At 39.6% G+C, this 72,089-nt stretch overlaps 1 protein-coding gene across 1 annotated transcript; it reads right to left on the reverse strand.

The window, feature by feature from the left end:
- Positions 1–7,683: 7,683 nt before the first annotated feature.
- Positions 7,684–52,955, reverse strand: LOC101605750 (nuclear RNA export factor 2-like). The gene is made up of 21 exons (XM_045139915.1): positions 52,816–52,955; positions 19,638–19,829; positions 19,292–19,427; positions 18,683–18,766; positions 18,465–18,569; positions 18,266–18,346; positions 18,072–18,141; positions 17,798–17,886; positions 17,574–17,681; positions 17,317–17,426; positions 16,985–17,174; positions 15,897–15,965; positions 15,758–15,813; positions 15,512–15,615; positions 15,348–15,410; positions 15,119–15,234; positions 14,981–15,023; positions 14,349–14,421; positions 13,657–13,839; positions 8,690–8,750; positions 7,684–7,803 (listed from the first exon to the last, which is right to left on the reverse strand). Exons 1-21 carry the CDS (start codon positions 52,953–52,955, stop codon positions 7,684–7,686), a joined length of 2,193 nt encoding a protein of 730 aa, XP_044995850.1.
- Between the last annotated feature and the right edge of the window lie 19,134 nt (positions 52,956–72,089).

Here is a 72,089-nt window from a genome sequence, read left to right on the forward strand (position 1 = left end):
ATGTTTTATAAGTATAATATATAAATTAATATATTATAAATATATATTCATACATTATTACAGACAGAGAGAAAGAGTATGGGTGTGCAAGGGACTCCAAAACAAACTCCAGATGCATGTGCCACTTTGTGCATCTGGCTTTATATAGGTACTTGGGAATCAAGCCTGGGCCTTAATACTTTGAAATCAAGTGCCTTTAACCATTGATCAATATATACAGCCCAGGAAGCATTCTTAATGTTTATAACATTTTCCAGCCCAAGTTTTACTTTTATAGTTAACAATACTTTAAATTCACAGACACCAATGTTAATGAACTCATGGAATATCTTAGGAGAATCCTAGGAAGCTAATAACAGTCAAAACTATAAAACTTTAACATGACTATAGAGGGTCAGAAGGCATGTTATTTTATTGTATCTCATTAATTTTTAAATTCAGCACAATGTTTATTATCCATTATAAAACAAAAAGATTTTAGAAAAAAGTCTACTATGATGGGAAATATAAAGACCATCTATATTTTCCTATATAATCTTCACAAACTTTAATGGACTTGGAAATAGTTAATAGCTGTGAACTATAACACTTTGTATAGCTTCAATCTGCAGCTCTAGTCTCCTCAGGTTGGGTTCTCATCATTTGTGTCCAAAATGTGTATGTGGTATAGAGACACCAAGAGCTGGTGTGCAGTTGCCCCCCTGATGCTATTTGTTATAGACGAGATCAGGCGCATTTATAGTGATATGGCCATAGATGTTGTTTGTTATAGACGCTGCTGCACAACCTGTCCTGTATCCTTGATAAATGTAAGTATCCTTGGTGCTGGGTATGTGTGTGGTGTCTGACAAATTTACACATATGGAATCATGAGCCAACTCGGGTGGTATTCAGTTTGACAATAAACAAAACGGCCAAAAACACTTGGCACTTTCACCATACCGTCTAAATAGCAAAAAAAAAAAAAATAAAATAAAAAAAAAATATATATATATATATATATATATATATACATATATATATATTATCATTAAGAAACATAAGAATGTAACTATGATATTTCATAATCCAGTGATAGAATTTATATTTTTTATGTTCTAGGTCTCCAGAGATAGGGGCCAATGTCTTTAGACACTTGTCAGTAATGGATTGCATTCCATAACTAAGTGGCTGTAAGGAAAGAATGTCTTAAAATATTTATCAAGGACACAGGACAGGAAATATATTGTTTGGGGCAGCCCATGTACTTCATTAGTCCAGCCCACTGTATGTTCAGAGCTAGCTCACTCTTGCTGCTACCCACCATATGATGTGCTAAGATGTTATGCCCAGATTCTGCTCTGCCATGCTTTCTCCACCCATGATGAAACTTCTCCCAGAAACTGTAAGCCTGAAGTAACACTTTCCCTCCTATAAACTATTTCTTGTTGTATGTTTTTTTTCAGCAATGATAAGGTAACTATAGCCCTGCTGCATAGCTTGCCTCCCCCCGCCCCAAGAAAGAGGTAAGTTTGAGATGAATCAAAGATCCTATCTCTCAGAAAGTACATCTGGAAATGCAGCATGAAAGATAAATGGTCAGATATTTGTCTAATGTGTGAGCTTTAGTGTCATTTCTGAGTTGCAGGATGAAATAAGTCAGGACTTCAGAGAAAGAGGAGAAAGTAATCATCTAATTTTATTTTAGCTGATTTTTATGTCCCCTTAGTTTCCTTCTAGTCTGTTACTAGAGAAGTTTCCAGCTTCCTTCTAGTCTGTTACTAGAGAAGTTTCCAGCTAAGCCTTTTAAAAGGTCATAAATGCAAAGAAAATATTTTCCTGAACTGTCTTCAACCCTAACTTGAAGGACATTCAACATAAAATGAGTGGTTAGGGAGCTGGAGTGATGGCTTAGTGGTTAAGGTGCTTGCCCCAGAAGCCTAAGGATCCATGTTCAATCTCTCTCCAGATCATATGCAAACCAGATGCACAAAGATGAAGCAAGCACAAGGTTGCACATGCCCACTAGGTGGCATAAGAATCTGGAGTTCTATTGTAGTGGCTGAGGCCCTGGCATTCCAATTCTCTCTCTAAAATAAAAATAAGGTAAAAAAAAAAAAGAGTGGATAGGGTGCAGGCTTTGAAATGAGATGTATGTAGATTTGATCAACAGAATGACAACCTAGTTGTGGGACTCATGATCTTGAATAATTAGTTAATTTTCTCAGAGATTTATTAAGCTCTCTAAAATGAGTACATTTATAATAAAAATTCCTATTGTATTAAATGGGGAGTGGGATATTGTATGTTCTTTAACATTTTGGTGAAGACTGAAGACACTCAGAGCAATTCCTGGAATCTTCTAGTGAGAAATATACATTTGCATCATTCACTGAGATTGTTGCTACTCCTGAAGGCCATTCAAAAAGGTGAATAATTTGGGTGTGGTTTGAATTGCTAAGCAATGCTATTCTATGATGCTGCAATTTCATCACTGGAACATGGTTGGTATACAGATTAAAGGAAACATGGACAGAGTTGATGAATGGACTCTGATAAATCAAAACATTTAATATGAAATAGGTGTGGCACTTGCCAATCAGTGCTTTCAGATGTTTTGTTCAAGAAAGTTGACAAGCTGGGCATGGTGGTACATGCCTTTAATCCCAGCACTCGGGAGGCAGAGGTAGGAGGATCGCTGTGAGTTCGAGGCCACCCTGAGACTCCATAGTGAATTCCAGGTCAGCCTGGGCTAGAGTTGAGACCTTACCTCGAAAAACAAAAAACAAAAAACAAAAAAAAAAAAAGAAAGGAGACAAATGTACCTGTGAAGGGGTCAATAAAACTAAAATTCAATGCTTTTTCCATGCCAAATGATTTAATATTAATGAAAACATCAGAAGCCAAAATTGCATAAATTTACACACATATTACAGTTTCATAGCAAGTTGATACAATATATTAGCATATATTCTAGCAAGCACAAACCAAGGAAATGAAGCATTAAAATATGAATGTCTCCAGTGATTGTGGGATTGATGGCTACTGATATTTTATCACTGTAACTAATTTAATTTTATTTGATAAGATAGGTATGTTAGATTTATGATAAAAATGTCAGTTGGTAAAAATCCTTGTTAATTATCATGCATACTAAATATACAAATATTATGGAAAGCTAGAAAATGGAGACTTACATATGTGTGCAATACTCAGATAAAGAAATAAATCTGGCAAATTCTTTGATCCTATCCCCTAAGTTGCACATTATCTTTCTGCAGTCAAATGTTCTACCACTGAGCTTAGCTCCTTCTACATTTTCTTTCTTTTACCCTACAGATGTAACTCATAATCTAAATGCTGTGCTTATACACTTGTTTTATATTTGTACTGAGAATAAAAGCATCTTTAAAGTATTGTACGTACATGTCATATATATGTATATACATATATGTATATTTATGGGAGAATATATATATTCTCCCATACAGTAGTTGTTTGACCCTCCATTTAATAATTTAATTAACATTATATTTTCAGATGTCTATATAGACTGATTTTCATAGGCCTAGGGTATTCATTTTCTCTGACATCAATCATTTCATTGTAAGGACTAACCATGGTATACTTTTCACAATTATTGTTAGGCATTATAACTATAGATTTTCTCTCAAGAACAATACTGAAATAAATATTACTAATATGTCTATGTGTCAATATGTTGGTTATTCTCAGGTTTCTTTGTTCGTGTCATCTTTAATTAGCAGTTTCAGCATTACTTGGTGTTGCAGTTATCTTTTCATTGATGGGACATACATCTGACAATAAGCAGCTTATGGGAGGAAAGAGTTTATTTCAGGCTCACAGAATCCAGGGGAAGCACTATCAATGGAGGAGGTAGATGCCCCACTTCAGCATCCACAGAAAAGAGAAAGAACTGCCAGCAGCAGCAACCACAAAACAGCTAGAGCTCAAAATTGCTCTGAATACACCTTGTAGATCAGCCCCTAGTGGAGCTTTGTCTTTTCTTTCCCCATAGAAGTCACATAATTCAGTAAAGCTCACCTAGACTATAGAGAATAATATGTGTAAGGCCTGTTGATTTAAATTCTAATCTCATCTAAAAATACTTTCATAGAAACATTTGCAATGTTTGGCTGTCTGGGTAATGTAGCCTATCCAATTTAACATGTAATATTAACCACCATGCCTGGATCCTGCTACAAAGTCAGATTTTAAGATCCTGCCACAGATAGCTCCCCCAAATCCTAGAAAATATGCATTCTTACTACTATAGCATCACTTGTTCTCTGATTCAAGTGAGGCTGCCAGGAACACCTGGACATTTTCTCTCTCTGATCTTATTTTATCCATTATTTTCAATGCTAGTGTTTGCTTCCATCCCATCTCAGCTGCCCCATGTTTAGTAGTGATGTTATTTCTTAATTTCAAAAGCATCACTGTATTTTAGTGAATACTTAGGGATGTAAAAAATAATGGCATGTGGGCTGGAGGGATGGCTTAGTGGTTAAGGCATTTGCCTGCAAAGCCAAAGGACCTGGGTTCTATTCCCCAGGACCCATGTTAGCCAGATGAACAAGGGGCCACATGCATCTGGAGTTTGTTTGCAGTGGCTGGAGGCCCTGGTGTACCCATTCTCTCTCTCTTTCTTTCTGTCTCTCTAATAAATAAATAAATAAAATATTTTAAAAAAGAATGGCATGCATCCATCCCTATTATATAGGACATCCAGTGCCATATCCATGCATACTGTATAACTAAATTGGGATAATGAGAATTTCCCCCTTTCTGTTGAATAATTGTGTCTTTGCTGTGCTCTGTCATGGCCTTCTGTGTTCACACCATGTTTATAGGACCTGGATTCCTTGGAGCTCCAAAAAGAGATGATCATATGCGTGCAGGGTGAGCCACTGTAGTGAGAGATTGCTTTGCCTGGGACCTAGTGCTGGAGCCACCACAGGGTGAGTCCTTTATCCTGTCCTGACCTGTATCTTTACACAGGTGTTCACTGAGCATATGCTTCTCTTTGCACTGCCAATGGCCCAGGGGTAAAGAATGACACAGTAATCATTGGACTAGTTCCAGGTCCTTTTGAAGGTTATGGTTACTTCTGTACACCCACTTAATTATGGAAAAGGAGGAAAGCCTCACTGGAGTCATCAGTCACCTCAATGTAGAACTGGACCTGATAATAGGCATAGGATTGATGGGTATGGATGGGAGTGCGGGAAGGTGGGAGTCCAGAAGTGTTGGGCCCTTGCAGGGAAACAGGGGGATTTGAGGTAACTGATTGGACATTCCAGGGCCTAAGGCCATCCATATATGATTGTTATAAGATTATTTGCTTTATTTGTGATGATACAAATGGTTCCAGGGAGTTGGTACAAGGTTAAAATCACATGACTTAGGAGACATTTAAAACTGTGTCCTAATCTTACATGATCACCTTTTGTCATGTATATAAAAGGACTGAAAACTGACATATAACTTCTCTCCACCTTTGTTTTTTCTTGGGAGTGGGGGACAGTGTCAAAACTGTAAGGTCTAGGTTTGAAATTTCTGCACTTGGATGTAGTGACAGAGAAGGTATTCATATACAGTCATTGACTTTCTCTGGCACAGGGGTTATAGGATGGTGTTATCACAAGGGGCAGTCAATGGAGGTAAATTTTGTGGTAATTCAAAGAATTATTTACTAAAGGCTTTTATGCAGCACATTTAGATGGAGGGAATACATATTTTTAATAATAAGTAGCAGTTGGGTAGCACTGAAATGAGAATGGCAGAAAGTTTCAGGAATACGGTTATAAGTTCAGAAATAAATTTTGGGAGGAAACATTGGGAGGGGAGATTATCAGTATATAGGAACTGGAAATACACTGAGGAAATATACACAAGTTAGCTGGAGATGAGGGCTAGAAGAGGGCATCATCAAAGCTAGTTTCTTGGAGACCTCACAGCTGCTTCTGGGCTCCTCCACAGACTTCTGGGCTTTGATGGGGCACAGGGAGGAGTCCACCTCCCAACTTCATCTGAAACCCTTGTAAAATGTGCCACTTATTTGAGGTAAGAATTAATTTGATGCCTTTGTTACTGGAAAGGAAGTGACATATGGAGTGTGAGTCTGTTCTTAGAGTTAATCCCATTTGAGTTCCATAGTTCCAGCCTCCTTCCAGGAAGCAGGCCCAGAGAAATGAACAGAACAACTATGGCTGAACCCTCTTCACTATGGCTGTTTTCTGACATGATTGGTTTTCTTACCCTACACTTTACACAATTATCACATAATTAACAATGTCAGAAATAAGAGAAAAATCATGACTGAACATCCTACAAAAATTGCAATGTAAGAAGTGACTCTATACAACTTTAATAACTTGAATAATGAAAATGAAATATGTATGAAGGCATATCAGTATTGCAATTATATTTATATAAAATGTACACACACACATAAATGTGTGTACAAGGATAAAATTGTTTTGTATGTCTGGAAGTGGTGGTGCACACCTTTAATCCCACCACTCAGGAGCCAGAGGTAGGAGGATCGCCATTAATTGGAGGCCGCCCTGACACTACATAGTGAATCCCAGGTCAGCTTGATCTAGAGCAAGTCTCTACCTCGGAAGAAAAAAATCATATGACACAGGAAAGATATGCTGATTTATATGTTCAAGAACAATGTATGGAAATATTTGCTGTCCCTTCTCATGGATCTTCATAAAAATAGTGGAAAGCATGGATGTCCTCTCATTTATATTTCTGAGAACTTGTCCTAAGGGAAATTTTGCAAAGAACTCTGTGTACATGTGCATACACACACACAAAGGGAGGGTCACTTAAGTCAGAATTATCATTTTCTCTAAGGAGCATCGGCCCAAATGGAACTATGGGAATTGATAGAATGAATGATGAAAGGAGTGTGGTGGTATTTGAGAGCTGGTTAGAGAGAGAGGTTAAGCTTGATGTAGAGACATGAACTGGAGAGGTCATACCATAGATTTCATGGTCCCTGTCCACAAGGAATCCCAGTAAGCTCAGAAGGCTTGAGATAAGCCCAATGCTATGATTGCTTAATCCCATATGGGACCATCTCTGTTCCTCACGATGAAGCTAAGAAGTGTGCAGTGATGGCTCTGTTCCCTATACAATACATCTGAGTCTAAGTGGGTGGCCTTTGATCATTGAGTTCTTACATGGAAGAATAAAATTGGATTATTCTTTATGTAATAGGAACTGTCCTCTCAGTACCTCTTTTTTCCCCAGAAATTTATACTCCACCATGACTAATGCACACACATGTAAAAAACTGAAAAGTGTTAAGTGGTAGGAAAATACACCAAATAGAGCAAAGTGCAGGCATAATTTTTCAAATGGTACTGTATCTCTCATCACTTATATTTCAATAACCTGAAAACTGCTATAATAGTAATTTCAAATATTCTGTGTGCTTGTTGTATACATTATATCCATTAGAGAAATAGAAGCCAACTATGTAATGGGGGAAAATTGTGCATTGGTGCTGTTCCCCACTTGCTTGAAATTTGAAACTACTATTTGCCTGTCTATGAAAATATTCCCACAATTAAACAAAAAGTCAAATTCTGTTCTTCTGATGCTACTATCTGGAAGCAAAAACTGGTGGTCGAAGGCCCTCCCTCAAGAACATGGACATAGAGAATCTTATTTCAGCTCTGGGAAGGATGTGCCTTCTGGAAAGGCAGGCTGACTCTCCTGCCCCTTGCAGGTGCTAATTAGTGTGATATTTCTTGCACAGAACCTCAAAGAAGGGTTGAAAGGTTCCTGGGAAGACAGATGAAAGCATAATAGAGCTGGGCAAGGCTCACTCGCTATCCATCTATGTGAAAGTCACAAAACAGATCATGAAGACTATGAAAATGTTGAAATGACTAGGAACAAGAAGTAAAATGTGTGATCCCCTCACTTGCCTTCCTTCTGCTAAGCCCTTCCTAACCAGGAGGCATCTCTTGTGTACCTGGGAGGGGTGAAAGCACAGTTATCTCTAACTGCTAAGTTTTATTTTGAGGTGGCAAGAAAGTTTTGGTGTTAATGTGATGATTGTTTTAGTAGGCCTCCAGGCAGAACATCTGACAGTCTCAAGGTCTCCAAATGCAAGCCACTGGAAGCAGCTTGTGTCCTTTATAATGAATATTCCCAAACTACCCACCAAAGCAAGTCTGGTGGATCTGGTTAAGGACAGCCAGGAATGAATGCAGTGGGAGTAGCGGTGTTCAGGGCCTTTCAGTCCTGGCACCCCTGGTTTGTGCTGTGGCATAAGAAGAGCAATCCAGTACACAATATGCAATGTCACTTTTTATTATGAAAACAAACTGGGAAACTCCAGGGGAAAATACAGGTTGTTATGTTACCTGGCTTACAAGTTAACATAGCCTTCTTGGTCAGCTAGGCATCCAACCATAGTCAAGGGCAAAAATCTTAGAAACTAACAGAGAAACAATGATGTGTGTGAAAGTACAGAACTTCATCCAAGGGCTCCGTTTAGTTCATGCGGAAAAAGTTATCTGGAATTGTGCCTTCAGCCTGGAGGGAAGGAGTTGGGATGAAAGAAGACCAGGTATCCTGAGTTTCATCTCCAGGCCACTCAGCATCTACCATTCCAAAGTTAGAGAAATATTTGTATTTCACCCACTCGATTCCCAGACCTCACCTGGAGCACAGTGAAAACCTCAGCAGCTTTGAAGTAGTTCCAGTTGTTGTCTGCAAGGCACCTGGGTTGGCAGAACAAGCAGTCCCATTACTAACCACAGAACAGAAGCTCCAACCACAAAGTGACATTTTTTAATCTATGGTAATCATTTGCTGGGACATATGTGCCAGACAAGTGCCTTGGGAATGGTGAAGAAAGACCTGGCTGAAACAAGTGTCAGGCAATACCATTCGTGTTCAGTAGAACTCAAAGAAGAAAAACAGATATTTAAAATAATGGAGTTTTATCCATACCCATTTGAAAAATAAGATGGTCAATATAACAACAAATGGAAATTCAAAACTTAAGTTTTATAATAATTTTTGACACTGAGATAGAAGACACATATGTAAACATTAATTATTGGAAGGTGTAGAGTTCATTCATTTTCTAGTGTATTCACAAGATTATGCAGTCATCATACTTAACTCAAACCAATTCGATTCACCTCAAAATAAAACTCCTTAGCAGTTAGCCATCACTCCCTACTCTCTCACAAGATCCTGACTTTGGCAAATCACTCCTGCACTTTCAGTTCCTGGACGTTTTATTTATATAATTTTTCATGGTAGGGTCTCATTCTAGCCCAGGCTGACCTGAAATTCACTATGTAGTTCCAGGCTGGCCTCAAATTCACAGTGATCCTCCTACCTCTGCCTTGCAAGTGCTAGGATTAAAGGTATGAGCCACCACCCTCTGCCTTCCTAGGCATTTTAAATAAGTGAAATAATACAATGCATGCCCTTTGGTGACTGAGTTCTTTTTCCTTAGCACAATGCTTTCAAGGATCATCCATATCATAGCATGTATCAGGTTCATATTCATTTTTTATGACTGAAAAAGTCCCAATGTATTGTGTATTCCAGTCATCAAATAAAAGACATCTGAATAATGTGTACTATTTGTCCATTATGACTAATGCTGCTATGAACATTCAAGTATAAGTTGTTTCATTGCTCATAAGGTTATATAGTAATACCATGTCCAACATTTTGAGGAATTTTGAAAAAAATTATGACCAGTCATTTCAACAATCTTCCTAGTGATACATGAGATTTGCAATTTCACAATATTACTATCTTCCATTACATTGATTCAAGCCATATTTGTGTGAAGTAGTATCTCATAGTTTTCATTTATTTAAGCACTAATGATGCTGACTATATTTTTAAGTGCTTGTTTTCACTTTAAATCTTCTCCTGAAAAATAATTATCCAGATAACTACTCCATTTTCAAACTGGTCTGCTTGTTACCTTATTTTTAAGTGGTGCATTTCTCTATATGGCTTGGATAGTATACAATGTCAGGTAAGCTATTTGCAGTTACTTTCTCCCTTTCTGTAGAGTTTACTTTCTAAATTTTATTATTTTGTGCAAACAAACCTTTAACCTTGATGATTACATTCATATATTTTTAAATTTAACATACAAATTAAAGATATTAAGTTATAGATATTAATGAAGATATCACATTTGATGCATGTACATATTTTGTAATGTTTAGATGGAATTAAACTTTCTATCTCCTGAAAAATTCATCATTTATTTGTGGTGAAAACTTTAAATATCCCTTTTTCCAGCTTTTTGAAATGTATTGTAAATAGCTTATCTACAGTAAGTTAGCATCCTTCCTCATTTTTCCAATCTCTACTACTCATGATTTCTGGTGACCATTATACTGTCAACTTGCTTGTACCTAATTTCTCATAGCATAGTATTTAGTTTTATCTTTGTAGTCTCAAATGACAGGATTTTATTACTTTTACAGCTGAACAGGCTCCACATAAACCATATTTTCGTAATCCATGTACTTAAGTTGCTTCTATTTCTTGCCTATTGTGAATAATATTGCATTGTACACGGAAGAGCAAGTATCACTTTGAAATGCTTATTTAATTCCCTTTAATTATATACCCAATAGTAGAGATGCTGGAAAATTTTTAGCTTTTCCTTACTCAATATAACATTAACTGTTGGTAAAAATAATGTAAATGGCTTATGATATATTAAGGTATATACATTCTGTACCTCAGTTGTTCAGTATTATTTTTTAAATCATGCAGGGATATTGAATTTAATTAAGTGCTTTTTTTCACATTAATTTTAGAATAGCATACAAAATAGTGGCATTTTCAGCACAGTTCTTATTTACTCCACCACCCCCCCGCCCACACACTGATTTCTTGTCTTCCCTTACCCTTTGCTTACTGGTCTCTTACCAAAGACCCTCTTCTGCTTTTATGTCACATGCATTCCATCACCCTATGTTTTTCTTGCTTCCTCCCTTAACACCTCTCCTTTCTTTCTCATGATCCTTTTTCTTGTTTCACGACTTCTATGAGCTTATATGTACAGGCACATACAAATTAAAGGTTCTATCTACACATGAGAGAAAACTGACTCTGAACCTGGCTTATTTTGCTTGACACAATTCAAGTTTCGTGTATTTTCCTACAAATTTCATGATTTCATTTTTATTTATGGCAACATGAAATTCCACTGTGTATTTATACCATAATTTCTTTATCCATTCAATTGCTGATGGCTATCTAGGCTTGTAACTGGCACAAAACAGACATGCACACCAATGGAATATAATAGAGGCAATAGAAGTAAATGCACACAGCTATAGCATATCAATTTTTGGAAAACAATGTACACTTGGGAAAGGATATCCTTTTAAATAAATGTAATCAGAAAAACTGGAAATCCATGTGCCAAAGAAAGAAATCGGATCTCTATCTCTCATTATGCACAGAAATCAATTAAAACTCTTAAGACTTTAATATAAGACTATAGAACTTTGAAATTGCCAGAGGAAAACAATTTAAAACACATAGCAAAACTTCCTGAAAAGGACTCCAATGGCACAGGATATAACTCCAGGAATTGAAAAATGGGATCAAAAGAACAGAACAGCATCTTCACAGTGTTAGTTTGATAAGCATAGTATTAAATTCTAGGGATGGGCTGGAGAGATTGCTTAGCGGTTAAGCGCTTGCCTGTGAAGCCTAAGGATCCCGGTTCGAGGCTCGGTTCCCCAGGTCCCACGTTAGCCAGATGCACAAGGGGGCGCACGCGTCTGGAGTTCGTTTGCAGAGGCTGGAAGCCCTGGCGCGCCCATTCTCTCTCTCTCCCTCTATCTGTCTTTCTCTCTGTGTCTGTCGTTCTCAAATAAATAAATAAATAAAAATTTTAAAAAAATATTTAAATTCTAGGGTAAAGTACTGTGCTTACCACTCTGACCTGCCTACAGTGAATGGAGTCTAACAATTGACACTGTCATTTGAGGTTGGGATAGTGTTGGCGAAGTAAGTACATGGGTCAACAGAGCTGACACTGAGCTGTGTCATAACCTACTCTCACAGCCTGAAGTCTTAAAGACACACTGAAGCCCATTCTAGTTTGTACGAATTGAGGCTACAACATGATTTTGTTTTACTGGGGTATAGGTCTCTGACTGGGTCCTGGGCTACTCTGGGGCCCTGTCTATAAGCACTGGGCCTGGCAGTAACTGTGTTACCTCATGTTAGATGATGCATGTTAGAGACAGTCTCTTGTTCACTAAGGCTAGTGTTAAGCTGGGTCACACCTGAGATTTACAGCCTCCGGTGCTTGTCAAGTCTCATTACATGCCAGTTCTACTCTATGAATGAAACTAATGTAGTCAAAACTTGAGTTTGTCCACAGGTACACAGGTGTCTACCTGATACCAGTGCCAATTTAAAAGTTCTCTCTGAGAACTCTGGCCTAGTTACAGGTCTTTCAGTTTTTATGGTGAGCTTGGTGTCGGGCCTGTTGCTAGACTTGCACAAAGCTCTTAGGACATTTTTGTGCCTTCCTTTCCAACAAGCATATTCTTGCTCTTCACTTTGACACTTCAAACTGGAGAAGGGGTGGTGGAGATAGCCTTTTGACCTTCTAGACTAATGCAGTTCTCATATCACAGTCTAGAGATATGTACCTGGTATTACCAGGTATGGAGTTCTGCCAAATACTTTTATTGCAGCAGAAATGGTACTAGTTTTCTAGTATCAGGACTCTTATTGAACTGATTCTCTCTCACTCTCCCAAGTAGTAGGTGGTTCCATGCTACTATGTACCTGGGGTTGCAGGAAGCATGTGTGACATGGACAAGCCTCTTTCCTGTCTTCTTCAACACATCTTTTTGTTATTTTAACAACTGGCACAATGCTGTGTCACCTGATTTCCTTAGCTGTGTACTGTTCATGTGATGCAAGAGTATTGTTCAACTTGTGTATTTGGGGAGATACTGCTAGAAGATTTTATTCAGCTGCCATATTTATCTACTCCCTCCTCTACTGCTTTTCAGTATTTATTCTTTTTGTGATGTTATAAATGGAACTTTTTTTAAATCTATTTTTGTGTTGAATACAGAAATACTAATAATTATTATACATTGGTCTTATATCTTGAAAGCATGTTGAATTTGCTTTTCACTTCTAATACTTTCTTTTTTATTAAATTTTTTTGATTTATTTATTTGAGAGCGACAGACAGAGAAAGAGGCAGAGAGAGAGAGAGAGAAAATGGGCACACCAGGGCTTCCAGCCACTGCAGACAAATTCCAGATGCATGTGCCCCCTTGTGCTTCTGGCTAATGTGGGTCCTGGGGAATTGAGCCTCGAACCGGGGTTCTTAGGCTTCACAGGCAAACTCTTAACTGCTAAGCCATCTCTCCAGCCCCTCTAATACTTTCTTAATGGATTCCTTATTAGTTTCTTAGTCAATTCCTTAGAATGTTTCACATATAGATATGCCACCTGTATATTATAAGATTTAAAAATACTTGTATGAATATGGATTCACTTCCATGAGCCCATTTTTTTTCAAGTTGTCTGAAAGTTACCATTGTTCATTCATTAACTCTCCCAGCTCACCCTATTCCTCTGCACACCAGTACTCACTTCTGAGAATTAACAGGTTCCAACCCAGTCTGTATAGAGAAAATATCGACCATTTTCTGCTGCTCTTCAGACAGAGTAGGCACGGAAGGAATGATGACTATAGGTAATGGAGTGGGGAAAGCACTCTGGATCTCTTTAAGGTTGGCATTCCTCACAATCAGCTCGTCATTCATGATGCATACACTGGAAAAAATAAAGGCCCTCAGACAACTGAATAACAGACAACCCTGTGTTCCCAATTCCCAATCCTACACCAATTTCCAATCATTAACCAGATTGATTTCACTTTCCAACTATACTTGACTCCTATTTTCCTTGTCTGATACTCTTTATCTTCCTGACAAAGTCTGCCTTTGGAAAAACTATGTACCAGTTTGACTAGATTTGTAAATTTTACTTAATGTATTCACTCTGTGTAACAGTCATATCCTCATTTTCAGAGCAAGACACTAAGTCACAGACCATTCATATTTCTTGACTGAGGTCACAGAACATGCAAGTATTACATTAAGAAAAACCCTGGCATTCTGACCTGAAAATGCACATTGTTAATCACTATACTAGATGGTTCCTTGGGTCCACCTGTTGGCCTTCCACAATTATTGAGACTACTCCAAGTACTATACCATCATGTTGTTGCACTGCTGGCCCCAGACTGGGATAAGAGTTCCCACCCACAACACAACACTGACCTTGAATTCTTGCTATGGGTAGTGATGAAGGTCCTGGTAAAGGCACGAACACATCCTGGAAACTTTCCTTCCACTTCAAGGACAACAAACAATAACAGTCCCTTATGCACAAGCTTTACACAGTCACACAATGTTCCCTAGTCAGGATGATATGGTGACAAGATGCAAACCTAGATAACTGTTTCCCTAGAGTCAGGAAGGTGTGCTAAGATTGGGGAGGGCAACAATAGAAATAATCCACTCCAAGCATTAGGTCCCATATCACATGTTGGACCTTGTGAAAATCATTTCCAAGGTTCACTTGATCTATGTGTTACATCTGCTGCACAGATGGGTTTAATTATTCCCATTTTGCAAGTGGGGAAGTGGAAATGTTAAGTAACTGGTCCAAAGACAGAGTAAGCAACTGGAATGAGAGCCACCAAACTCGGTGGCCTGTGTTCCTAATCTGTAAACTGTGGGACAGATCTTAGACCAAGGCCAGACCAGGATGATTTATGAGAAGGGAAACATAGAGGGGTGAACAGGAAAGAAAAGCACAGAATCAGAAAGGCTGAGAAGAGTTCTTGGAGATTTCTCATACAGAAAAAGTTGGAGTAGGGATCTAGAGAGAAGATTCTATAGAAACTCACCTTCCATGAACATTCCATTGACAGTAAAGCACAACATGGTTTCCTGAAAAGGAAAAAAGCAAGTGCTCAGGACCCTGTTTAACCTACTACTCATCTCCAATTTCCTGGGCATGTCCCACAGAGGAAACAAATGCTCACTGTCTGCAAACGTATGTCCACCCAGAGGCTGTTGTAAGCATGTTGAGTTTTGGGCAACATACGAAGGCATTCCACAATGTCATGTTTCCTGTGCTTCACCAGCTGTCTTTGCATATCTATAGAGGAGCAGAGAAACAAAGATTAAGGGGCTGCCACACCCTGTCCCATGGCCTCTACAACTGTCCTCTTTATCTTCTTACCAGCCCAGTGTTTCCCATTACACACTTACGGGGGTGCATGAGCTTCTTCATATCCCTGCTAAACTTGAAGTATTCGTCCAAGTTTCTAGGAGAAAATGAGCAAGAAATGGTTATCTAGCCAGTATGAGTGTTTCCAGGAGCTTGCCTGAGTCTGCTGGCAAAACCAATGTTTGAGCTGTTGATACTCACATGCCTGGTTCGCTGGCATTGATGGGAATGACCAGAGAGAAGCAGGCTTCATCATGGTAAACACCGAGGAGACCATGTCGATCTCTACTGTCATAGATCATGTAATATCTGTGGCAGGAGTGATAAAGGTAACAGACTCTCTCTGTGGTCTGGGCCCCAAGTAAGACTTGAAAACTCCTGAGCATACTAATTTTAAGATGGTCCAGCTAGGCCCAACCCTCCCCTTCTTCATGGCACCAGGGGCACTTACTCCTGTAGGAATTGCAGGACTAGATTCCTTATGGAATTAAAGACTGCATACTTTTCCTAGAATGCAAAAAGTCATTTTGGACTGTTTCATAGAGCAACCTCTACAACATCACAATTCACTCTTGACTGTTCTTCCTCACCATGATGGGTTGCACTGGTTGGGGAGCTTCAGTGTGCATCGCAACTGGTGCTAACAATTCCTTGCCATCCTGAAGAAAGGAAGAAGAGCTTGTCAACACAGACTAGGGAGATACCACTGGAAGCCCAAGGAGATGAAAAACTCCAAGTGAGAACATGGGTCACAGGTGAGATGTTAAATGGTCCTAGAAAATCCACAGATGATGTAATGATCATTTGCATGATGGAGCCCTGGAAATCTCTACTATTATATGCTAACTTTCTCTCTCTCTCTCTCTCTCTCTCTCTCTCTCTCTCTCTCTCTCTCTCTGTATGTTGGCATGCATGTGTGCTATGTATGTGCTGATGGGCATTTTGCCTAGGAGAATATTCATGCTTCTTTTTGTAGGAATTTGTGTCACCTAAATGAATGATGACTTGGTACTGTATATGAAACCCAAAGGGCTTGGGGCATGTGTGGAAGTGATAAACCCAAGGAAGAGAATAAAATGATAAAGGTAGGCACTCACCAGACATAACAATGTGGGGAAATACTCCCGAACAGCTCTGTCCAAAAGTCAAAATTCAAAACAAGTGATTGAAATATGTTTGGACAACCTTTCTCCCCGTTTCTCCTTCTTGTTTTCCTCCAACTAAAACCCACTGGGTAGTTTCTACCCGCATTGTCCTGTCCCCCCTCTATAGGGCCATAAGAAATCACTCTTGAGAGCCCAAACTTCAGAGCTTCCTTACTGAGTCAATGTCTCCCTTCCCTTCCTTGGAAATCCCAAGAAAAGCCCTGGAGGGAGCAGGGAATGGTGAAGGAGCCCAGGGCTTCTCTATGTTGTGGGGGCAAAGAGGTGAGAAAGGTTGGGCTGGAGAGGTGGAGAGTGTAAGGCTTATGGGAAGGATATGAAAGTAAGAAAGGGAGAGATTAGGGGGAAGAGAAGAGGCAAAGAGAAAGAAATAAAGGAAATCAGAAAATGGTATAGCCACCGTGGTGCTGGAACTCAGCAGGAAGAATAGAATTCACCTTTTACAGTGCTTTCCTTCACCTGGCCCTTACACCCTAGGGCCTGCCGCAGGAATGAAAACATGTACCTGCTGATACCTGGACGTGGGCTGAACAAATGTCTTCAGAATGATCCCAGTCTGAGCTGTACATGGAAAATGGAACCTCCCTAGGTTTCACATATGGAAGAACATGATGGAAGAGGCTGAATATACAGTCGTGGGAAATACTCAAGGCAAGATAATAAACGAGGGTGCAGATCTGAAGAAAAGGAGTCTTATGAGCACAGCTGAGGACAAAAAAAGAGAGTGCAGGTCCTATGGTCCTCTTTCAAAGACTAAGTCTGCCTCCAGCTACAGATGACCATGTAAGATATCTCAGGCTCCCAGGAGGCAAAGAAAGGGAGACAGGTATTAGCAGGCATTAGTTACCTTACATAGTCAGATTCATCTGAGAAGATGCTGCACAAGGGGTTTCCTTCTAGCCACAGATCTTCCAGCTTCATCCCTTTTACCTTCTCCAACTCTGATAACGACATCAGCTGAGAGAGGGAGAGGAGGTAACTGGTATATGTATCCGAGAAAGAGAAAAATCTGGGGCTCAGGGACCGAACCTTCCATGTTAACTCACAAGTGGTGTGCACTACTAACCACCCTCAATCAAAAGCTCATCTGACCACTATTCTCACTTTATTTTTGGAGAGGTTTAGTTTCTTGAGCTGAGGGACCTTCTCTATCATGTCACACAGGCCATCCAGGTGGTACAGCTTGTTGTTGCCCAAGTTCAAGTACGACAACTATTGGGAGAAAAGACAACCATGCCCATTTTCTAGTGTCTTGTAGAAAAATCTTCCCTGTACCTCATCACTTCCAGAACTCTACCTAAATATCAGCACAAGGTCTATGACCTCACCTCAGAGAAATTCTGTAGGATAGTCTTCACTGTGGCAGCCATACAGCTTCTTCTATTCAGAAACATGTCAATATCATGGAACATTAAGTCTTCAGAAAGAGGAGGGAAATGAATCAGAAGGCTGACATAGGTCAGTTTGGGTATAGATCCCTCCACGGTTGATATACCATTTTCCCATTTCCTTTATTTCTTTCTCTTTGCCTCTCCTCTGTCCCCCTAATTAGAAAGATCCACCTGTATGCTAATGACCTAGAATTATGGTAGTTAGCCATACCTGGGTCAAAGCGGAATTTTTGGAGGTCCAGATATTTCTGGAAGGTACTGTATCGCTTCCCCATCACCACCTGAAGAGACAGAAATGTAGAGAGTGGCTCTGAGACTGAGGATCATAGTAATAGGAACTTCATGGGGTATAGGGAAAAATGGTGGGTCTGGGAAATGGGCACACATGCCTCGAGTCTACACTACCTTTAATGTCTCCATCTGTTCTGGAGTAAAATTATTTTGCACAGAGTAGGGTACAATAGAAGGACTGACAAAGATAGATACCTGTGTGAAGAAGAGGCAGAGTAAGTACCAAGATTTCTAATACCAAAGATGTGACTTATCCTTTCACCTGTTCCCACCCATACCAGGACAAGGTACAAAGAATGTTTCTAGCACACACCCTTTGGCTTTCCTCATCCAAAATCCTCAAGTTGACAGCCTTCAATGCAGAGGCAGTAATAGCATCCTGGACAAAGAACCGGGCCTGATTTTTCTCATAGTGGAACTACAGGCAATAGAAAGCAGAAGCAATGTGTCAGAGGCCAATGGACCCTGATGAGCCTGGCCTCTCCTTTTTGCCCTAGTGCCCACAAAGTTGGTTTCTCCATCTTTTCTTACATCGACTGGGGTGAAGGGCACAGTGCAAAGGCTCTGGATTGATTTTAATAGACATGACTTGTCATATTTTCTCCCACATGGAATCTAAATGTAAAGAAGAATAAATAACAAATAGAGACAACATCAAATTAGGATAGAGTAAAAGACCCAACTAAATGTGTGAACTCTAGGTAGATTTAAGGAACTACTAAAGGGACTGATGGTGGTGTTTATCTTGCAAAATACAGATTTAGTAAACCTACTTTCTCTCCATATAGAAGCTCTTCTTTAGGTAACCAGTCTATGGTGTTCAATGTGATCTTCCTTGTCTTAAGTTTCCAGGATATTCCACCTAATGCACACCATGTCAAGACACTAGCTATATGGGTGGAGCTAGAAAGATGGCTCAGCAGTTAAAGGCACTTGCTTGCAAAGCCTACCAGTCCTGGTTCAATTTCCCAGTACACAGGTAAAGCCATACTCATAAAGGGGCCTATGTGTCTGGCATTTGTTTGCAGAAGCAAGAAACCTTGGCATACCCACACGCATACACACACTCAAACAAATAATATTAAAAAGAATCTCCTTGATGAAGCAGTAAAAATTAAATTAAAAATGAAAGACACTCACTGTGACCTTGAACCAGTTCCCCTTGGCTCCATCATCTACAAATTTCTTTTTTTTCTTTTGACATTTTTTATCTTTACACATAGCAACAGAGACTTTGTCCTTTCCATTCTCATTGGGTGCCATTGCATAAAAGGCGCTAGGGAAGAGAAAAAACGGAGAATGTTCGTAAATGGCAAGAAAAGCATTCTTTGAACCCTTCACCATGGCTACAATTAGGACTGTATAATCAGTATTCGATTTCCTTAATTATTCATTTATGAAATAAGAGAAGATGATGACCACAAAGAGTGAGAGTTACGTAGTTCCAGGGGATGCTGCCAGCAAATTCATCTGTCTTGTCACTTACTTGTTTACTTGTGGATTGCCATGAACCTCTCTCATTGTCATGCTTCCATCACCTACTTGTAATCTCGAAGTAGGAGGCACAGAGCTTGTATACTCAGAATGATGGCTCTGCCTGTCAAATTCACTGGAGGAATTATTCAGGTTTAAGTGGTAGACTGCAAGAAGACAGAAAGAATATCCATCCGATTCCGTTCTACCAAACAATTGAAATAAATGTCAGGTCTTAATACTATATACCATTTTATGATTTCCCAGAAGAAAACAGTAATGAAAAACTTAGTATTTGTGTGTAAGTATAAGCAAGAAGAAATAATGTAACGGAACAAATGAGTGTCAACTTGTGTGACGTCTGAGTGAATATTCCAGATATATTTGTACATTTGTGTTTAGTGTAACATTATTCACCATAGTTATGGAATCACCCTAGGTGTCTGTCAGCAGGTTAATAAAAAAGGAGGTATATGTAAACACTGTTCTCACATATATTTCAGCAACTTCATCCCCAAATAGAGTCATGTGCCTCATGAGACAGACTCCTGTTTTGACCAACATCAACTGCTTGCTGCAACATGGGGCCTGGGGCTCTAAGTAAAAAAAAAAAAAAAAAAAAAAAAATTGACCTGGAATTTAGTGGTAGTTGCAAATACTAGCACTTCCCATTACCAGGCCTATGTGTGGTATGAGTCTCTGGAATACTTCTAGTACTAGAGGAAAACATACAGTCTTAATCATTTGAAGTTTGATTATAGCTAGAATCACTTGGGACTGGCTGCAACACTGAGTTAGGTTGCTTTACAAGCTATGAGTCTCAGCAACAGTCAGTCTCAAGAAGTATGATTCTTGGCCCTAACTGAAGCTTTTGCTGGTCTTGGTGGGCTATAAACTCAAGGTATGTCATGGTTTAGTGGATTTGGTGGCCATGAGTGAGACATAGGGCATGGTTCTTATCCTTTCATAAGGAAATTTACCCAAAGCAATCAATGTAGTCTCTTTTACTTTCTGATTCAGACCATTGAGTATGGATCCATCTTAGGGAGAGGCTTGTGATGACTGATTCCTTTAGGTATTCTATTTGTTGTAAACTGGGGTGAGATTGCCCCCTAGTACTGAAATACTGACAACCCATAAACATCTCTGGGGTACAAAAAGACAGTACTATAAAGATGTTTATAGCAAACAATGCCCATGTAAAAAAGAAAGACCTTATATAAACAAAAAATCACTATATTTCAAGAAATAAAACCACCAAGAGCAAGAAATCCAAGGAAAATTAAGTTCCAAATTAGTACATGGAAAGAAATAATGAACCTCAGAGCAGCATGAAATGAAGACTAATAAATAATACAAAAGGACAATGAAAGAAAGAATTCTTTAAAATTATGAATAAAATATATTAAACATTTAGCTAGACTAAGACAATTACAGTGAACACTAAAATAAAAACCAAAGATGGGCTGAAGAGATGGCTCATTGGTACTTCCTGCATAAGCATGAGGGACTGAAACTGCCCAAGTTCTAATCTCTAGATCCTACATAAAACAGCTTAATGTGGCCATATATACCTATAATCCCAGTCCCACAAAATGGAGCAGAGACCAGGAAACAATCTGGGATTGTGAAAAGCAGAAAGCTATGTTATCAGTAAGAGACTCCAACTTAAAAAAAAAAAAATTAAAATGGGACAAAGAGCAATGGAGACCAGACATTTTTTCCTGCCGCCTTAGACAAGTGGTTCCTACTGAAGAAGAGTACACTAGGTGTTGCAAGGGCACATAAAAATTCATTCACTGCATAAAACACACATACACTTTCTCATTCTCCCTCTCTCTCTGACATTGCAAATACAAACATAAAAAAGCCAAAATGGTAAAGGGGACATTACAAATAACACAAAAATACAACAGATGATTAAAGATTATCATATGCAACAGTATGCCAACAAATTTGATAATCTAAAAGAGGTGGACAAATTCCTAAACATCTAAACCTAACCATGAGTGAATTTAAAAAAGAAAGATAGTCGGGCGTGGTGGCGCACGCCTTTAATTCCAGCACTCAGGAGGCAGAGGTAGGAGGATCGCCATGAGTTCAAGGCCACCCTGAGACTACAGAGTTAATTCCAGGTCAGCCTGGACCAGAGTGAGACCCTACCTCGAAAAACCAAAATAAATAAATAAATAAATAAAAAATAAAAAATAAAAATAAAAAAGAAAGATAGAAAACTTGAACAGACTGATATCAAGTAAAATGACTGAATTGGTAAGAAAAAAAAAAAAAGTCTACCCTGAAAAAAAAAAAAAGACCAGGATCAGGTGGATTCAGCTGTTGGAAGTCTATAAAATATTTAAATAAGAATATAAGAATACCAATTCTGGGCTTGAGAGATTGCCTAGTGTTTAAGACACTTGCCTGAAAATCCAAAAGACATTGGTTTGATTTCCCCAGTACCCACACTAAACCGTATGCACAAGGTGGTACATGTGTCAAAAGTTTGTTTGTATTGTTTGGAGGCCCTGGCATGCCCATTCTCTCTCTTTATCTCTCTGTCTCTCTCTCTCAAATAAATAAATGAATAATATATAAAATATTAAAAAGATACTATGGCAAAGATTTAAAAAAAAGAATACCGATTCTACTTATTCCTCCCAGAAATATAAGAGAACAGACTAATTCCAGCACATTCCATGAGGGCAGCATAGCTGTGATATCCACACCAGATAAAAATAAGCATACACACACACACACACACACACACACACACACACACACACACACACGGACAATTACGGGCCAGTATGTCGATGAACATCAACTCAAAGACCATCAACAATATGCTAGCAAACATAATTCAACAGCAAATTAAATAATATATTTCACCAAAATTGTGTTAGTTTTCTCATTACTGTGACAGAAATCCCCCCCAAAAAAAACTGAGGAAAGGTTTTATTTTAGTTTGAGATTACAGTTCATCATGGCATGGAAGGCATGGTGGCATCAGGAGCATGAAACACTTCATCACATTGTCTCTACTGTAGAGTAGAAGGTCACCTGGTATGGCGGCACACACCTTTAATCCCAGCACTTGGGAGGTAGATATAGGAGGATAGCCATGAGTTCAAGGCCAGCTTCTTCTGCAATGATGATGCTTTGCCTGGATACTGTAAGCTTGAAATAAACCCTTTCCTTACATAAGCTGCTTTGGGTCTGGTGTTTGTTCCAGCAATGAGAAAGTAACAGTGATAGAATTATTCACAAAATTAACACAAACAAGTCTGAAATTTATATGGGACCAAGGAAAACCTTTAATAGCTAAAGCCCTTTTGAGCCAAAGTATGAAGCAAGAAGTGTTAATATTATCTTATTTCAAAAGAGCATGATATTTGCATGAATACAAATATATAAATAAATGGAATAGCAAAAAGTAAAAAGAATGCCACATATCAGGACAAGGGCAATCTTTCAATAAATAGTAGTCTGTAAATTGAATAAATACATGTAGAAAATGAATATAAACCCTTATATCCCCAAATTTACAAAAATCAATTAAAGTAGATTGAAAACTTATAGATAGCAGCCATGAACTATGCTATTAGTACAGGAAAACACAGTGATCATGCTCCAGGACATTGGAAAGGGCAAGCAGTTCTTACAAACAACGAAAAACAAAACCAAAAATAGATAAGATGATTTATATCCAATTAAAACGCTCTCATAACTGAGAAAACATAACAGTGTGTACAAACAACTACAGAATGGGGGAAATTATTACCATGTGACATATATGTATGCATATATGACTGATACCTATAAAATATAAGGAAATTAAAAAACTTAATAGGTGAACCCCAAATAACTCAAGTAAAAATGGATAATAAAACTAGATATATTTTTCAAATGTTTACAATTGCCTAATGGGTACATAAAAATACCAAGTATCAATAATCAACAGAGAAATGTCTATAAAAATACAATGTGATACTACTTCATTTCTCTAAGAATGACTAGGATCATCCAGCCCAGACCAATATAGAGACTGCCAGGTCCTGGAGTAGGCTACCCAAGGTCCGGGTGTGAGTTTCCCTGGTGTCTATTCAGTCACACAGGTAGATATTACAAAGGTAAGTCCATGAGAATTACATCTAATTTTTCAATGGAAACTCTTAAACGCCAGCAAGGCTTAGAATGGAGTATTTCAAATTTTGAAAGACCAAGGCTGGCAACCCAAAGTACCATACCCAGCAAAATTATCCCTAATAATATAAGGTGAAAGCTTGCTTTATGGATATACATGCACATAGCCAATCCTACAGAGAATGCTGGATAGACTACTTTGCTCTGAAGAGAAGACTAAACATACTCAACTGAAGATAGTAATAAACATACTAAAGAGAGCAATGGAGGGAAGAAGATTAACTGAAACTAGAAAAGGTGCTGGAGATGGCTTAAATTAAGGTTAAGGCACTTGCCTGCAAAGCCAAAGAACCCAGGTCCAATATTCCCCAGTACCCACATAAGCCAGATGCACAAGGTGGCACATGTGTTTGGAGTTTCTCTGCAGTGGCTGGAGGCCCTGGCACACCCATTCATTCATTCTCTCTCTCTCTCTCTCTCTCTCCCCCTCCCCCTCCCTCTTTCTCTCTCAAATAAATAAAGCCAGACGCACAAAGGTGAGGTAAGTGCAATGTCACACATGGCCATTAAGTGGCGCAAGCACCTGGAGTTAGATTGTGATAGACTAGGTCCTGGGGTGCCAATTCTCTCACTCTCCCTCTGTCTCTCTTGTTCTCTCTTAATTTCAACCTTAAAAAATATAATATTATTGGAGCCTTTCTGGAGAAGGTGTGTCACTGGTGTCAGGCCTTGAGGTTGACTGGTGTACCCACTGGATGTTCAGACCCCAGCCTCTGTCCTGCCTCTCCTGAGGATGTAAGCATATCCCCTCTCCCAAATGTAAGCCTGAAATAAACCCCTTTTCACTCTAAGCTGATTTTTATGGTTTATTTTGTCCTAACACCATAATGACATGCCTGCTATAGTTACATCTACAGTCTTTAGACCCCTTCTGATCTTAGTTGGAAATGGCTCCCTGATTTTTTTTTTTTTTCTCATAGATTACTTTTTGGAAGATAACACACTTTTTGAGGTTCAGGTTACTCATGGCTATAACAGTGACAGCCATGAGTAAAAGGAACATAGTATATACATATAAGTATATAGAGACTACAGTAAGGCTAGAAAGAGAAAAATGTGAAACACATTTTTAACTAAAAACTATAAAGCAAGTACATGGCCTAGTAGTCTTGTGTTGTCTCTTCATAAATGGCACTATTTTGAGATTGAACACTGCCCATTTTAGGGAGTACAATTAACTAAATTAAGCATGATGACTATTAAGTATGTGCTTTGTACTTATTTTTTCCTAGAAAGTAAATTATTGCCAGGTGTGGTGTGCACACTTTTAATCCTAGCACTTGGGAAGCACAAGCAGGTGAATCATGGCAAGTTCAAGGCCATGTATATATATATATTTAAAACCAAATAAAGTTTTGTATCTTAAAAAATATTAAGTAAAAATGAGGGCTGGAGAGATGGCTTAGCAGTTAAGGTATTTGCCTGTAAAACCAAAGGACCCAGGTTCAATTCTCCAGAACCCATATAAACCAGATACACAAGGTGGCACATGCATCTGGAGTGCATTTATAGTGGCTAAACATCCTGGCATGCTCACTCTGCCTGCCTGCCTCCCTCCCTCCCTCCCTCCCTCCCTCCCTCCCTCCCTCTCTCTCTCTCTCTCTGTCTCTCTCTCTCTCTCTCTCTCTCAAATAAATAAAATTACAAACAAATACTAGAAAAGACGTGAAAGCAAATGAAGACCAAGGAAATACCAAACTCCACAAATTCTTCAACTTGACACGGATTTACTCACCCCTCTCAATTATAACTCTGTGCATCAATAGATTCAACTCTCCAGGCATAAGACAGATAACTGGATCCATCCATTTGCTGTCATCAGAAACTCACATTCCATTTAAACACAGACACAGTTTTAGGGATAAAAGATAAGAAAAAGATATTCCAAGCAAATGGAAATAGGAAGCAAGTAGTTGAGGCTGTGCTATTATCTGATAAAACAGACATTAAACCAAAAGGAATAAAATGAGGTTTAAAAAAGCCACTTCATAATCATCAAGGGAGCAATTAAAAATAGGTAATTACAATATTAAATTATATGCACCAAACACTGGTGCACCAAAGTTTATGAAGCAAAATTCTCCTAGACATTAAATCAGAAATAAATCCCAACAGCCAGGCACGGTGGTGTGTGCCTTTAGCCCCAGCACTTGGGAGGCAGAAGTAGGAGGATTGTTGTGAGTTCAAGGCCTCACTAAGACTACATAGTCAAGTCCAGGTCAGCCTTGGCTAGAGCAAGACCCTACCTACTTCGATAAAAGAAAAAGGACTTACTATATATCAACAAAACATTCCATCCAAACGCTAGACTACAAATTCTTCTCAGCAGTCCATGTAACCTTCTCTAAAATACACATTAAGACACAAAGCAGGTCACTGAAAAACTAGAAAAATTGTCCTAACTTCCTGTATTATGTCCTAACCACAATGCAATAAAGCTAGAAATCAATAAAAATAACATCAGAAAGTATACCAACTCCTGGAGATTAAACAACATACCACTGAACAATGAATGGGCCATTGAAGCAGTGACGAAGGAAACAAACAAGCACAAAAACCAAAATACAACCTAAAACTGAATGACATATAAACACAACACACCAACACTTATAGGGCACAATGAAAATAGTCCTAAGAGGAAAGTTTATAGCTCTAAATGGCTACATGGCCTTTCAAATAAATAATTCATCTGAAAGCATTGGGGAAAAAAAAAAGAATAAGCCAAACCTAAAAGTACCAGGTGGAAAGAAATAATCAAGGTCAGGGCTGAAATCAATACAACAAGAAACAATTTGAAAATTGATGAAAGGAAGAGCTCTTTGAAAAAACAGACAACACTGATAAACCCCTTTGTCCACATTGATCAAAGGAAATAGAGAAGGGCATAGTCAACAAGATTAGAGATAAAAAATGATGTCAGAATAGATACCAATGAAATTGGGAACATCATAAGTACATATTCCAAAAACTTACATTACAAAAAATTACAAAATCTGTATGAAATGGATAAAGTTCTCTTTTCTTTGTTGGGGTTTTTAAGGTAGGGTCTCACTCTAGTACATGCTAACCTAGAATTCACTACATAGTTTCAAACTCAGGGTGATCCTCCTACCTCTGCCTCCAAAATGTTGGGATTAAAGGTGTGCACCACCACTCCTGGCTCAGAAATGGATAAATATCTTGATTCATATGATCTACAGAAGCAAAAATCCAGGAGAGATAAGTGATCTGAATAGAGCTACCAGATCTAGTGAGATTAGAGGAGTAATTAAAAACCTTCCAACCACAAGATGCCCTGAGGCACAGATTAATTCACTACCAAATTTTACCAACCTTTATAGAAGAACTAAAACCATTGTTTCTCACAGATGAAAAGTTCAGCAAGAAAACCAATATTTTGATTAAAACAGACAGAAATATTGGAAATGAAAGAACCCAATAAGTCAAATTAAAACAGCAGAAAGTTTAATCAATAGAACACAACAACCAAAAGAAATATCAGTAATGAAAGGCAAGTTTGAGGGAATTTTATGTGCAGACATCATTAAAGAAAATAATCAACAAAAAATAAGTATTATCACAATTTTTAAGAACACTGGGACATGATCAAGAGTCAAACATTAAGAATCTTTAGGGCAGAAGGAGCTAAAACAAAAACTAAAGAAAAGTCGGGACGTGGTGGTGCATAACTTTAATCCTAGCAGAGGCAGAAGTAGGAGGATCACTGTGAGTTTGAGGCCACCCTGAAACTACACAGTGAATTCCAGGTCAGCCTGGGTTAGAGTGAGACCCTACCTTGGAAACAAACAAAACAAAAATCAAATTAAAAAGTGCAAAAAAGCAAAGAAATACCAATGAAATTATTTCACAACTTTCAAAATCTAGGAAGAGAAATGGATACTCAAGCACAAAAGGCATTTAGAACCCTAAGATATGGCCAGAAAAGAAAAGAGCTTCTCCACAACAAGGTATACTTAAAATGCTAAAATTACAGAGCAAAGAAAACATATTAAAAGCTGTAAGATTAAAACGTACAAGAAAAAACTCATCAGAAAACACCAGACATCTTAGCAGAAATCCCCCAAATCCCCTAAACCATGGTACAATATATTTAGAGCCCTGAAAATAAATAACTGCAAGCCAATATTACTTTATTCAGCAAGTTTATCTTTCAAATTAATGAATAAAAACATTTTAAAGCAAACATAAACTTTAAAAGCATTTCATGATCACCAAGATAGCACAAGCTAATCATGTAGACCAATGGACTAGAATAGAGGACCTGGAGGTAAACCTATGAAGCTATAGTCACATGATTGTCATTAAAGTATAAACATACACACACACACACACACACACACACACACACACACACACACACATACACACACACACACACACACAGGAAGAAATAAAGCCTCTGCAACAAAAGGTGCTGGGATCCTACAGTTATCTTCTCCTTGCTAGGACAAACACCTGACTAGAAGCAACTTACAGGAAGAAATGGTTTATTTCAGGCTTACCGGTTTCAGGGAAAGCTTCATCATGATGACAGAAGCTGGCTCACTTCATCATATATCCACAGCAGAGAAAGAACAACCAGCACCAACAAGGAACAACCTACTCTGAACACACTGAGTAGTGCTGGACTCAAGATCCACCCCGCCCCCAGTGACATACCTCTTCCAGTAGGGCTCAGCCTGCTTGAGACTAAGTTGGAAACTTTGATACCTGAGGCTATTGAGTGAAAATTTACATTCAAATCACCACATAGGATAACCGCATGTAGGAGAACAAAATTAGATTCCAATCTCTCACTGTGGTAGTTTGAATGGTTGTTCCCTAATAGATTTGAGAGTTTTATTCAAGCTTATAACAGTGTTACTGGATTCTAGGGTCCAATCCTAAGGTGTGGTGATGGATCTAGAATTCCTGCCTAAAGCCTGCAAACAGCAGTCTGAGCTCTGCCAGAGTTCCCTGCTGTTGATTTGGTGCTTGCTTTTGGTGGTGGGCTTTCTCTCTTTCACCATTATGGAACGTCCCCTGGATCTATAAGCTTCAATAAATCCTGTTCCTCCCATAAACTATGTCTGGTTTGGAGGTTCGTCACAGCAACGTGACACTGACTACAGCACTCACCATGTACAAAAATCAATTCAAATTAGGTAATGACTGTTGTAGTCAGCTCCACATTGCTGGGAGTAACATCCAATCAGACACAGCTTGTGGGAAGATCCCATAGGCTGCAATCACACGACATTAAAAGATGATACTAGAATTCAGATAGAAGTCAGCTCCCTGCTGGCTAGCCCTCATAATGCTGGAAAGTGGTATGTGAGCTGCCTAGGTAATAATAGTCACCAAGAGGAAGAACAAGCAAGGGATCCTGCAAGCTACAAAATTAAACAGCCAGGAAAGATGTACACACCTATGCAATACTGTCACACAGGTTATGGGGGTAATTAAATGCTCTCTAATTAGATATGAGGCCTGATTAGCAGGAAAACATGCAAACCTGATACTGATAACCAAGTCATAAGCCTATGGTTGGAAAGTCATAGAATCTAGAGGAAAGCTCCCACTATTCTTTGGCTAAAATGAGAGGATATATCCATCAAAAAATCTAAAAGCATATACTAATCCCAGTTGATTCATGCTGCTATCACTCTTGGTCAGAACCTGGTTTTTATAGCATCAAGTACTATGGAGCCCAAAGACCTATCAGTATGACAAGAAAAAAAAACTGACTAGATAGCATGAGACAAGTCATTTCTTTCACATCTGTCAGGCCCAAGGAAACAATGTAGAAAATGTAGTGGATGAAATATGAGTGTTTCCTGCACTGTTAGCCTTAGAACCTCCTCACAGAGATGGTGGTATATGTTGAATAGCAAACAAAGCTCATTAAAGAAAATAATCAGAGGCTATTAAGATGTCAATACTAAAGGAGACTGATAACATGCCCTCCAAATCTCAGGTAAAACATCAGAAGACAGGGTAGAAAGATTGTAAGAGCCACACGGTAGGAAAAAGTAACCTGAGACATTGTTCCCCCCACAAAGTCTGACTGGTTCATTCATGTCACCACAGTGAATACAGATAACCCCACTGAGAAGGGCCATCAGTGGAACAGGGGTAGGGGAGAGACAAGAAGAGTACAACCCAATGGGAATATGACCAACATGCAGTAGGTTCATACAATAAAGTTCTCACTAAAGATAAATTAAATTAAAATAATAAAATAGGGCTAACGGCACAGCAGTCTGAAATAGACAAGACCCCTGTTTCAAGGCTCCTCCCACATCCCTGGTCTGCATTCCCTGTGCCACTCTGTGTGCAGACAGGCATCATGGTCTGGCGTGAGTAGGCCAGACCCCTGGTTCTGGGCTCCTCCCATTTTCCTGGTCTGGGTTCCCTGGGAAAGTCTGTGTGTTTGAGGGCATAGCATGGAGTAAGAAGGACAGATCCCTGTTCCCTTGATCCTCTCAGTAACCTGGTCCTGGTAGGTACCATTGTGCCTTACTTGGAGAGGCCTGGTCACTGTGTGAGCTGTGGAATCAGGCATTTTGCTCTGGTAACCTGACTGCCCACTTGGTACCAACATCCCTGTTCACCTGAGTCAGAGGGTACACAGGCCACAGGACAAAAAATTGCTTCTTCCTCAATAAAATAGTCTTCCTAAAATGGGTTAACAACAAGGCCAAAAAGCTAACAAAAGTCAGAAAACTGAGAGATCTCCACCAAGGATGCCTAGTCCTACAAAAGAAGCCTCCAATGAAATCATAGAAAAATCAACAGAAATTCATTCCCAAAATGAAAACACAACAACCAATGAGACTCTCATAAAAAAATTGCTGACCTGGAAGCAAACTATCAAAGAACAACAATCATATGAATGAAACGGAATAGAATTGTCTCCTAGAGAATTCAGCTTTTGACAGTAGGCTTAACTTGGTTGAAGGCAATGTTAGAACCCTCCAAACTGATATGAATAAATTGAAGGTGAGACAAGAAATGGAAGAACTCAACAACCGGTTTGTTAAACTTAATGAAGACATGATCAAATGCAAGAATGAACTCCAGGAAGCATCAAGAAAATCAGAACTCGAACTGAACTCATACTTCAACAAACAGATGCACACGGTACAGCGTAATACAACAGCAAACAAAAATTAAATAGAAATTATAAAAACCTCTACAGAAACCCTCACCAACAGAGTTATTCTTGTGGAAGAAAGAACTTAGGACCTGGAAGACAAGACAGAAGAAATTGATCAGCAGGCCAAAAACTTTGCTAAGTACAAAAAAAAAAATCAAGTGAACAGAATAAGAGGGAACTGTGGTACACACTAAAATGACCAAACATAAGGATCATGGGAGAGGAAATCCAGGCCAGAGGCATAGAGACCATATTCAACAAAATTATTGAAGAAAATTTTCCAAATCTCTCAAAAGAAAGGTCCATCCAGACACAAGAAGCCCACAGAAAACCAAACAGACAGGACCAAAGAAGAAACTCTCCAAGACACATCATAGTTAAAAGTCTTAACAACATGCATCTGGAGTTAGTTTGCAGTAGCTAGGAGGCCTTGGCATGCCTATTGTCTCTATCTCTCTCTGCTCCTCCCCCCTCAAATAAATCAATAAATAGAACACTTAAAAAATGAAAAAAAAAAGTCTTAACAACAAAAATAAAGGGAGAGTGTTAAAAGCAGCAAGAGAGAAACAATTCACAACATTCTAAGGCATTCCCATCAGAATTCCAACACATTCTCAATGGAAACCCTGAAAGTCAGAAGAGCCTGGAATGGAACACCTCAAAGTCTAAAAAAACTTTGGCTTCCAACCCAAGCTACTCTACCCAGCAAAAGTATTCCTAATAATAGATGATAAAAAGAAAACTTTCCATGACAAAAGTTAACTCTATGATTATATGAGCACAAAGCCAAACCTACAGAGAATACTTGAGAGAATACTACACACGGAACAATCAAAAGAAAAAAACAAAACAATGTGTTGCTTGGACAGATCTTGGTCATTTCCCCCAGTCGCCTATGTAGCGCCTTCTGGCACTAGACACACTGACTGTCTGGGGACTGACTCTCTCCTGGCTTCCAGCCATGTCATTCCATTTTACGCATCAACTGCATATGGAGTCTTCAGCAATAGGGTCTTACCACTGGCCTTTGGTGGGTCATCAAGTACTCTGACAGAAGTCTGTCATTGTTTTGGGAAACCTTGTAGGTTTCTCTGATCAAAAGCTCATTGTGGATGGTAGGCCCAAGCTGGAAGTGGGGGTTACAGGTCAGTGTCCACTAAGAAATTGAGGAAAAAGATAACTAATATACAAGAGTTAGAGAGGAGAGAGATAGAGGGGAGTGGGGGAGAGGGAGGGAGGGAGGGAAGATGTAGGAGATTTAGGTCAGTTTTGATCCTACCCTCTCCAGTGTCTTGTGGTTCAGGTGTTTCCTGTAAGGGTCTAGTGAAGGTTCAGCCATTTGGTCTGTCTTTTAGGAAGTAGAATTTTATGGTACCATTGCCGTTTGGGTCCGGATTACTGTTTTCCACCCTTTGATTCCCTCCCCGCCCTCCCATCCATCTTATTGTCTAGTCCATGAGGTGCTTGCTGGGTATACTGGGGGAAATGACCAAGATCTGTCCAAGCAACACATTGTTTAACCTAATTAGCAACAAATAACCGGATGTGATACCCACACAAGTGCAATAGTGGTACACAGCCATGGTGAGGAATCAATTGCTCTTGATTTGGCTAACTGATCCACTCAGTGGTACTAGACCCATAGCTGGAGCTGGGAAACAAGTCAGAACCATACCCAAACACAAGCCCACTCTACAATATCAAGCTACCATCAATCACGGGGTACAAGAGGGCCTAAACCTACCATACTGTCTATCAAAAAAGTAAGTGTTATCTCAATTTTCCGGGTGCTAACTTACTCTCCGTTGGAGAATCTGCTTCTCTTTTCCAGATAGATGCAGATCCTAAGAAGAGAGCTGCCCCAACATACCTCAAAAGGGGCCCAACTGAAACTAAGGACAACTGGCGAAATAAGCAAGGATGATCTTTTCCTGTGAACCGGATACCAGCACAAAGGGGAAGGAGATCAACGCAGAGAAAAATCAACTCCTACCAAATCAGAGAGCCAGAGCCTCAGAGGCCCCCAACACCTCAGCACTGAAGCAGACCAAAAATGAACCCAACATGGCTCAGGGAAATTTTGTGGAAGAGGGGGCGGAAAGAATGTCAGAGTCACATGTTGGGTCATGATATGCAGAGACATTTATCATACCAATAATTGGGGGCTAACTCCACAATGCGCGACCCATTTTCATTAACAAGGATGGTCTAATGGGAGGGGGTAGATCACAGATGAGCCTAAATAATGGTACCAAACTGCCTGTATTTACTGCAAAGAAAACTAATAAACTAAATTAAAAAAAAAAAACCAAAATAATCTCAAGAGCCAACATGAAGATCACAATAACCAAAATAGACCAGGCTCAAAATAGTACAAAACACAAGAAGCACCAAACCCCATAAAACACCTCATCATGGCAGGGATTAACCCAAATCTCACAGTAATAACCTTAAATATTAATGGTTTTAACTCACCCATCAAAATACACAGGTTATCAGGATGGATCAAAAAACTGCTCCCTTCTATCTGCTGTCTTCAAGAAACCCACCTCACCACTAAAGATAGACATCTCCTCAGGGTGAAATGTTGAAAAATGATATTCCAAGCAAATGGAAATTAAAAAACAAGCAGGTGTTGCTATATCAATATCTGATAAAATAAACTTCAAACCAAAAGAAATCAAAAAGGATGAAAGAGGCCACTTCTTACTCATCAAGGAAATGCTCTAACATGAGCACCTCACAATCATCAATATATGTGCACCAAACACAGATGCACCACAGTTTATAAAACAAAATCTACTCTACAATAAAACAGAAATAAACACCAACACCACCATAGTCGAAGACTTCAAAACTCTACTATCATCAATAGACATATCATCCAAGCAGAAAATCAACAGGGAAATAATAGAGCCCAACAACATCATAGATCAACTAGGTCTAACAGATATCTACAGAACTTTCCACCCCAACTGTACAGAACACATATTCTTCTCAGCAGCCCATGGAACCTTCTCCAAAATTGATCATATATTAGGCCATAAAACATGCCTTCATAAAGTCAGGAAAATTGAAGTAACTTCCTGCATCATGTTAGATCACAATGCTTTAAAGTTAGAAATTAACAGGAGACCTATCAAGAACTCTACCAGCTTCTGGAGACTAAACAGCACACTTTTATACAATGACTAGGTCATGGAAGAAATCAAAAAGGAAATTGTAAAATTTGTAGAATTGAATGATAATGAAAACACAACCTACCAAAACTTGTGGAACACAATGAAGGCAGTCCTAAGGGGAAAATTCATAGCCCTAAATGCCTTCATTACAAAGTCAGATCCCAAATCAATAACCTAACTGTCTACCTAAAGGCACTGGAAAAACAAGAAGAATTCAACTCAAAGAGCTCCAGATAGAAAGAAATAATCAAGATTGGTGCAGAAATTAAGGAATTAGAAACTAAGAAAACAACTTTAAAAATAAATGAAATGAGCTGTTTCTTAAAAAAATAAACAAGGTTGACAAAGCCCTGATCAAATTGATCAAGCCAAAAAAAAGTGAGAGAAGTCTGAAATTCACAAAATCAGAAATGAACAAGAAGACATCATAAAAGACATCAATGATATTGGAAGAATGAATCATCAGGGTATACCTCCAGAACCGCTACTCCACAAAATTAAATAAATCTGCAAGAAATGGATGAATTTCTAGACATATACCAGCTACCAAAACTAAACTCAGAACAGATTAATCTCATAAACAAACCTATCAACATCCATTGATATTGAAATGTTAATCAAAAACCTCCCACAAAACAAAAGTCCAGGACTGGATGGCTTCTCAGGTGACTTGTATGAAACCTTCATTGAAGAACTGAAACCAATTTTTCTCAAACTGTTCCACATATTTGGAGACCAAGGAATCCTCCGCAACTCCTTTAATGAAGCTAGCATCAAACTAATACCCAAACCAGACAGAGATGCAACAAGGAAAGAAAACAATAGGTCTATATCCCTAATGAACTTAGATGCAAAGATCCTGAACAAAATCCCTGCAAACCAAATTCAACAACACATCAAAAGCATTATCCATTGTGATCAAGTAGGCTTCATCCCAGGGATGCAGGGATGGTCTAACATATGGAAATCTATCAATTATAAATAAATAAATAATAAACTGTATCCTGCACTAATGAGAATACAATACCTGTTAGATTGCCAACAACAAAGAGAAAAATAGGAATGTCAAGCAGGTTCATATTTAATGGTTACTACTTACATTATTATACATATTTGTTTAATTTTTAAATTTCTTTTCTTTATATTTATTTAATAGAGTCAGAGAGAGGATGAGAGAGAGCAAGGGTGAAAATGGGCATACCAGGGCTTTCAGCCACTGCAAATGAAGTCCAGACACATGCACCCCCCCATGCATCTGGCTAATGTGGGTTGTGGGAACTTCACTCTGCATTCTTTGGCTTTACAGGCAAGCACCTTAACCACTAAGTGATCCCCCCAGCCCATTTAATTTTTACGTGTATATGTGGTGTACATGTGTATATATGCCTGTGGGCATATGTGTGAGCTCGTGAAGGCCATTGGTTGGTATCAGGTACCTTCCTAGGTTACTACGTTTTTTGGTGGTTTTTTTTGTTTGTTTGTTTTTAATTTTGGTTTTTCGTAGTAGGGTCTCAATCTAGCCAGGCTGATCTGGAATTCATTACATAGTCTCAAGGTGGCCTTGAACTCAAAGCAGCTCTCCGACCTCTTCCTGCTGAGTGCTGGGATTAAAGGCAGCTAATACAAATTGTGATCATCTCAATTGATGCAGAGAAGGTCTTAGGCAAAATACAGCACCACTTCATGATCAAAACGCTGGAAAAAATAGGCATGGAGGGTTTATATCTCAAAATAATAAAGGCTGCATATTAAGTTCCTAAAGCCCAAATAATACTTAATGCGCAAAAATTCAAGGAGTTCCCACTGAGATCAGGAACAAGACAGGGGTTCCCACTCTCACCACTGCTCTTCAACATAGCACTAGAAGTACTAATACAAGCAATAAGACAGGAGAAAGAAATAAAAGGGATTCAGATTGGAAAGGAAGAAGTCAAGTTAGCCCTATTTTCAGATGACATGATTCTATATATAACTGACCCAAAAGTCTCTATCTCAAAACTTCTAAAGCAAACTTCAGCGAAGTGGCAGGATACAGAATCAATGCACAAAAATCATTAGCTTTTCTATGTACAAAGTACAATTATACAAAGAAAGAAATCAGTGAGGCTGTCCCATTTTCGAAAGCAACAAAAATATTAAATTCCTTGGAATAACACTAAGAAAGCATGTGAAAGACCTATAGAATGACAACATAAAAACACTCAAGAAAGAAATAAAGAAGTACTTGAAAGGATGAAAAGACCTCCAATGCTCCTGGCTAGGTAGAATTAATATGGTGAAAATAACAATGCAATTACACAGATTTAACTCAATACCAATAAAATACTAGCATCATTCTTTTTTTAAATTTTTGTTTATATTAATTTATTTATTTGAGAGCTACAGACAGAGAAAGAAAGAGGCAGATAGAGAGAGAGAGAATGGTCATGCCAGGGCCTCCAGCCACTGCAAACGAACTCTAGATGCATGCGCCCACTTGTGCATCTGGCTAACGTAGGTCCTGGGGAATCGAGCCTCAAACCGGGGTCCTCAGGATTCATAGGCAAGCACATAACCACTAAGCCATCTCTCCAGCCCCTAGCATCATTCTTCACAGAGATTGAAAGAATGATCTCAAAATTCATGTGGAATGGCAGAAAGCCTCATGTCCTCAACAATAAAAAAAGTCTCTGGTGGTATCACCATACCCAATCTAAAGCTATATTAAAAAGCCATAATGACAAAAACAGCATGATACTAGAATAAAAACAGAAACACAGAACAATGGAACAAAACTGAAGACCCAGACCTTAAGTCAAGTAACTGAAGCTGCTTGATCCTTGACAAAGGTGCCAATAATGTAGACTGGAGAAAAGACAGCACCTTCAACAAATGGTGTTGGACAAATTGGATGATCATATGTAGAAAAATGAAATTAGACACACTCATTTTACCATAAGCAAAAATCAAGTCCAAATGGATTAAAAACCTCAATATAAGTCCTGAAACTCTTCAACTACTGGAAAAAAAAATAGGAGGCACTCTCCACAATGTAGGACTGGGAAAAGACTTCCTGAACAAAACCCCAGTAGCCCAGGAAATTAAACAACCACTCAACCAATGGCATATCATGAAGCTATAAAGCATTTTCACAGAAAAAAAAAAACATAACATAAGTGGAGCCAATAGATTACCCATTGAATGGTAGAAAATCTTTGCCAGCTGTACCACTGTCAGAAGCCTAATATATAGAATCTACAAAGAACTCAAAAAACTAAATTATAAAAATAAATCAAACAACCCATTCCAAACATGGGGAGAGAACTAAATGGAGAGTTTTCAGAGGAACAATTACAAATGGCTAACACACATTTAAGAAAATGCTCAACATCCCTAACCACTAGGGAAATGCAAATCAATACAACTATAAGATTCCAACTTACCCCAGCAAGGATATCAGACATTAAAAAACAAAAAATTAAATGAAAGCAAATGCTGGTGAGGATGTGAAGAAATAGGAACACTCATTCACTCTTGATAGGAATGTAAGATGGTACAACCACTATAGAAATCAACATGGAGACTCCTAAAAAGACCCTGTTATTCTCTTACCAGGCTTTAAGCTTAAAAGCTCCACATCTCAGTTCAGAGATATTTGATCACCCATGTTTATAGCTGCTCAATTTAAAATAGCTAAAAACTGGAATCAACCCAGGTGCCCATCACTGGATGAATGGATTACCAAGATGTGGTATCTCCATCTACATGATGGAATTCTACTCAGCAGTAAGAAAAAATGAAAACATTGAAATTTGTAGAAAAATGGTTGGAATTGGAACAGGTCATTCTAAGTGAACTCAAACAATCACAGAAAGACAACTGTCACATGGTCTCACTAATTTGTAGTTCCTAACCTGGATCAACCCTAGCTGCTGACATGCCTGAATGGGATTTTGAGGCTTGGACAATAGGGATGGCAAGCCTTGGGGGAAGGAGAAGGTGGGGTGACACAAAACTGAAGCCAAATTGAACTGATACCATAAAATCCTATATCCTGGAAGTTAAACTAAAAGGTGGCACCCTCAAGAGGACTTTAGGGGGAGCACCTGAATTGAAGGGCCCTGGAGAGGGTGAAGCAAAACCTAACCACACATTTCTTTTTTTCTTTTTTCTTTTCTCTTGGCTCTGGGCTGTAATTCCCTGTACCAGGATGTGCTCTACATCTACAATGAGCTGTTGATCAAAAAGGCCTACTAGATCTCCCAAAACAAACAAGACAGGCTTCTGTCAGAGCACTTGATTACTCAACAGAGATTAATGGTTAAGACTCTACTGCTGAAGACACCATACACTGTCAACACAGACCATGGAGAGACCTGGTTGGAATTTGGAGGAGAGCCAGTTCCCAGAAAATTAGCCCAGCTAGTGCTGGAAGGTGCTACATGAGCTACCAGGGGAAAGTGACCAACATCTGTCCAAGCAACTCAAAGTCTAAATGACTCAGAAGCAAACAACCTGATGTGATGCTCACACAAGTGCAGTAGTGGCACAAAGCCAAGGTGGGTTAACCAGATGCTCTTGAATTGGCTAACACATATGCTCAGTAGAAAGGAAACTGCATTTGTAACTGGAAACCAAGTCAGAATCAAAGTCAGATAATGATTCTGCTTTCCACTGTCAAGCTCCCACCAACCTTAGACTGTAAAAGAGTCTATACCCTTTTAATTCTCTCTAAACTAATAATGTTTATCCCATTTAACCATTGCTGACATCATTCTCTGTTAGAGAATCTGCTTCTCTTTTTCAGACAGGAGCTGGACCTGAGGAAATAAATGACCTAGTACACTCCACCACCGGCCCAAACTGAAACTACAGAGGAAATGGAGAAATGAGCAAGAGTGCTGCTTTCTTAGCAAATCTGGTATCAGCACAAGGGTGATGGAGGTAGACACTGAGCACAGTTGACACCTACCAAACCAGAGATCCAGAGGCTTCTAAGTCCCCATCACTGATATAGACTTAAAATGCTCCCAGCATAGCTCAGGGAATTTTGCAGAAAAGGGGGTGGAAAGATTGTTAGAGCCATATGTTGGGACACTTTTCACAGAGATATTGCCTCTCCCCTACCCCTAATGCATGACCCACAATTCCCATGGGGTTGACTTATATTCACAATGAGGAAGTCCTCTTCAGAAAAGGGAGGATAGAAAGCATGGTACCAATATGCACTGTTTACATACTAAATATGTCCATATTGAATAAAAATAAATAAAATAAAGTAGGGATAAAGAGATGGGTCAGTGGTAAAGGCACTTGCTTGCACACCTGATGGCCCTGGTTCAACTCCTTTGTGCCCACGTAAAACCAGATACACAAGTTGGTGCACGCATCTGGAAATTGTTTGCCATGGCAGGAGGCCCTGATGTGCCCATATTAATCTCGCCCTTTTTCTGTCTGTCTCTCTCTATATTAAATGAATAAATAAATTAATTAAAAAATAAAAAAAGAAGAAAAGTTTTGTTTGGGCTCTTTAAAAAGGAAATATATGGGCTGGAAGGATGGCTTAGCAGTTAAAGTACATGACTGCAAAGCCTAAGTACCCAGGTTCGATTCTCCAGGTGACATGTAAGCAAGATGCTCATGGTGACACAAGCATCTGGAGTTCATTTGCAGTGCTTAGAGGCCCTGTCATACCTATTCTCTCTCTCTCTCTCTCTCTCTGTATCCCTCTCTCTGTGTCAAATAAATAAAAATAAATTTATTTAAAAAGGAAATATAATTTATATATGCACCAGAGTACTACTCAATCATAAAGAACAACAAAATTATGCTATTTGTAGGGAAATTGATATGCTCGGAGGATACCATCTTAAGTTATATAAGGCAGACTCAGAAAAGACAAATATTGCATGTCTTCTCTCATATGCAGATTCTGATGACATAAATATAGGTGAAGGACTATTTGGGGAGAAGAAGGGCATAGGCTGGAGATGGGAAAGGGTACATTAGATCATAACTGAAGATGCCTATGAGCAAGGTACAACGATATTACATTCATAAAAATGTCAAAATGGGCCTGAGAGACTTCCGGTTAAGATGGCGGCGTAGGTACCACGCCAAAACAGCCTGGGGGGGGAAAGACCAAAATAAACTCAGCAAAATACACACTTTTACTAAAAAGTGAGGTGTATAGGAAGTTGAGGCGGCAGCGGAGAAGTGGAAGAGTTATAGAGCATCCAGAGCCTGCACAGCCGGGAACAGCGGCTCCGGGGCGGCTCAGCTACCCGCCGCAACCGCGGAGCGGCAGAAAACCGCCGGTCTCTCGACTCGAGCCGCAGGACAAGCCAGGTGCGGGATTTTCCCCTCACACCGCGCTCTCCGCAACTCGGGAAACGTGAGGGGAGAGCGGCAGCGAGCAACGGAGGGAGGAGCAGACCGCGAGGTAAAAGCACACGATACAACCAGAACAGCCGCGGCTCCCTCCCCTCCCCTGCCGCCTGAACCCAGCTCCAGCGAACACAGCAGCGGCCCGGGACCCGGCCACGCCAACTTGGGCTGACGGCGGGACCCAAGCAGGAGCAGAATTTGGCAGCAACTTCAGCGGCTCCAGCACCGGTACCAGTGGCCCCAGCAGCAACGGACCCAGGACAGCAGCGGCTTCGGGGTGAGCAGCAGCGGTGGACACGACAATGGCAGCTTCAGCAGTGGTGGGGGCTCCGGCGGAGGCACCTACAACAGCTGCAGAGGCGGCAGGGGCTCAGTTTGCCCCGTAGGAAAAGCAAGTGCCCAGCTCCAGAAATCAGAACAGCAGCCCGACGACCCAGGCAGCAACTTGACTGAGACCACAATCACCCAAGGTAACTGGGATTGCACCAGGGAAGGGTCTCACCTGGTCACAAGCTGACTTGGATACCTCAACAGACCAGAAATCTAAACCTCTTTGTTGATAGAGGATCTGGTCATTATAATAACTACTCTTGCATACATACTCGGGGCTGTTGTTGATGGAATGGGTACAGTGTTTAGCTAAATTTTAGAATCTACCAGTATATTATTCCACTCAGCCTGCTTGAATACTCCTATAGCAGGGAAACTCAACCCCTAAGAACATCTTTGTAGATACTCTGAGAGTCTTAAGAGCCACACCTAATACCTTAAGGTCCTACCCTGAAAATATTTTACACCAAATCAATTGATACAGCTAAGAATACACAGCTAGCTAGAAAATCCAAGCATTAACTTAATCCAAGATGCAAAAATATATACATTATAACACAAGAAACACTAAAAAGCAAGACGATATAAATCCACCTAAAAGTATTAATGCATCAGAAATGTCCTCCAGTGAGAAAGAGTTAGAGGAAATGCCTGAGAAAGAGTTCAAAAGAATAATTATAAATATGTTCAAAGAGGTCAAAGAACACATGAATACAACCAAAGAAGAAATCAAAGAGGAAATCAAAGAGGAAATCAAAGGAATCAAAGAAGAGGCAGGACACCAATTTAATGAAATAAAGAAGGCAATACAAGACATAAATAGAGAAATAGAAATAATAAAGAAAAACCAGTCAGAATTATTAGCAATGAAGAACACAGTTAATGAAATAAAAAACTCTGTAGAAAATCTCACCAGTAGGATGGATGAGGGAGAGGACAGAATATCTAAGCTAGAAGATCAGGTGGCAGACCTAATGCAGTCCAACAAAGAGAAAGACAAACTTATAGAAAAGTACGAGTGGGAATTTCAAGATATTCGGGACACTATGAAAAGATCCAATATAAGAATTCAGGGCATAGTAGAAGGAGAAGAATTCCACTCCAGAGGCATAGTAGGCATCTTCAACAAAATCATAGAGGAAAATTTTCCCCAAATTGGGAAAGAGGTGCCAATACAGATACAGGAAGCCTTTAGAACCCCAGCCAGACAAAACCCAGAAAGAAACTCTCCTCGCCACATTATACTCAAACTTCCAAACACACAAACCAAAGAAAAAATATTGAAAGCAGTTAGAGAGAAAAATCAAGTTACCTACAAAAGCAAGCCCATCAGGATTACAGCAGATTATTCAACACAAACTTTTAAAGCCAGAAGGGCCTGGAGTGATATATTCCAAGTTCTGAAAGATAACAACTGTCAACCAAGGTTACTTTATCCTGCAAAGTTATCCATCCAAATAGATGGAGAAATAAAGACATTCCATGACAAAAGCAGGTTAAAGGAATATCTGAAGACAAAACCAGCTCTACAGAAAATACTTGATAGAATCCTCCATGCTGAACAAAAGGAAAAGCACACATATAAGGAACCTAGAAAAAACCAGCCATACTCAAATACCAGTTAACAGAAGAGAGCACAGGTAGAACAAGTAACACACACACACACACACAAATGGCAAACATAAATACACACCTTTCAATAATATCTCTTAATATCAACGGTCTCAATGCCCCAACGAAAAGACATAGATTTGCAGACTGGGTTAAAAAGCAGAATCCTACAATTTGTTGTCTTCAAGAAACTCACCTTTCTACAAAGGATAGACATTATCTTAGGGTGAAAGGTTGGAAGACGGTGTTTCAAGCAAATGGGCCTAGAAAACAAGCAGGGGTTGCTATCCTAATATCAGACAGGGTGGACTTTAGTCCGAAGTTAGTCAAAAAAGATAAGGAAGGTCACTTTATATTGATTAAGGGCACACTCCAACAGGAGGACATTACAATCCTAAACATATATGCACCTAACATGGGGGCTCCCAAATTCGTCAAACAAACACTATTAGAACTAAGGTCACAGATAACACCAAACACGGTGGTGGTGGGTGACTTTAACACCCCACTCTCATCAATTGACAGGTCATCCAGGGAAAGAATAAACAGAGAGGCATCTGGACTAAATGAGGTCATAGAAGATATGGACCTAACAGATATATACAGGACATTTCATCCAAAGGCTGCAGAATATACATTCTTTTCAGCAGCACATGGAACATTCTCTAAAATAGACCATATATTAGGACACAAAGCAAATCTTAACAAATTCAGGAAAATTGAAATAATTCCTTGCATTCTATCTGACCACAATGGAATTAAACTACAAATCAGTAGCAAGAAAGGCTATAGAGCATACACAAAATCATGGAAGCTAAACAATACACTACTAAATGATGAGTGGGTCAATGAAGAAATCAAAAAGGAAATCAAAAAATTTATAGAGTCAAATGATAATGAGAACACAACATACCAAAATCTCTGGGACACAATGAAGGCAGTTCTAAGAGGTAAATTTATAGCCTTAAGTGCCTATATTAAGAAATTAGAAAGGTCGCAAGTAAACGACCTAATGCTTCGCCTTAAAGCCTTGGAAAAAGAAGAACAAGGCAAACCAAAAAGTAGTAGACGGGAAGAAATAATAAAGATTAGGGCAGAAATTAATGAAATAGAAACAAAAAGAACAATCCAAAGAATTAATGAAACAAAGAGTTGGTTCTTTGAAAGGATAAACAAGATTGATAAACCCTTAGCAAATCTGACCAAAAGAAAGAGAGAAGAGACACAAATTAATAAAATCAGGGATGAACAAGGTAACATCACAACAGATTCCAGAGAAATTCAAAAAATTATAGGGACATACTATAAAAGCATATACTCCACAAAGTATGAAAATCTGAAAGAAATGGATGATTTCCTTGATCTATATGACCTACCTAAATTAAATCAAAATGAGATTAATCACTTAAATAGACCTATAACAAACATGGAGATCCGAGCAGTTATCAATAATCTCCCAACTAAAAAAAGCCCAGGCCCGGATGGATTCACTGCTGAATTTTACCAGACTTTTAAGGAAGAGCTAACACCATTGCTTCTTAAGCTTTTCCAGGAAATAGAAAAAGAAGGAATCCTACCAAACTCCTTCTATGAGGCCAGCATCACCCTGATACCAAAACCAGGCAAAGATAGAACAAAAAAAGAAAATTACAGACCAATCTCCCTCATGAACATAGATGCAAAAATTCTCAACAAAATATTGGCAAACAGAATACAAGAGTATATCAAAAAGATCATTCACCCTGACCAAGTAGGCTTTTTCCCAGAGATGCAGGGATGGTTCAACATACGCAAATCTATAAATGTAATACATTACATAAATGGGTTGAAGGACAAAAATCACATGATCATCTCATTAGATGCAGAGAAAGCATTTGACAAAATCCAACATCCCTTCATGATAAAAGTCCTACAGAGACTGGGAATAGAAGGAACATATCTCAATATAATAAAGGCTATTTATGACAAGCCTACAGCCAACATATTACTAAATGGGGAAAAACTGGAAGCTTTTCCACTAAAATCAGGAACAAGACAAGGGTGTCCACTGTCTCCACTTCTATTTAATATAGTTTTGGAAGTCCTAGCCATAGCAATAAGGCAAGAGACACACATAAAAGGGATACAAATTGGAAAGGAAGAAATCAAGTTATCACTATTTGCAGATGACATGATTCTATACATAAAGGACCCTAAAGACTCTACTAGCAAGCTGTTAGAGCTAATCAAAACCTACAGCAATGTAGCAGGATACAAAATAAATACACAGAAATCAGTAGCCTTCATATATGCTAACAACAAACACACAGAGGATGAAATCAGAGAATCACTCCCATTCACAATTGCATCAAAAAAAATAAAATACCTTGGAATAAACCTAACTAAGGAAGTAAAGAATCTATACAATGAGAACTTTAAGACACTCAAGCGAGAAATTGCAGAAGACACTAGAAAGTGGAGAAACATCCCTTGTTCCTGGCTTGGGAGAATCAATATCGTGAAAATGGCAATCTTACCTAAAGCAATCTACACATTTAATGCAATCCCTATCAAAATTCCAAAGGCTTTCTTCATGGAAATAGAAAAAACAATCCAAAAATTCATTTGGAATCATAAAAAACCTCGAATATCTAAAATAATACTGAGCAACAAAAAAGAGGCTGGTGGTATCACCATACCTGATTTTAACCTATACTACAGAGCCATAGTAACAAAAACAGCATGGTACTGGCACAAAAACAGACATGTAGATCAGTGGAACAGAATAGAGGACCCAGATGTAAGCCCAAGTAGCTATAGCCACCTGATATTCGATAAAAATGCCAAAAATACTCATTGGAGAAGAGACAGCCTCTTCAACAAATGGTGTTTTGAAAACTGGATAAATATCTGCAGAAGGATGAAAATAGATTCTTCTCTCTCGCCATGCACAAGAATTAAGTCCAAATGGATTAAAGACCTTAACATCAGACCGGAAACTTTGAAACTGCTAGAGGAAAAAGTAGGGGAAACCCTCCAACATATTGGTCTTGGCAAAGACTTTCTAAATACAACCCCAACTGCTCAGGCAATAAAACCACAGATTAACCACTGGGACCTAATGAAATTACAAAGATTTTGCACCGCAAAGGACACAGTGAAAAAAGCAAAGAGGCAACCTACAGAATGGGAAAAAATCTTCGCCAGCTATATATCTGATAAAGGATTAATATCTAGGATATACAAAGAACTCAAAAAGTTAACTAATAAGGAATCAAACAGGCCAATCAAAAAATGGGCTAAGGAGCTAAATAGAGAGTTCTCAAAGGAAGAAATACGAATGGCATATAAGCACCTAAAAAAATGTTCTACGTCACTAGTCATCAGGGAAATGCAGATTAAAACTACATTGAGATTCCATCTCACTCCTGTCAGATTGGCCACCATCATGAAAACAAATGATCATAAATGTTGGCGGGGATGTGGAAAAAAAGGAACCCTTCTGCACTGCTGGTGGGAATGCAATCTGGTCCAGCCATTGTGGAAAACAGTGTGGAGGTTCCTAAAGCAGCTAGAGATTGATCTACCATATGACCCAGCTATAGCACTCCTAGGCATATATCCAAAGGACTCATCTCATTTCCTTAGAAGTACATGCTCAACCATGTTTATTGCTGCTCAATTTATAATAGCTGGGAAATGGAACCAGCCTAGATGTCCCTCAACAGATGAGTGGATAATGAAGATGTGGTACATTTATACAATGGAGTTCTACTCAGCGGTAAAGAAAAATGAAGTTATGAAATTTGCAGAAAAATGGATGGACCTGGAAAGTATTATACTAAGTCAGGTAACCCAGGCCCAGAAAGCCAAGCGCCACATGTTCTCCCTCATATGGGGATCCTAGCTACAGATGACTGGGCTTCTGTGTGAGAATGAAAATACTTAGTAGCAGAGGCCAGTAAGTTGAAAAGGAGACATAAAGGGTGGAGAAAGGAAGGGAGGAGGATACTTAATAGGTTGATATTGTATATATGTAATTACAATGATTGTAATGGGGAGGTAATATGATTGAGAATGGAATTTCAAACGGGAAAGTGTGGGGGTGGGGAGGGAGGGAATTACCATGGGATATATTTTATAATCATGGAAAATGTTAATAAAAATTAAAAAAAAAAAATGTCAAAATGAAACCCATGACTCTGTATGCTAAAAGAAATAAAATCGTTACCTTAACAAAATTACATAATAGAATTCTTAAATCTAAACAATATTCCTGAATTTTCTTGAACAAACTTGCTATTTTGCTTATTTGTTTTAGCCATTAGTGTATTTAGTAAATTACTGGTTTGAAAAGTTGTTTTTCTTCCTTGGACATATTTATTAAATAAACATTTTGACCTGAAGGACAAAGGAATGAGACATCAAAACAGAGGAAGGACTACTTAGAAAGAGGAAGGTTCTCAGGAGAATAGGGATAATGAAGGGAAGAAAAGAGAGGCTAATGGGATAGGAATGTGATTAAATTACAGAATCTTCATGTATTAAAATTCACAATAAATATGTTTAATAATTATCAGCTCTCTTTTCATAGTTCTCAATCTTTTCAAAGATTTTTCAATCTTTTATGTAACTTTTAAGTATGGCAGCTTCTTCATTTCATAAAGTGATTTCTCTGTAGTTTCTGCCTCCAAATGAGCTGCTAAAAATTTATCATCATTCTGTTTTTCTAAAACAATGACACCTGGTAATATTTATTCAGTACTTCAAAATATCTTATAAGTTTAATGTAATATCTGCTTGTTTTTATTATTTTAAATATACCAGATTATCTCTCCCTCAAATAAAATATTAAGGAACAGCTTTTTCCTCAACCACCAGTTCTTTTTAAATTAAACTCTTATCTTTAAATACAATATATATTCAAATACATAACTCATTTACTTCTTTGGAAAAGCCTGTGACTTATCAAGACTAGTGGTTTTTTAAGAGACAGAGTGAGAAACAGAGAGAAAGAATTGATGTGCCTGGACCTCAGCCTCTGAAATCAAACTCCAGATGCTTGTGCCACCTAGTGGGCATGTGTGACTGTGTGCTTGCCTCACCTTTGTGCATCTGGCTTACACTGGATATGGAAAGTGCACAGGGGTACTTAGGCTTCACATGCAAGTGTCTTAACCACTAAGCCTTCTCTCCAGCCTAAGGTTGGTGTTTTTGATGTATTTTATTATATACATTCAATTGAACTATTAGGATATTAGATAACTATGGATGATAGAAATGATGAATTTGGAAAACCACTTCTCTTTAACCATGTTCCAAATTAGCAAATAATCTACTGAATTTCTACAATACATAGGTCCTTTTACCTTCTTTGTTGTGTGTCCTGTCTTTCTCAAATGGTAGATCACATTTTTGTTGTTCTGTTTTGTAATTAGTACTTTGAGGAACATCATTAGAAGTCCTGAGATAAGGGAAAAATAAAGCTGAATGTCAATAAAACATCACAATTCATATTTTAATCTTTTAATAAAATATATATTTTTTTCATTTTACTTTATCTTTTAAGATCGTGTCTTAGTGGCTATGCGGCTCTGACTGGTTTGGAACTCACTACATAGACCAGACTGGCCTCAAACTTATAGCAATTCTGCTTCTGCCTCCCAAGCACTGGGATAGCATGCATGGGTCTTTAATATCAATATACAACTTTAATACAATAATACAACCATCTTTAATGCAATATTAAAATCTCTCACATTCGCACAAATATAAGGCATCGTCATATCTTTATTTAGTACTACTGTTGCAGTTACTTTTTTGTTACTGGCAGAAAACACCCAACCAAAAACAGGTGATGGGAGAGAATGATTTATTTTGGGTCTAAGCCTCAAGGAAAAGCTCCACATTGGAAGGGAAATGATGGCATGAGCAGAGGATGGACATCACCTCTGCCACAGTCAGTGGAACATGGCATGCCAAGAGTGAGCCAAATACTGGTAAGGGGGACCTGGGTATTAAAACCATAAGCCTGCTACCAACAACAAACCTTCAACAAGGCTCCAATTTCCAAATTGGCACCAGGTGGGGTCCTAGCATTCAGAACACATGAGTTTATGGGGGACACTTAATTCAAACCACCATAATCTGCCTCTGGCCCCTGAAACTGATGACCATTCATGATATAAAATGCAATGCATTCAGTCTAATGTTAAAAGTTATTATAGTTTTATTTCAATTTATTTACCAGAAGAGACATACACACACAAAGAGAAGGAGCATGATGGGGTCTCCTCCTGCTGCAAATGAATTCCGGTTATATGTGCCACTCTGTTAAGCTGGGTTTATATGGGCACTGGGAAATCAAATACAGGGCATTTGAGCTTTACAAGCAAGCACCTCAACTGCTGAGCCATCTCTCCAGCCCAGTACCCATAGTTGTTATCAACCCCAATAGTATTCAAATATCCCCATAGTCCAAGGTCTCTTAACTGTGAGCTGTAAAACCAAAATAACATTATAGTACAATGTAGACAGTCACACTGTAAAAGATGGCATTTAGCATAGCAAGGAAATACTGAACCAATATAAGATCTAAAACAAACAGAGAAAACATCATATCCTATAGCTCCAAGTCTGGCATCTCTACTCAGTGACAAAGTGTCTGGAGCCCAAATTTCATGCCTATAGCTGAACTGCTAATGGCCTGGGCGACACACTATCCTGAGCTCACAGCTCTTTTTGGCTGCAGGAACATAGTCCTATATCTACAAATTATTCCTGGGTCTACAATAAAAACCATTATTCATCCATCTTATGACTCCACAGGACCTCCACATAGGGAATCCTAACAACCCTGCCTCATATTGCCCAAGACCATTTACCAGAAATAAAACTGAATTGCAACTCCAATAAGCCTTTCTCCTACATCTGTTATACTCCCACAGTACCAAGTGGGTTACCAACTGTCCATCCAGGGAAGTATAAAGCCAACTTTGAAGAATAGAACACTCCTTCATCATTTAGGCTCCTTACTTTCAAAACAGTCATTATTCTTTCTGGTATCCCAATGCAGAATACCTGGCCAAATATCAATGATTATAATCTCTCAAACAAATGCACCTAAACATACCAGCAATTTTGGCCCAAAGTTTTCATTTCTTTCTTTGCCATATCCTTCCAGACCATTTCTATGCAATATAACCACACACAAGTTCTCTGTATATGGGAAGAATGCAACAAACTTCTCACCCAGCTGCTTGTAGCCCAGTGTGGACAAAGCTTATTCTTCTCCTTTTAAGCCAAACTTCATAATCCATTGTTCTTAATGGATTTAGGTCTTTCAACTCTAACAAGAATGGTTTTAGAGAATTGCAAGGTATCCCTTAGACCAAGGTTTCAAATCCTCCTACATTCGTCCTACAAATCAGTTTCAAAAAGCTAAAAGCCACATGGTCAGGTTGCTAGCAGTTACAACCCCACTTCTCTGGTACCAATTTTCTGTTGAAGTTACCTTCTCATTCATACATCTTGTAAAATATTTCTCCTACATTCTTTATATGCTTTTAAAATTATATCACTATTTCCACATATATCACTAAAGAGCATTTTTTATGATGGAGTGGAAGAAGTGATGGTTAGAAAATTAGGGGGAGGGAGGCAGAGAAAGTAGTGTTAGGTTGGACTAATTTAGGACTTTTAGATATTCCTAACATAAGATTAGGGCTTCCTACTCCATATGTGCACTTTGAAAAACAATGAGACATCAAATAAATAGAAACAAATTCTGCATGTTTACATGATGGCTACTTTAAGTTTTAATTTTTTTTCAAGGTAGGGTCTTGCTGTAGCCCAAGCAGGCCTGGAATTTACTATGTAATCTAAGGCTGGTCTCAAACTCACAGTGATCCTCCTACCTCTGCACCCCAAATGCTGGGATTAAAGGTGTGCACCACCATGCCTAGCTAATTTATTATTTTTATTTATTTATTTACTTTCAAACAGAAAGAGACAAGAGAGAGTGAGAAAGAAAGAGGAGTGAGAGAAGCCAGGCGTGGTGGCACACACCTTTAATCCCAGCACTCGGGGGCACAGGTAGGAGGACGGCCATGAGTTCGAGGCCACCCTGAGACTACATACTGAATTCCAGGTCAGCATGGGCCAGAGTGAGACCCTATCTCAGAAACCAAAAAAAAAGGGGGGGGGAGAGAGAGAATGAATGGGCAGGCCAGGGTCTTCAGCTACTGCAAACATACTCCAGATGCATATACCACTTTGGTGCATCTAGATTTACGTGTGTAGTGGGTAATTGAACTGGGTTGTTAGGGTTTGCAGGCAAGCACCTTAATCACTGAGCCATCTCTCTAGCCCTACTTTCATGTTTTTTAATGTTTCTTCACTTTTTTATATTTATTTATTTGAAAGCAGAGAAGGAGACAGCGATAATAGGCATGCCAGGACTTCCATCTACTGTAAACAGACTCCAGATACATGCATGCCACTTTGCATTTGGCACCACGTGAATACTGTCAAATTAAAGTCTGGTTGTTAGGCTTTCCAAGCAAGCACCTTAACTGCTAAGCCTTCTCTCCAGCCTCTTCTTCCATATTTTTTGGACTTTTTGTGATTTCTTTTCGATGCTGAGGACCAAACCCAGAGCCTTGCACTTGCTAGGCAAGTGCTCATCCACTGAGCTAAATCCACAACCTCTGAAATTTGATCTTTTTTGTCTTTTTGGTTTTTTGATGTTGGGTCTTACTCTAGCCCAGGATGAACTGGAATTCACTTTGTATTCTCAGGGTGGCCTCGAAATCAGGTGATCCTCCTATCTCTGCCTCCTGGGTGTTGGAATTAAGGGCATGCACCACCACACCTGGCTTGTCTTTCATGTTTTTTTAAAAAATAATTTATTTATTTGGGCTGGAGATAAGGGTTATAATTTAAGGTACTTGACAGCAAAGCCAAAGGACTCAAGTTTGATTCCCCAGTACCCATGTAACACCAAATGTACAAGGAGGTACATGGGTCTGTTCTTCATTTGCAATGGCTAGAGGCTCTACTCTGCCTTATTCTCTCTCAAATAAATAAAATACTTTAAAATATTTCATTTTTTATTTGAGAGTTAGAAAGAAACAAAGAAAGAAAGAAAGAAAATGGCAGATAAAAGAGAATGGGCACTCCTAGGGCCCCAGCCACTGCAAGTGAACTACAGACACACAGCTACTAGGCAATCAAATCGGGGTCCTTAGGCTTTGCAGGCAAGTGCTGCAACCACTGAGTCATCTCTCTAGACCCTCGAGGTAGGGTTTCACTCTAGCCTAGACTAACCTGAAACCCAAGTCTGTAGTAATAGGCTGGCCTCAAATTGATGCTAATTTTCCTACCTCTGCCCCCTGAGTACTGGGAATAAAGGAATGTCACCACCTGGCTAAACCCATTATTTCTTACACTAATTTTAAAAAAATTAAATTAAGTCAGATGATGCATAGGAAGTGAATTATGCAAGGTTTCTGTAAAAGGATTGTGCATGTCCTCATGCAGCTTTCAAAACCAGAGCTCAAGAAACCTCTAAAAATGTTTTGAGGGCTGGAGAGATGGCTTAGCTGTTAAGGTTGTTGCCTGTGAAGGTCCCACGTAAGCCAGACACACAATGATGCAAACACACAATGTCGCACATGCTCACAAAGGGGCACACTTGTTCACAGTGACTAAAGACCCTGGCATGCCCATTCTCTCTCTCTCTCTCTCTCTCTCTCTCTCTCTCTCTCTCTCTCTCTCTCTCTCTCTCATTCTCTCTCTCTCTAAATAAAGAATGGCTTTGACTCCCCACCACCAGCTTTTGCCAGCATGTTGCCTTCAGTCCTCAACCTCACTACCAATGAGACTTCCTGAGCCCAGGATCAAAACAAAATGGCTGCCCACCCTACCATCGACATGCACAGGGAAGTTTTCTATCAGGAGTACAAAAGTTTGGATATGTTCAGAAATTTCTCCCCCTCTTTCCACCCAACCACCCTCTCCTCAAGCCTTCTGCTGATCTTCTGGAGTTGCTGGGTGGCACCTTAAAGCTAGCTGACTCTATGAAACCCATGGCCCCGGATATGCTGCTTACTACCTAAAAGGTACCCACCATTGGAAGGAAATAAAGTTTTTGTAGAAAAGTTGAGGTTTAAGCAAGTGTAACTTTGGCCTGACTTGCTTAAACTCTAGTCAGGTCCCATGTTAGAATCACAATCCTCAATGAGTCTGCTGGAACAGACTCAGCAGTCAACTCAGATCTCGAAGCTGCGAAGCCTAGTACTTAACCAAAGAGGAAATTGAATAACGTGAGATTAACAAACTCCTCATCTTTGGCACCCTACCTGACTTCCTCTTGCTTGTCTGGAGGGGACCACATTTCAGTAAAAACTGAGGGACTACACAGCCAGCAAGTGGCTGTGTTGCTGTGGCTCAGTTTCCACGGGAGAAGCGGCACCTCGTGTTCCGTCTGCTTGTACTCCATCTTCCCACCGGAAATGAATTTGCGTCACAGGATTGACGTGCATAACGTGACCACAATATTCAAATTTCCGATCACTGAGCATCATGGGATCATAACCAAAACTACAAAATGCATGTCTAAATTGGCCATTGACTAGATGTGTTCACATAATTTCAACATCTTTGCCCCATCATGGTTAAGAGCCTTTTGGCTCCTGAACATAGATGTACAGTTCAGTATTTCATCATGTTTACAGGTTTAGAAGAATGATCTCAATACTCTGTGGCTGTGTGTATGGAGATAACAATCTACCTAACTCTAATCAATAGGTCTCCTATATAACTTGTAAGAGTTGGGAATATAGTTCATTAGTAGAGTGCTTTTCATGCAGAAAGATCTGTGTTCAATCTCACTGCTGCAAAAAAGAAATCTGTGGATTTGGCTTGAGACCTAAGGCTTCCACATATTAACAGCCACTTGTGGACACATGACATATGTAAGTAGAACATGCTATGATGTGGAGAGTAGATCTATCAAATGACAATATCAGTAGCATGAATAGGGAGACAAATTTAAGCTTTAAGAGCTCATGATGCTAACATGGCTAGTAGAAATTCTACATTATTTAATGTTCACATAATTCTATCCTTATTTATTAATGGAAACTCTTATTTATTTCATTAGATTTATTATTAAAGGTATAGAATTGAGGTGTGGATCAAGGTCCCTTCTGAGATTTCTAGGTTCTTGTGTCTTTGAACAATGATTTGGACAGAGATAAGTGGATAGTAACTGAAAAATGAGATAGTTTGTTAAGAAAGAAATGCTGTTGAGTTTGGAAATGGGCTAGAGCTGGAAAGAGAAGCAAATGTTCCCTGTAGCCTCAAGTATTTGTGATTAAGCCTTCTATTTAGTCCTCAGCTGGTAGAGCCTTTGAGAAGTGGAGGCTGGATGGAAGAGTTATCTCACTAGGGATGGGCCTTGAGGGTTATTCCTCTAGTTTACTGGATACTTAGGAGCTCACACTTGTTGCTGCCTCCTGCTGATATATAATGATGTGACAATATATGAGGTCCTGGTGTCCTGGTCTTCAGTGCTTTCTCTACCATGATGAAACTTCCCATTGAAACTTTCAGCCAATATAAAAAGTGTCCTCCCATAGTCTGATGTTTTGTCATAGGAACAAGAAGGTAAATGCTTCAGAAACAATGAGATAATGAGAGTGGGATTGTTGCTTCTATAAATTTGAATATGTGGTTTTTGTCTTTTGGAATTTGTATACAGAAGAATATGGAAGGATTTGGAACTTTGGATTAGAGATTCCTCAAAGTGCTATAAGCAGGGATTGACGGGCTATTCTGGAGAAAGTTGGAAAGACCACAGTATAGGAAGAACTAGGTAGACTATGAAAGTTTGGCTTATGAATTATCACATTTCGTTGGAACTGGGTTGGAGGCAGTTCTTTTGATATTTTGGCTGTGTTGCATCCATGTACTGAGAATATGAGCAGAGTTGAATTTAAAAACAATGGTATGATGTGTTTGGTGAAAGAAAAACCTAGAGCAAGAAGCTATGTGTAATGTAAAGTTTGGCACAGAAAGAAATGTAAGTAAATTTAAAACTCCAGATTCATTAGGCTGCAATCATTAAATAATTTCAACCATTAAGAATGGATCAGCTGTTCTGCAGTTGCTCAATAGGAAAGATCCCCTTAGGGTGAAATCTCTGGCTTGGATAGAAAGTAAGCAGCATAGCTGGAAGGGTAAAAAGTTACCTAAGCATATTAGAATTCAGAGGATTTCATGCCATAGATACTGATATGAAGCTACAGAATTTGATCTTTTCTATGCTTGTTTTCTGTCTTTCATTGGTCCAGACTCTCCTTTTATGCCTTCTTTTTGCAGTGAGAATGCTTACTCTGTGCCACTATGTCTTGGAAGAATGTAACTTGAGTTTGGGTTTTCTAGGGCTCACAATTAAGAGCCTATCATAAATCTCAGATGAGACTTTAAACTTTTTTAAAGTGATTTTTTTTTGAGGTAGGGTTTCACTCTAACCCAGGCTGATGCAGAATTCATTCACTGTGTTGTCTCAGGTTGGCCTCAAACTCATGGTGATCCTCCTACTTCTGCCTCCCAAGTGCTGGGATTAAAGACTTGCACTGCCACACCTAAAAAAAAAAAAAGTTTATTTAAATTTATTTTATATTTATTTATTAGAGAGAGAGATAATGGGCACATCAGAGCCTCCAGCCACAGCAAATGAATTACAGAAACATGTGCCACCATATGCATCTGGCTTATGTGGGTTCTCAGGAGTTGAACCTAGGTCCCTTAGGCTTCTAAGGTAAGTGCCTTAACTGCTAATCCATCTCTCCAGTTGATTTTGGATTTATGAGTGGTGTTTGGATTAATAAAGTCTGTGGGGACCTTTAAAGTTGGACTGAATGCATTTTGTATCATGAGATGGTCATGAGTCTGTGAGGTATCATGTGATGTTTTGATTGAATAATTTCCCATAGCTTTATATGTTTATGATTAAGCCTCCTAATTTGTTACAAGCCTTTGGGATGTTGAGCCTTACTAATGGAGGACTGTCAATGGGGACAGACATTCAGGTTTATTAGTCCAGCTCACTGAGTGTTCAGGAGATCACCCTTGCTGCTGCAACTTGCTGATCTATGACAATGTGACAAGATGTCATTGTCACACTTCCCTTGCCATGATGAAACTTTTCCTTAAAAACATTTTATGAACTAAACCCATTCCTCCAATAGGCTGTTTCTGTTTTCTGTCACCAACAAGAAGCTGCAGCTATATCAGAAATGCCCAGAGATTCCATGGTTGATGACTAAGATGGGACAGGCCTGCAATGCCTGTGTAGGAGATGAGATGTAGGCTGGCAATGTCTGACCTGGAAAAGAGGGGCAGACCAGTGATGTCTAGCTATAAAAGGGGTGTTTAAGGCAAGGTATGTCATACCCAAGGCTAGTGTTACCTAGTTAGGCTGGAAACTTGAAAATATAGGTAGTATCCCAGGTCTATATTATACTTCCTCATTTCTTTTTTTTTTTTTCTCTTTTGGTTTTTCAAGGTAGGGTCCCACTCAAGCTCAGGATAACCTGGAATTAAGTATGTAGTCTCAGGGTGGCCTTGAACTCATGGCAATCCTCCCACCTCTGCCTCCTGAATGCTGGGATTAAAAGTGTGCACCACCACTCCTGGATTCTTCTTCTTTTTCTTTTAGATACACAACAAGCACAGGAAACACACTTTAGCTTTAGTATTCATTTAAAAAAGCTCTGGGGCTGGAGAGATGGCTCAGTGGTGACGTGTTTGCCTGCAAAGCAAAAGGAACACAGTTTGATACTCCAGGATCCATGTAAGCCTGATGCACAAGGTAGCACATGCACCTGGTGTTCATTTGCAGTGGCTGGAGGCCCTGGCATGCCCATTTTCTCTCCCTCTCTCTCTCTCTCTCTCCCCCTCCCTCCCTCCCTACCTCCCTCTCTCTTTCTCTTTCTCTCTCTCTCTCTCTCTCTCTCTGTGTCAAATAAATAAATAAGTGAAATATATCTTTTAAAAAAGCTCTGGTCTAAAATAATGTTGAAACAAACATTTCTATCTGTAAGTATATACCCCCTCCTTTACTGTTTAGCTCCTAAAATGAATAGGGAAACTTATTGCTTTAGATCTGCATGATCAGTTACCCACCTTTGGTTTTTTGTGAAACTAAGCCTACCTTACATTTCAAAGAGGGGGGATACAAATTTCTAATTAGTGATTTTTTTTCTTAGGGCACACCCAGATTTGATGTTATTATGTAATGTGTATCGATATTATTTTTATATGTTGTTTTGTCAAAATGGAGACATCACGACATTATTCTAAGCACACACATAACTAAATAACAAAATCCGTGGCCATTTAAGTTCTTCCATTTATTTTTATCTTATATTGACATTTTTTTTGTTTTATACATAGGTATTTCTTGGCATACAAACCTAAAATTTGTGAATGTTATTGTTTTGATTTTATATTAAAAATCTGATAAATGCATATTCACAAACTTGAATAATTTTAACTTCTTAAAATCATCTGTGAGAAAAAGCCTAAATAGGTCTTTATTAGCAGACACACCTGTAGGACTGTGCTTCAGGGACTAGGGAGGCCAGCTGCCTGAGGTGCAACCTCACTACTGCCTGTGAGAAAGTACAGGATGTCATGTCTTCTTTCTGGCTTGCTTGAAGAGAATCTTCCTTTCAAATGGAGCTGATAAAGGAATAGGCATACAAAACTGAGGACACAAAAGGTCTCCTGAGGGATTTCTGGAGGTACTACTCCTCAGCACAAAAGGGCATTTTTTCTAATCTGGAATGTTCTAGGGTCTTTCTCTGCTGCCTGGAATTACTTCTTTCATTTTCCCACCAACTCAATGGATCCAACACTGAGGAGGATGGAGCAAAGAGAAAATAATGTGCTTGCTGAGTGCTGCATCAAGTTCCTGTGCCAGGATGTCCTACCTCATGAATCTGGTAGTACTGCCTGTTCTGGGATGTCTATAAAAAGAATCAAAATGATGGGAAAATTTTCCTATTTTAATTTCCGTGTCAGGCTAAGGAATGGAAAAATAGGTCATGTGTCATATAGATCTTCATATCTCTGAAATTTGCCATGACATCCAGGCTTGGAAACTGCCCCCATAGCCAATGATGCATCTTCTGCTATCTTCCTTTGGGCCTATGGCTCATTGCATCTCACCTTACCACAGAAGTTTCCTCCTCCTTGTTATCACAGAAGAACATAAAGGCCTATGGTTTATTTGCAGGACAAACTGCTGCCTGATAAGTCTTTTCTGGGATCCAGTCAATGTACAGAAATGTCAAATCCAAGCACAGTACTCATGTGGAAGGTTGGAAGCTGGGAAGTGAGTCTGTGTCAGGGGCATATCAACCACTGTGGGGGAAGTTCAGCCACATCTGCTTGGTTATGTCACACCTTCCTTGCCTACAGATGGGAGAAGGGAAAGAAATCCACTATTTCCCTCTTAGCACTAATTTCTTGAATATGACACAAAATTTATTTCTTCCATCCATTAGTTCCCCATAGAGTACTCTGCTTGAAATTATCTAGGGGGGGACTTTCAGAATAATTAGTAATGACTTAAGGCCTGGGTACAAAAGGACAACATTTGTTGGTACTTTCTAGTAGGTGACTCTGGGCGATCTTATCACTTTATCCCTGAACTTCAGTTGCTGCATGTATTAAATGGGGATCAGAATGGCAACCATGGGCTGGAGAGATGGCTAAGCAGTTAAGCCGCTTGCCTGCAAAGCTTAAGGACTCAATTTCAATTCCCCAGTAACCACATAAACCCAGATGTATGAGGTATATATGCATCTGGAATTCATTTTCAGTGGCAAAGGCCCTGGTGCACCCATTCTCTCTCTCTATCTCCCTCTTTTTCTCTTAAATATTTTAAAAAAGAATGGTAACCATGTTATAATATCATTAAATAGGGAAGTATAAGAGAAACCCTTTTTTGAGAGTGGCAGAGACAGAAAGAGGCAGAGAGAGAGCACGAGAGAGCGAGAATGGGCATGCCAGGGCCTCCAACAACTGCAAAAGAACTCCAGGCTCGTGGGCCCCCTTATGCATCTGGCTAACTGGGTCCTGGGGAATTGAGCCTCAAACTGAGGTCCTTAGGCTTCACAGGCAAGTGCTTAACCACTAAGCAATCTCTCCAGCCCAAGAGAAACTCGTTAGTATGTGCTTTGCACATGTTAAAATACCAAAATATGTCACCATACTGATGTAACCAAACAGAAATGGAAGGTCTGACACAGAAAATAGGAGGTTTTAGCCACTCACTTATTCTCCTGACACACAAGTTGCCCCACCCATTTGTCAAAGGGTCATTGTGGCTTCTGTGCTTGATGCAAGAAAACTTGCCAAATAACTTTCATCTGAAAAATTAAACAAAATGCAATTTGGGCTGTTTGATGGACAAGTCACTAAAGTTTGATATTCCAACTTGATGGAGAAGCAGAGGCTGGCCATTTATCAGTACTACTTCCAGATCATGATCCAGTCACAGAACTGCTGAAGGTTTTGTTGCAGGATATTTTCAGCCTTGTTGCTGAGAGCCATGGTGGACCTTCCAGTGATGCTGGGGAAATTGAATGAGGGAGACAGATACTTGAAACCACCCTTAAATTGGAGAAATTTCAGCTTCTGTTCTTTATTTTCAAATGTAACAGTATCGCACTGGCAAAACTGGGTTACCATTCACTTTCCAGGTTATAAAGCTTCAGTCTTCCCTGACTCCTGATTGTTGTCTTATTGCAAGCTCTTTTGCCTTACCTGGCCTATTCATGCCTCAACCAGATTTCTTTTCATTTTAAGTGTTATCTCCAAGTCTTTGTCCTACTTCTCCCTAGGAGCTTCTCCTTTTCTGCTTAGTTCTGTTGAAATTTCTTCCTAATTGAAACGTTCCTTCCTAGAGGGAGGAAGGAGGCTCAGGAAACTCTCCTGGAGGGAGGAAGGAGGCTCAGGAAACTCACGTGGTAAACAAGATTAGGAAAGCTGAAATTTAGGGCCTTTCAAGGACCATCCCAAAGGTTATAGAAAAGTTTTTTGTGTGTGTGTTGGGGGTCTCTGACCAGTTGAATTGTCTGAAAGTGTTGCAGTATGCTCCAGATATGCAGTCTCTATGAGTCTTGGCCTATGTTTTGGTGGTCTTTTCAGTGATGCAACTGCCTTTGAGTCATCCATGTTCTCATCAGTGTTGGTAACTTCAATAAATTAACTGATCCACTAAAATTGGATTTTTTTTGCAGTTGTGTTTTGTCTATTTTTTGTACCCAAACTGGAGTGAATAGATGTGTGTTTGCATCTTCCCAGGGAAACAGTTTCACCCAGCATGTTCTTTTCCTGTTCTATTTTTTACTATTCACAGCAAACTGGCTATGTTTATATATGTATACATACATACATATTCAAGCTACCACATTTTGCCCCTGGTCCCCAATAGATTTATAACTATCACACATTGTAAATTGTATTTAGTCCAATTTTAAAGGTCATCACAGTCTTGACCAACTTAAGATAGTGAGTCTTATAAAATCAAACAAGTTAAATACTTTCAACATACCTTACTATGTAGCCCTGGCTGGCCTGAAAGACATTATGTGGTGCAGGCTGGTTTTGAATTTATGGTGATCCTCTTGTCTCTGCCTCCAGAGTGCTGGGATTACAGGTGTGTTCCACCAACATGTCTGGCTCCTGATATGGCTTTAATTAGAGTAACAAGCTTATGTACCCCACTTACCTTTCTCCAACAAATGTGTATTTAAATAAACTTGCAAATCTGATTTTGGACTTTTAAGTGTGGTGGAATTCAGATTTTATAATTGTAACCCTCAGGAGTGCCTTCTGTCAGACTGTCAAATATATCACCATGGGGATCTTGGACTTTACTGTCATGGCCACTTGCTCTCCCCCATGCTTTTGTTTACTCCAAGACTTGGGCCAACTCTACTGTGTCCTTCATGTGAAATGTTGTGGTGATGGAACTTGATGGGACCAGAAGGATTCCCCTTCCTCTGGAATCAGTTGTGGCTGGATGCTAAGGTTTCTTGGTCTCAAAGCCTTGACAACTGGGGACTTTGAATTAGTGTCCAGAAAAGCACTTGACTTTAGAGCTGAGTAACAAAAGTGGCTCACCTCATTTTAGGGAGGTGTTTTCTATGCAGAGAATCAATCGGTAATGCTTGGGTTATGGAGGGAATTCTCTTACAAGAGAGCCAAAGCCAGCCAGTAGGAACAGGCTAAATGGCTGGATGTGAGTGTTATATGCGGGGGGGCGGGTGCAAATATGGTGGTACGTAGGCATGGAGAAATGTAAATGCTCTGTGGCAGAATGAGAATGCTCTATGATAGGGTGCAGATGGTGGGGTGCAAATGCTGTGTGGTAGGATGCAAATAATCTATGGTGGGTGTGAATGCTCTATGATGGTGAGGTGCATATGGTCTTTGGAGGGTTGTAAACCTTCTGTGGCAGGCAGCATGAATTTTCTATGGTAGGGTGCAAATTACCTGTAGTAGGGTGAAAATTATCTAAGAGGGGTGTGCATGCTCTGTAGCTGGGTGTTAATGCTCTATAGTAATGGGGTGCAGATGCTTTGTTAATGTTCCCTGTTGAGATGGCATGTGACATGGCTGGTGTGAATGCTGACTGGAAAGCAAGGGTTGGGTGTGGGCTGTGCACTTTGGATGCTCCTTTTCATGGGATGCTGAATTCATATTATTTTTTGTTTGCTTGTTTGTTTCTCTAGGTAGGGTCTCGCTCTAACCCAGGCTGACATGGAATTCAGTATGTAGTCTCAGGGTGATCCTGCTACCTCTGCCTCCACTCAGCCTGAATTCATATTATTTTTTAAAATTTATTTATTTATTTATTTATTTATTTGGCAGACAAAGAGGGAGAGGGAGAGAGAGAATGGGTATGCTAGGGTTTCCAAACACTGCACATGAACTCCAGATGCGTGTGTCCCCTTGTGTATCTGGCTAACATGTGTCCTGGGGAATAGAACCTGAGTCCTTTGGCTTTGTAGGCAAACACCTTAACTGCTAATTCCAGCCCTGAATTCATATTCTTGATGAATCATGAGAAGCCTAGGGGTGATAGAGGCACTTAGGCCTGGGTTCCCAACTTACCAAGGACCAAGGACAGGCCTTATTGCACGGCTCCTTGACAAGGTTATCTTTAGGAACAAGCTCAAGTCCGTGGGCCCCATGAACAGTTGGGAATAGGATCCAGTTTTCCTAAACTTTCCTAGACATCTCTGTGACCCAGTGTCATAACAAATTTCAAATTGGAAAAATCCCTGAGGGTCATTCCTATATGATATGCCCTCAGCACAGAGGCCCTGATTCATTCCCTGATAGTGGAGAAGGCTAGGAGACTCACCTTAGGAAGCTCACCTTAGCCAACAGACCCTAGTCATGTGCCCCCACAGGGTTAGCCTGCCATGTATCTGTGACCTATATGCACAGCATCATGCATAATGCAAATGCCTGCAGACTTGTGGAAAGAGCAGACTGATGTAGATGGGAGCCACTGTAGGAGACCTCTTGCCTGGAACGTTCAAAAAGTTATGTTGAGAAGGATGAAAATTCCAGTGCCAGTTTAAGTAGTCCACAGACCTGATAGTCAAGTGCTCTATGTGATCTTGGGTAAATAAACAGCTATTACTAACATTTTGGACCCCTGGAAAAATCTGAAGCTATATATGTTGAGATTAGAGAATCTTTCTCAGAGGTGTTACCTTTGATGCTTGTTTTGAAGTTATTGTAGGTAGACAATGTTTTTTTTGTTTTCAGAAAGGTTCTAAAGCCAAAAACTTACCTTCAAGTTTCAGTAACCAGAAATAAAGTAAATGAGCAAGCTTCTTAGTAGCTCAAGCACATGAGTGCAAATATCCACCACACACATCTTCCAAGATTTCTGTAGGGTTGTTGTTGTTGCTGCTGTTGTGTGTGAATGCATGTGGAAATGAGAGGTCAGTGTCCAATGTCTTCTTTAATTGCTTTCCAACTTATTTTTTTTTAAATTTTCTTTGGTTTTCCAAGGTGGGGACTCACTCTAGCCAAAACTGACCTGGAATCCATCATCTAAGGCTGGCCTCAAATTCACAGCAATCCTCTTATCTCTGCCTCCTGAGTGCTGGGATTAAAGATATGCATTATTATGTGTGGCCACCTTATTTTTTGAGACAAGATCTCTTACTGAACCTGGAGCTCACTGATTTGGCTAGACAAGCTAGCAAGCAAGGCCAAGGGATCCTCCTGTCATTGCCTCTTCAGTGCTACAATTGTATGTAGATGTTTTTATATGGATATTGGGGAACATAACTCAGGTCTTCATGCTTGTGGACATGTACTTTACCCACCTCTTCTCAGCTCCGTCTCCCCATTTTAGTAGGTTTTCAAATATGCAAGTAGGAAGTAGGGGAGAAAATCCTTCCCAGGGGTCTGTGACACTGAGAACAATCAACTGCCAGTTTCTTGGTTATCCTTTCCTGTCCTATCAGTACCTCACCAGTGCCAGGTTACACTCCAGGGCCTGACTGTCCACACATGATATTGGCTTGCTCACAACCTATGGAAGATCCCAAACTTTGGGTTCATGTTTAGATTTAATTGTCAGCTCTGTGCTCCTCACTTCCTGCTTGATGAGGAAGCTGTCTTACTTGGGTTACCAGGGGCATGGGAAATGGGAGGATATATTTCTGACATGAGGAGAATGGGATATGTTCCCCCCTTCCTGGTAGGTATAGTTGAATGCTTAGGTCCAATTTCAGGTCGCATTATCTCTGAAGATACCCTGGTGGTCCTCCACTCCTATGGCTCCTAAGCTCTCTCTGTAGGCAAATTAGAGACCTCTGACTCAGAGTTATTGTTTCAGCCAGGTTCCTGCTATATCAAGTGCTACTGGTGGCTCATAGGGAGCTTGGTGGGAAGGTCAAAGAGTACACAGTACATGAAGATATTGAAGAAGACAGTCTCTCTGGACCTTTCTCTATCTCACTCTGCTCTAGAACTTCTGGAGATCTTGGGGAAAACTGGGAGAGTGGAAGCTCATCTCTTGCCTACTCAATGGTGACTTCTGTGCCTTCTTATACACACCATAACACCCAGGAAGAAGAAAGAGGTGTTGGTCTTCTTCCCATCTAATTTCAGGTTTCACCTCAAAACATTTGTTCTCTTGACTACGTATTGCCAGGAATGAAAACTAGTATTATGGTCATTAGGGGAAGATGATAATGATGATCAAGGGAATATATTGATGATGATGATGGTGGTGGTGATAGTAATGATTATAAAGCTACTGGGGATGATGCTGATGGTCGTGATGATGCTGATAGTGATAACAATGGAGATGATGATGGTGGTTGTGGTGATGTCAATGGTAGTGACAATCCTGGTACTGATGATGATAATAGCAATGATGATGTTTTGATGATGGTGATGTTGGTAACAATTGTGGTAGTGATGATGAGGGTGTTGATGACTATAACAAGCAGTAAACTGTCTTTACAAGCACCTGATACATTGTAGAATTGTTGTCCACATGATATATACAATCTCTCTTGTATTTGCCTCATCTACTTATTTTCAAATGCTATGGTCTACTTCTTACAGAGAAGGAATCTGAGACTTGCTGAAACTGTGTATTTTTCAGGGCCACAGAATTGGTGGTGACAATCACCACCCAGGATTTATACATGTACTGAGTAAATCTATGGCTGGGAGATTGCTATGAAGGGGGATGAGCCACGAAGCTTCCTGCCATCTGGTAGACCTTTCATACTGGTACTCTTTCACCCTCCCACTACCTGTGAGTCACCAATAGCACTCCATACAGCAGAAAGCTGGCCGCCACAATAAAAATACAGGGGAAGTTCTAGAATGGCAGAAGCAGCTGGTCTACCTTCACAGGTCCAAGAAGAGAAAGAGAGAGAGTGGCACAAGCCAAAAGCCACACAGCAAAGCATACTTCAGGAACTCCAGATAGGTACACTTTGCATGTCTTTAGATTGAAATCTCAGACCCACAACCACACCTTAAGATCCAACCAGTGATACCACCTCCAGCCAGGTGGCTGCAGATGCAAACTACAAACTAATAAAACACTGAATATATTGGGGGCCATCTATTCAAACTACCACAGGGTCTCAAGTCAGAGCATCACCTGATGGCTGGGCTGGGTTTATCCTCAGGGTGAAAGCATGGGCTTTCTAGGGAGTGAATGGGTTTCATTAGAGGTTTTCAAGTGGCTATGCAGGTCTTGAATTCTGCCCACCCCACAACATCCCCTCATGGTATCTTTTTCTTGGCATTTTAGTGCCTCATCCCCACTCCATCTGCCTCTGCATTTAGAAATTTAATTATCTTTCTAGTTACTGTACTTTGGGAACTACATTAGCTTTAATATTCTTTGAAATTGATTCAGTTTGGGGTCACAGTTGGCTCAGATGTCACCAGTCAACCTCACCTATAGGTGCAGTGAAGACGACACACCTACACATGTACCATCAGAACAATGGCCTTGTTTTCACTCTGGAGCCTCCTCAATTGCAATGTGGGAAATGAGCTTAATAATACATACACATCATGCACATGAATATGCATGTGTGCACCAATGAAGAACACCATGCACATAGGCTTGGACACATGTGTGCACAACAAGCTAACACATATCTGATTGCAAATACGCTCACTTCCATGTTCACATGCCCATACACATGGACACAGAAGCACACATGGTGCACAAATGTACAAGTATGCATGCTCATGCATGCACATAGACACAAATAATCACATGCCTATATACAGTATATATGTAGTCTATATATTGTCACATATAGTCATTGGTTGGAGTTTTCCGCCAAAAGAAACTGTGCCACACAATTCCTACAAGTGAATCTTTTCATCTAAGAATGTATTATGGCCAGGTATGGTGGTGCACTCTTCTGATACCAGCACTTGGGACGCAGAGGTAGGAGGATCATCATGAATTTGAGGCCAGCCTAAGACTACAGAGTGAGTGCCAGGTCAGCCTGGATTAGATTGAGACCTTACCGCAAAAACAAAGAAACAAAACTATGTACTTTGATATCCCTTCATGTGAGTGTGTAAAAATGTATTTCATGATTTTTATTTTAAAATTAGTTTATCAGTGTATTGGCCACACTTGCCTCCGAATGTGTGTTTTTGCACATGTGTGCATGAGTTTGTACAGGTTTGTGTATTCTGCTGTGTCCTTTTGTGTCTGAACAAGTGAATATGTTTGTATTTATGTACACATTCACATACATGAATGCCTGTGTGCATGTGTGTCTCTGTGTGTCATATGGAACATCCTGGACTCCATGATCAGGTGCCTGTCTGTGTGGATGTCAAAGTCCTTTTGGGGAGCACGGTGGGAGGTGTCTTGCCTGATTCAGCATAGCCTGAAAGAGGTAAGCAAGCTAGGCTATCCATGAGGCTCCACTGTCTGCTCCTCAGTAGGGAGGTCTTATTGAGGATGGGGGAATGCTAGAGTAATGGAGAGAAGAAGTGTCCCAAAGGCTCTCCTGCAGGTCCAAGGTTGATGGGTAAGCCTGGTGATAAGAGCCACCCCCACCTTATAAAGCCCTTTCTGGGTTCATTCAGTCTTGAGCCAACATATGTCCTTTGGGTTGGGGCATAAAAATCAGCTGCACAACTGTCAGGTGGCCCAGCAAGTGTTCTAAAAAGGTTATAGCAGAGGAGGCCTCCAAAGCCAGTTCTGCAAGCATTTTGAAACTGGCATTCACAATTCGTCTTACCGTTTTCCATTAGGGAAGGCTGGTGGGTTGAACTCAGGCTAATAAAACAATGTTTTATATATTAATTTATTTTTGGTCTTTAAAAGAATGGACTCATCACACGGGGACCACAGAGCAAGAGCACCAAGGTTATTTCCTGTCCCTAAGTGAATAGCATTAAAAGTTTTATGGTCCACTGAGGTCAGTGGTCCAAGACCAGTGGTTCATTAACTCTTCACCTATGCTATCTTTCTCTCCCCCTCTCCCCTCCCTCCCTTCCTCTCTCTCTTGTAAATAAATAAAAAATAAGTCATTTTAGCAGTGCCCCCCCAGCAATGACTGTTGTTCTCATAACTCATAACCCACAACTTCATGGTGAATACTAGCAATACCACTAAGGAGGGCCCTTAATATACTGGGGAAAGAGAGGAGGGAAATGATGGCACAAACTCACTATGTGTCTATACAAAGTTTCTATAATAATAATAATAATAATAATAATAATAATAATAATATAATAATAATGTCATTTGGGGGCTGGGAAGATGGCTAAGTGAGTAAGAAAAAGAGTGCTTGCTGTTTAGGCAAGAGGGCCTGAGAGGGCTATTCCCCAGCACCCAGATAAACATGTCTGTAATCCAGTCTGATGGTGATATGGGGATGGGGGAACAGAGGAATCAGAGAATCCATGGGGCTTTTTGTGGGATAATGGCAGCTCCAGGTTCAATAAGAGACTCTTCTCAAGGAAGCAGGCAGATTAGTGAAAAAAGGAGGACATTTCTTGCTTCTGCATGCGTGTGCACAGGGTTTGAACATCGGCACACATGTATACCCCACACATCATACCACACATACTTTACATGCAGATACATAAAAACAAATCACTTTGCATCCTGAGGATAGATGACTATTTCCTTACATTCTGGTTGTGGTAGCTTCCTAGCACTTGGGTCTTCAGAGGACTTGGATTTTATTCCACTTTCTGTTCTGTTCTGTGCCCTCTGCTTTTTAGCCTGCTTTTGATCACGCCTGTGGCAGCTGCAGCAAACCAGCTGTCTAGGGCCTGAGACCCTCGTTGAGTATCAGCTGTGATGACTGGAGATATGAAGTGCCCACTCCAGGCCAACCCACCTATCTGTTTGCTTGCTTCAGCTTCAGCTGCAGCTGCAGCTGCAGCTGCCACAGGGGCAAGCTTAGTACTCTCCACAGTGAACTAGCAAGACTGGGTAGACATAAAACCTCCTGTCTCAAATAAATAAGGTAGAAAGTGATTAAAGAAAAACCTTGACATTAACCACTGGCCTCCACACACACATGTACTCCGCACATGACCATGCACACACACATACACCACACATAATTTTTTAATGCATTAAGAGTTCAAGCATGATGTCTATCTGACAGTGAAAATAAAGATGGTGATTATAAGTTGGTGATGGTAAAGGTGGCGATAATAATAGAGGTAAAGATAATGATATCAATAGTACAGAATGTGCTGGTTATGATGGAGTGATGATGATGGTGATGCTAATGAAGATCGTGTTGATGATGGTGATATGATGAATATATGATGGCAATGGTGAAGAATGGTTATGATAACGATGATGGTGGTTAATATAAATAGTGATGTTGGTGAGGATGATGGTGATGATGACAATAGTGTTGATAGTGATGGTGAAAGTGATATGATTAATTTCTCTTTTTATGTTGATGAAGTTCACATAATTCAAAATTAACCATTTAAAAATGAGAAAATCAATGGCTTCTAGTTAGTCCATTAAAAATGCTTTGTAGCCATTGCCTATATCTAGTTGCAAGTCATTTTCATTCTAAAATGAAACCCATTAAATATCAGCCCTCTACCTCTCACTTCTCCCATCCTCTGGCACCACTACTTGGCCTACATCTCTTGATTTAACTGTTATGGGCATTTCATTTTAGTAAAATCATACAGCATTAGTATTTGTGTGTTGAGCTTTTATCACTAATGTGTTTTTGAGATTCATCCATGTTATATCATCATATCTACACACTTTCAGGGCTGAATGATATTCTGTTGTCTGTGATCACATTGTTTATTCACTCACCTACCACTGGATTGTTGTTGCTACCCTGTGGTATTCTTGAATATCACTGTTACTTCTATACAAGGATGTTCTTAACACTGAAGTGTATGCCTCTGTGTGGAATTGCTGGGTCACATTTCATTTTGTTTTCTTCCTGAAGAAAGCAATATTTTCTCCCACAGTGCCTGCACCATTTTACATTTAATCATTTTCCTCATCTGTTTTATTTTCCTTACAAATAGCTTTAGCAGTCCCACTGGGAGTGAAGGTGTATCATTGTAGTGTTCATTTGTGCTTCTCTAAGAACTAAAACATTTCATGGTCTTTTTGGTCATTTATATATCTTTGCTGGAGAAATATCTGTTCAAGTCATTTGCCAATGTAAAAATTGCTTTTTTAAAAAATAAAGTTTGTTTTTTTTGTTTATTTTCATTTATTTGAGAGCGACAGAGAGAAAGAGGGAGAGAGAGAGAGAGAGAGAGTGAGAGAGAGAGAGAGAGAGAGAGAGAGAGAGAGAGAGAGAGAGAGAGAGAGAATAGGCACACCAGGGCTTCCAGCCTCTGCAAACGAACTCCAGACGCATGCACCCCCTTGTGCATCTGGCTAATGTGGGCCCTGGGGAACCGAGCCTCGAACTGGAGTCTTTAGGCTTCACAGGCAAGAGCTTAACTGCTAAGCCATCTCTCCAACCCGTAAAAATTGTTTTTGAGGCAGGGTCTCACTCTAGACTAGGCTGACTTGGAACTCACTCTGTAGCCCCAGGTTGCCCTCAAACTCACTGTGATCCACCCACCTCAGTCTCTTCTTGAGTGTTGAGATTAAGGGTGGTGCCAACATGCCTGTTTTTTGTTTTTTTTTTTTCCATTTTCTTGCCAATTTCTAACCATGACTTCTGAAACCATATTACATAAAAGTGGCCACAGATGTTTTGGGCTATTTGGCCTTTATCTTCATGAGTAAATTCCCTCCTATTCTTAGTTTGTAGAGTGTTTATTAAATCATGAATAAGTGTTAGATTTTTGTCAAGTGAAGTGTAAGATTTTATCAAAAGTTTTTTCTATATCAACTGAGATGCTCACATGGGATTTTTCTCATTGTGTTAATGTGGAGGAAGGTTGCAAGAGGATTGAGGGAGTACTGGAAGAGATGAGAACACAGGAGTGAGGCAGAGTGCTGTGCCAGCCTAAGAAAAAGCCAGGTGAGCTGTGCTCTTCCTTGTCTTTTGCCCACTTGAGCTGTGTAGAGGAAAGAAATATAGTACCTGCTGCCTAGCTTCTGGGGAGGGGCCCTAGGACACACCCTGCCCTTGTGGTCAGATGTGATGATGTAGGAATTGAAGTTTTGGTTTAGTTCGTATGTTAAACTATCCTTGTTTTGCTGTGTTAAGTACCACTTGGTCGTGTTATAGTTATCTAAATAAGCTGCTGGATTTATTTTGTTTCAAATCTATTGACATGTTTATTTCTTTCATTCATAACAAAGATAAACCTACAATAACTAACCCATCCAAGGTGTCAATCCAATCACGAGGATGGAATTTTTTATTTTTTCTCAATTTTTATTAACATTTTCCATGATTATAAAAAAAAGTCCCATGTAATACGCCCCCTCCCCCCACTTTCCCCTTTGAAATTCCATTCTCCATCATATCCCCTCCCCATCTCAATCATTCTACTTACATATATAAAATACCAACCTATTAAGTGCCTTCCTCCCTTCCTTTCTCTTCCCTTTATATCTCCTTTTTAACTTACTGGCCTCTGCTACTGAGTTTTTTCTTTCTCACAGCTCCTGGATTTTATATGTCATATTTTGTTGATGATTTTTACATCACTATTCATAAGAGATGTTGGTGTGTTATCTTCTTCTAGTATCTTTGTTGGGCTTTGGAATTAAGATATTACTAATTTCATAAAATGACTCTTTTTATATTCCTTCCCCCTTTTTTTCTGAGAAGGATTTGTGTAACATGTTTTTAAATGTTTGATAGAATTCACTAATAGTGGCTCTGTGGTTTCATTTTTTTTTTGAAGGGATGTTTTTGAGGACTGATTCAATCTCTTGTTATAGATTTGTTCATTTTTTTTGTGTATGTGGTTATGGGTACATGTTCCTGTGTGTGCTCACACATGGAGACCAGATGTCAATATCATGTGTCTTCCTCAATCATGCTCCAACTCATTTTTTTTAAAACCAGGTCTTTCAATGAACCTGGAGCCCACTGAATCTGTTAAAGTAGCTAAGCCATCAAGCCCCTGGAATCTTCCTATCTTCTCCTCTCCAGTGATGAGATTATAGGCATGTATCAGTATGTCTGGCATTTTCATGTGGGTGCTGGGGATCTGAACTCAGGTCCTCATGTTTGCATGGAAAATACTGAACCCAGTGAGCCATCTACTCAGACTCCATGGAGTTATATCTTATCCAGACCTTTCTGAACTATTTTTAGTAGTTGTGTTTTCCTAAGAGTTTGTTCATTTTGTCTAGATTGTCTATTTTTTTGGTCTATATATCTTCATAATATTCTCTTATAATCTTTTTATTTCCTTAGGGTCAGTAGTAATATCTTTAACCCCATTTCTGTTTTCAGTATTCATTCTCTTAGTCTTCTCTTTTTGTCTTGTTCAGTCTATGTAAATGCTTATCAACTTTGGGTTTACTTGATTCTCTATGATGTTTCTGGATACATATATAAATATTCTACCCTCTAGTAATATTGAAGAACTTCTCATTTGATGAGAAAATAATTTCAGAGATATGCTTCCCCATCATCAGATGATATTTAAAGGATATGAGAAGTCAGGAGAAGGCCTCACCAACAGTCAGCAGCACTGTGGGTCCTGGGATGTCAGTCAGAAGGCAAGAAGTATCCATCCCTTACCTCTACTGGATGAGTTGCCCATTCAGTGAGACCCCTTAGTGAATGCCCCCATGTATGTGTTGATCTGAGTTGAAAATTCACGTCAAGGAGAGCAGCTATGAAGCCCTCCTTCCCATCTTTCCTTTGAGGGTCACTGTCCTTGCATAGCTTAGCTTCATCAACTTTGGTTCCCAGCAATGAGCAAGAAGCTTTCCCAAAGCTTAGTTGGTTGAAGGTGCTAAGGAAGACTGAATGAGAAAGTAATGGTCTTGTATCCTCCCACTCAGCTGTGTTGGGGTGGAAGAGGAGGAGACACCAGACATGGACACCTACCATTGCCTGAACTGCGAGAAATACCTGGGAAATCAACCCCTAGGGCCTGTGGCTGAGCCTAGGCTTATCTAGATGACTAGTGCTACATGGGGCTGCCCAGAAATTAGGCATATGCATTTTGGGTGGCTCTATATCTGTTCCCCAAGGACCCTCATTGCTCCATCCTGTACCATTCTAGAGAGTCTTTGAGTGCACAGATTCTCCACACAGTCCAGGCTGTGTGTCCCAAGGTGTCCCTTTACCTCTCCTGTCCCTTGAGGTCATTTGAGCCCTGTCCATCACCATGTCCTTGGGAACAGCTAAAGTGCAGGCTCAACTCACACTGCAGATTCATCCATGTAGGCTTTGAGCTCCAAGACTGAGCCCTGTTTGCAAGTAGGGAGCAGTGTAATGATTTATAAAGACCTTGGGAGGGGTGTGAGGATTGGACCCATGACCCACGTCAGGTGTGTGTGTGTGTGTGTGTCCCTGTCCTCTGGCCTTTTCCTGTGCTGCTGGTATGGGCACTTGCATACACTGTTGTTCACATCATGGCTCCCTGGGCC

The sequence above is a fragment of the Jaculus jaculus genome, chromosome X, assembly GCF_020740685.1.
Source record: "Jaculus jaculus isolate mJacJac1 chromosome X, mJacJac1.mat.Y.cur, whole genome shotgun sequence".
Lineage (NCBI taxonomy): Eukaryota > Metazoa > Chordata > Mammalia > Rodentia > Dipodidae > Jaculus > Jaculus jaculus.

Bases quoted from the DNA above. Each gene is read 5' to 3' on its own strand.
- LOC101605750 (XM_045139915.1), bottom strand. From the start codon at position 52,955: ATGGAGTACAAGCAGACGGAACACGAGGTGCCGCTTCTCCCGTGGAAA. The intron at 15,814-15,896 runs GTGAGGAAGAAC...TTTGCATTCTAG, and splicing joins AACCAGTGCAACCCATCATG to GAAAAGTATGCAGTCTTTAA. The intron at 14,422-14,980 runs GTGAGTTTCTAT...TTGTCCTTGAAG, and splicing joins CAATGGAATGTTCATGGAAG to TGGAAGGAAAGTTTCCAGGA.